The sequence below is a fragment of the Muntiacus reevesi genome, chromosome 21 (assembly GCF_963930625.1).
Source record: "Muntiacus reevesi chromosome 21, mMunRee1.1, whole genome shotgun sequence".
NCBI classification, from domain to species: domain Eukaryota; kingdom Metazoa; phylum Chordata; class Mammalia; order Artiodactyla; family Cervidae; genus Muntiacus; species Muntiacus reevesi.
In genome coordinates this window covers 21,783,069-21,855,157 of record NC_089269.1, presented here as the reverse complement: position 1 = coordinate 21,855,157, position 72,089 = coordinate 21,783,069, and positions in this window count along the sequence as shown.

Sequence of the window (72,089 nt, the reverse complement as noted above, 5' to 3'; positions counted from 1 at the left end):
CTTCCCTAGTGGCTCAGACAGTAAAGAATATACGTTCATTGCAGGAGACCTGGGTTTGATTCCTGGGTTAGGAAGATGGGAATGGCAACCCACTCCAGTATTCTTGCCTGGAAAATCCCATGGAGAGAGAAGCCTGGCTACAGTCCATGGAGTCACAAAGAGTTGGACAGGATTTAGTGACTAAGCATGCACATACAAGAACACAATATAAGGAAAAAAATAAAAGGAAACTTTCGAGGAGGAGTAGAAAATTCCAGATCATTACTAAGAGCTTAAACACACTCACACATGCATGTAGGCAGATCCTGATCCCTACTCCCAACACACAACTTGTTTCCAAACTTTACAGTCTACTGCTGTATTAACTAAATCCTAACTTTTCCAAAGTACTATAAAATAAATATTATTCAATCAACACTATGTTTTAATATTTTATCTTTACTATTTAGGGGCAAAAGTGCTCAAAAACTTGCAGACAGATCTAAGCAAATGAAAAAATAAGTAAATAAATGAAAAATAGGTTAACAAAAAGTTCCCACAATTTTCCTTCCTTATCATTATTTAATATCACCATCAATTAAACATATGTGTTTTAAAAATCATTTCTGTATATATTCTTATTCTAAGTGACTTTAAATAAATTGAAAATACTGCATTTAAAATAAAGGGAAAACACTTACAGGACAGAGTCAATAAAAATCAAATAATTTGAAATTGCCATTTAGCTTATTTTCATTTAAAAGTTTTAATTAAAAGCTCATGAAAAGTGATTAATTGGATAATAAATTATGAATTATTATAAAGAATAAAATGCAGTAATATAATACTTGAAGATTTGAAAATGCATAAGTAAGACATTCTCTTATTTTTCTTTCAGTTATTGAATACTGTGCTCAGAACTTTAGGTTAAATATCACACTTCTATAACATAAAAATTCAGAAAATTCTAAATCCCCAATGATAATGATACTTATATTCATTATGGAATTATTTTAAAATTAAATCTCAACCTACAAATAATATCAGAAATAGATTTTATTTGAGTATATATTCATTTTTTGCTCTCAATTGGTTTACTCTTCGACTATTGGTTACTATGAACTTTATGTTTTTAAATTGAAGCTTCACTTGGAATAAGTGAATAAATAAGAGGAATTTGAATAATGCAATATTCAGGAATCTCATGGTAATCTGATTTTTAAACTACAAATATATTTGCAAACATAAACTACAATTAACTTTAATATCATACAAGTAATAAAATTGTTTTATAATATCACTTTGATATTAATCAAAATACAAACTTTGATAGTATTTCTCACATGCTTTCTAAAGTTGAAGCTAACTTACTTCTGAGTGATAGAAAAATATTTCCATCAAGTTACAATAAGCTTTCAATGTAAATTTAATCTTCTTGACTAATAATTTAAATGATTTTATAAATGTCTTGATTTAAATGAAATTAACTCAACTGGGCATATATGTTTTCTGAATTTAATCTCTGATGATCCAAACAAAAAAATGAAAGAAAAGGTTTTAGTGTCATAATCGGCAAACAAAACAGCAGATTTTAGAAATACAGAGCGAAAAATTGATGCTTTTGAACTGTGTTGTTGGAGAAGACTCTTGAGAGTCCCTTGGACTGCAAGGAGACCCAGCCAGTCCATCCTAAAGGAGATCAGTCCTGGGTCTTCATTGGAAGGACTGATGCTGAAGCTGAAATTCCAGTACTTTGGCCACCTCATGTGAAGAGTTGACTCATTGGAAAAGACCCGGATGCTGGGAGGGATTGGGGGCAGGAGGAAAAGGGGATGACAGAGGATGAGATGGCTGGAAGGCATCACCGACTTGATGGACATGAGTTTGAGTAAAGTCCGGGAATTTGTGATGAACAGGGAGGCCTGGCGTGCTGCAGTTCATGGGGTCGCAAAGTGTCGGACACAACTGAGCGACTGAACTGAACTGAACTGAATGCCATGTACTAAATGTCATAATCAAAGGCACATATGAGATGACATAAATCTTCCTATCAGCCTTAGATATTTTTAAACATCCAAATATTTGAATCATAGAGCTAGATAAAGTTATGAAATCTGAGTCATAAGTTAGAATGAAAGAAAGAAGATGTAATAATCATACAAACTTTCAGTGAGCTCTCTTATTTTATTTGGCTTTAAAAATAATCCAGTGCCTTCGGGACAAAGGGAATTGCATTTGAAGTGGACTATTTTATTAATATTTTGAAATGAAATGAAGATTTTTTTTAAACTAGTCAATTATCTGGAAATGAGCACAGGAGTTCTACCTTGACAGGCAGAATGTCTTAAAATAAATACTGGGGGTGTATTAAAACTCATTAGAAAATGCATGGGAAAAAGTCCCTGTTTCACTTGACAGCTCACTCTAACGCATTAACAGCTTCCTCCTGGGCGTTGGAATTAATTCTGCCACAAATATATTTAGTACCTTTCAGGTCCCCTCCCCAGTAGGTTTCCAAACTTCATTCTTCAAGTTATTGCTGCTGTTCTATGTCTCGTGCTGTGTAGAGAAATGATAAGATATTAAGGAAAACGGATTACTTTGGATAGTCGACATAATCTGTTCAATTGTTTTTGGTACAACTTCCTTCTTTTCTCCAAGGAATTCTCAAAGAATTTCTTTGCCTTTGCTAACCTTGCTCTAGGAAGAAAATTTGAATCAATTGTTATGCATTCTGTTTCCAGTATGAAAGAGAGTTGGACTAATACTGCTGTGTCATTCTTTCTCCAAAGAGCATTCTATTTCACACTAGTAAGACTTAAGATTTTGAGATATTCTTTAAAGAGGAATATTGGAAGAGTTCATGTTCTGTAAATGGACCATTTACACGATTCTGACATAGACTTTCTCATTTGTTTTATGTTTTTACTTAAGAATAACAAATGATCTACTTTTCTCTTGTGATCATCTCTTCTTTTCCTTGATGAGATTATTTTTATTTTTGACTTTATGGTTTAGTGAAGATAAATAGAATCTTATACAAAATAATAAAGGAGACTTTCAGATATTTACTGTGAACTATAATTTGTAGTTGCTAAATAGAGTTATACACATTTTCATAGGGTTTGTGATCATATCCACCATTTTTCTCAATCTTGCATCTGTCTCTCTCTCTTTTTTTTTTCTGCTCTCACTTTATAAAAAGAGGGAAAGTACAATTGTTATTGGAGAACAACAAAGAGCTTCCTATCTAACAAACAGTACTTAATTAATTAACTTTTGGCTTCTAATTAACTTTTGGCTGCTCTGGATGTTCATCGCTGTATGGGCCTTTCTTTAAGATGTGGTGCACAGGCTTCTGATTGCAGTGGCTTCTCTTGTTCCAGAGCACCAGCTGTAGATCACGTGGGCCTGAGTAGTTGCAGAATGTGGACACGGTAGTTGCGGTTCTGGGGCTCCAGAGCCCCGGCTGGATTTTTGTGGTTCTTGGCTTGGTTATTCCAGGGCATGTGGGATCTTCCAGATCAGGGATCGATATGTGTCTCCCACATTGGCAGGTGTATGCTTTATTACCAAGTCGCCAGGGAAGCCCAATGGAACTTTAGAGACATGACGATTTTTAGGGGTTGTTTAGGCACTGTGGCAATAACATATTTGTTTGCTCATCGCTCAGACTATACCCCTTCTTTATAGTTTTATTCCACTCTCTTCCTGATTGGCTGAATGAACAATAGATGAGGACTACTCTTCTAGCAGGATGGAATACAACTTTTACTAGTTTAATTAAAATTATTTTATTAGGGCTTGTGATTAGTCGCTCAGTCGTGTCTAACTCTTTGCAACCCCATGGACTGTGGCCTGCCAGGTTCCTCTGTCCACGGGATTCTCCAGGCAAGAATACTGGAGTGGGTTGCCGTACCCCTCTCCTACAGGGGATCTTCCCAACCCAGGGATTGAAACCAAGGCTCTCATGTTGCAGGTAGATTCTTTACTGTCTGAGCCACCAGCGAAGCCCATTTTATTAGGGTTTAATAGGCTATATGCACATTTTTCTCTTAACTAGTGTGCCTTATGCATTGTGTTTTGCTTGCTGGATATGTTTTCAAAATACTACTTATGTACCACATTATCTATAGACCATAATAAAAATAATTTAAGAAACTTATTTTTACAGACATGGAGGTTTAAAATAAAGTTATTTATTGAAAGAGTAAGTTACTTAGTCATGTCCGACTCCTTGAACTCCCCATGGACTGTGGCCCTCCAGTCTCCTCTGTCCATGGGATTCTCCAGGCAAGAATACTGGAGTGAACTGTCATTTACTTCTCCAAGGGATCTTCCTGAACCTGAGATCAAACCCAGCTCTCTTGCGTGGCAAGCAGATTCTTTTTTTTTTTTTTGGCAAGCAGATTCTTTATCATCTGAGCCACCAGGGAAGCATACAGCAATAAATTCTTTTTACAGATAATGTTAATTTTCCTTTAACTTGCAAATAAATTAGTAAACCTTTATTTATCATGGAAATAAATAATACAGTAATGGTTGTAATCTGAAGTAACTTCATCTGATGTTTCTCACTAAATAAATTACAATTTAATTTGAGGATAAAATGTATATAGATGCATATAGATCTAGTGAATGGAATCAAGCTGAAACTATATTTTATATGCTAAAATTACTATGATTTTAGTCCATAGTTAGATTATTTAATTTCAAAATATACTGGGTTGATATTCTGTTTCAATTTAAAATTAATTAGTTCTTGATAAGCAAGATTTAACTACTATTAATTAACAGCTTCTTTTTTTTGGAAATCATGTTTTCTTTCTAGTCCCAAGTTTCACACTAGTAAAATAAATAAATTGAACAGACAATCTCAGCCTCACCTTAATGTTCTGAACTTCCTTGATTTATAACAGTGCTTATAAATGGTATCAAACTCATAATTAGCATTTGCCCTCCCAAAGCTTAATTTCAAGGCATTTGAAGTTAGATCTTAGGTCTTTTCTTGGAGGAAAAAAAGTTGAATGACTGAAAATGTTGAATGACTAAAAACTGATCCAGTATTTGTGCTGATACTTATCCTTCTATTCATGAACAGGTAACCAGGGCTGAAGAGTATGTATAGAGTTTATTCTAGCAGTCTTCACAAAGGAATTATTTCCGTAACAATCAACTTCAATGGTGTTGACCACAGAATAAGATGCAGAACTTCACCTTGGTCTAGATTTGGTTTATATAAAGAGTAAATAATCTTTTGCTTAAACCTTAACAACAATTTGTTGAGAACCTACTCCTATGACACACAACATTCTAAGAGGTAGACAAATAAGCCCTAAAACTACTAGTCTTGTTTTCTCTCAGCTATCATTTGAGTACGTATATGTGAATGGAGTGGGGATGGGACTAGACAGTAAACAAATACTTGAACAAGTAAATAGACTAAAATGCTACAATATCTCTTTTAAACGAATACCCAAGGAGTCATCAAGTAACTGGCCGGCAACTTCAGAAACTGTGGTCTGGGAAGTAAACTCTGAAAAGGTTGCCTTAAACATCTCATTGAACCTGGGTCTCCTGCATTGCAGGCAAATTCTTTACCAACTGAGATATCAGGGAACCACACTAGGGACACTGAGTGGGCCAAAACTAATGGATGTTCCTGTTCCCACCCAAACAGAACCCTGGAATCTGTAATTTTTTCTAATTCACTAAGTGATATCATATGCAACCATTTTGGGAAACTATTTGGAGTTCAAGCTGTTAAAAGATATATTGCCTTTATAATTTGATATCACCAATCTTTTCAGTCTCACCTTTTAAACACAATAAACTTCTTCCCTCCAATGTATACACACGGTAGTGATACACATACCGTGATAAATGTGCCATCACTAGGCTGTTCCATTGCATTCTGTTGGATTGCCATCCCAGCAAAAGACACCTCCTTTTCCCTTGCTGGGTCTACTCTTTCACCCCCTATTACCTCCATGTTCCCCTGGTGAAACCTCATTTTCCCTTCAAATTCCAGTTAATTTTTTTCTTCTTTGTGATGTCTAATCAGGTGGCATTTCTACTTTCTTCTTAGTAGTCCCTCTGATATATTTCATCAGTGGAATTTGGTGATCAGTCAATGCATTATCACAAAAACTTTTTAAAGAATAATATGAAAAATTCCATTCTTTTTTAATTCATAATTTTGCAGTATCCATTTTCCATTATTTTACCAAAATAAATTTTCTTAATATTTTACTTAAAATTAAGATGATTTATGAGATTTTCTACCATATGTTGACTCACTGAATATTTTTTTCTAATGCAGTAGTAACTATCTTTGTATTACTGTCTTTAAGATAAAAAGTCTGTAATTCACACTTCACTTTGCACTAGATTATTTTTAATAATAGGACTGTTGTGTACAACTCTCCATTGCCTTCTGAAAATCAACCTTAAGTCCAAAGTTACAAACTAGGTTTCACCCCGGTCCAGTTAAGCTGCACTGGATAAATTTGTTTATTTTTTTCACTGATCCTTAGTACTGCTTTCAAGATAAAGCCCCTTAGCAAATACTCTGTAAACTTACTAACCTGGGTTCATCTTGAACTTTATTTTGTGACCCCATGGACTATACAGTCCATGGAATTTTCCAGGCCAGAATACTGGAGTGAGTAGTCGTTCCCTTCTTCAGGGTATCTTCCCAATGCAAGGATAGAACCCAGGTCTCCTGCATTGCAGAAGGATTCTTTACTGTCTGAGCCATGAGGGGAAGCCCTTGATTCGCAGACTGAGCCTTTTATTCTTACATCATTTCACACTTTTCCTTTTTTGTATGTTTTGCCTTATGAGTGCTTTCTAAGTTGCTTCAGCCATGTCTGACTATTTGTAACCCTGGACCCTAGCCTGCCAGACTCCTCTGTTTATGGTATTCTCCAGGCGAGGATACTGGAGTGGGTTACCATGCCCTCCCCTAGGGATGTTCCCAACCCAGGGATCAATCCTGCATTCCTTACATCTTTTGCATTAGCAAGTAAGTTCTTTACCACTGGTGCCACCTCTTATTTTCCTCATTTATTGAAGCCTTGAAGTGCTTTGGGGAGATTTTTTTTTTAATTTCATAGCACTGCATTAGTATTATTTGTATGTTTGAGATAAGATATGAATCATGTAATATAGGTTAGTAAGCTTAAGAAAATTGTTGGCTACAAACCCTCTACTTCCCTTTTAATTAACATACTGGTTTTTATATATTTTTAAAAATTTATTCATTGACTACATTTATTTGGATTAATTTTCCTAACAGTGTTTGTTGTCTGAGTTCTCATGATATTAAATAATTAATTAAAGTGTCACTGTTTTTAGGAAAGTATTGCCTGCAGTAGTTTCAAAGCAATGTGCACCTAATTCATGTGTGTGTGCATGCATGTGTGTGTGTGCATGTGTTTGTGTGTGTATTAAACATTCCAGGTCCAAAGACATACTTTCCAAGGAGAAACAAAAGGTGAAACAAACAAACAAATATATATATATATATATATTCACGTATACACACACTCACACATATATTACATATATGCTGGCTGTGCTGGGTCTTCATTGCTGTACACGGACTTTAGTTGTAGCAAGCAGGGGCTACACTCTAGACGTGATCCACGGGTTTCTCACTGCAGTGACTTCTTTTGTTGCAGAGCACAGGTTCTAGAGCCCAAGTTCAGTAGTTTCAGCGCATAGGCGTAGTTGCCAAGTGGCATGTGGGATCTTCCAACATCAGTAACCAAACCCATCTCATCTGCATTGGCAGACATATTCTTACCCACTGGACCACCAGGAAAGTCTAAAGTGTAGGCTTTTTAATATAATTTGAAACATTGCCTCCCTAATCTATTTATTGCTGGTATTTTAACAGGAACAGTTATTATATTTATGCTTGGAAGTTTATAGAATATATTCACAATTCTCTGTTATTGTGAAAAGCATGTACTGGGAGGGTGTCTCTTAGTGGTTTTATTCAGAGAAGTAAGAACGGTTTGAATCTGGCAGCACTGTGAGTCAATATATTTTATTTTAGGTTGGAAGAAAAGTTATGACCAACCTAGACAACATATTAAAAAGCAGAGACATTACTCTGCCAACAAAGGTCCATCTAGCCAAGGCTATGGTTTTCTCAGTAGTCATGTATGGATGTGAGAGGTGGATTATAAAGAAGGCTGAGTGCTGAAGAATTGATGCTTTTGAACTGTGGTGTTGGAGAAGACTCTTGAGAGTCACTTGGACTGCAAAGAGATCAAACCAGTCCATTCTAGAGGAGATCACTCCTGTATATTCATTGGAAGGACTGATGTTGAAACTGAAACTCCAGTACTTTGGCCACCTGATGTGAAGAACTGACTCATTTGAAAAGACCCTGATGCTGGGAAAGATTGAAGGCGGGAGGAGAAGGGGACGACAGAGGATGAGATGGTTGGATGGCATCACCGACTCAATGGACATGAGTCTGAGTGGACTCCAGGAGTTGGTGATGGACAGGGAGGACTGGCGTGCTGCAGTCCATGAGGTCACAAAGAGTCTGACATGACTGAGCTGAACTGAACTGATTGCTACCTCTATGGAAGCATCACTAATGCCCAATTACAAGAGAGTCTTCTTTCTTTGGTTTTCCTTCTGCAAGCTTTTCAATGGAGTTCTATTTTCACTTACCATCTCTTTCAGGTGTTTGCATCAAATAATTATTAGTATTTTATATCTAGGGAAGCTTGTTTTTACATTGGGGACAGAATTAGTCTAAGCCACTTTTTAACTTTGAAATACTATTTATATATTTTTTCTCAAGAAATTCAGTTACTGTAATTTTCAATAAAGTGAGAAGTAAATAAGATTTATGTGGGCAATCTTTGTACACACGGCATTGTGACATGCTTAAGGACTATTTATATAATGATTTATCACCAAACATCCCCCTCGATTATGTTTGTATGTGTGAGTGTGTTTATTTTTCTTTTGTTTGGGGAGTGGAGTGGAGGGAGAAGAGTTGGTTCAGGTCAGCAAACTCCCAATGAAAAAATTATAAAAGCTCCTACATACTTTATTTAGTATATGTTTTAGGGAATCATATATAGATATTGAACAAGCTCTCAGTTGTGATGTTTTCCTGGTAACTCTAACAATGGGAAAACTGTTTTGGGAGTATCTATTTACATTTATTCCCTCCCTAAAAGAAAGCAAAGCTAATATTCATCATTTTTTTCTGTCCATCAGGCAGTCTATCCTACTATGCAGTTATCTATTATCTCTCCAGCCAAGAGTCCGGAAATTCACACTTACGAGCTGAAGGAATTGGGGAAGGACATCAGTAGCAGTACAGAACTCTAGATACACAAAGACACACCGCACTTTATAAGGCAGGGCTCCCCAACCTCTGGGATCTAATATCTGATGATCTGAGGGGGAGCTGATGTAATAGTGATAGAAATAAAAGTCCACAATAAGTTTAATGTCTTTGAATCATCCTGAAACCATTCCCCCATCCCCCAACCCTGGTGTGTGGAAAAGTCGTCCTACACAAAACCGGTTCCTGGTGCCAAAAATGTTGGGGAACGTCTGTTATATCAAACAGGATCAGTCCACGTTGTTTGGAGAACTCCATTCATTAAGTTCGATTTCAAGGTTGAGATTCCAACTGTGAAACACGAATTTAGGCTTCCAGCACTGAAGAAATAAGAAGTAGTCCCAGTAGCCTATTTAGTCAGAAAATGCAATGGAAATAGTGCTCACCAATAGTCCCTCTGGCACTGTGTGATCTGACTTCGTTGTGTCTGTAATCTTCTACACAATCCCTGATGCAATGGAGGCTCAGGAGCCATTTGTCCAAGCATTCAGAATAAAGTGGCTTCCTAGTCACAAATATTCAGGATGTTTTTGGAACAGCTACAAAATTCAGGATGCATACTTTAATTAAGTTTTGTTTTTGCTTTTGTAAGTAGCATTTGTTGAAAGATCTCATCATATGTCATATGGAGACTTTAACTTATCACATCAGTTTCTGAAGATTGTCCTATGGTAATGAATTAGTCATTTTCATGAGAGCTAGACTCAAATCAGTGATTTGGAGTAATAGGATCTTTATCTCATCAATCTCATGAACCATTTAGTCCCCATTTCAAGAGCAGTTTTAAGTCTATTTCTAAATGTGTATTCTATTTTTTATTATGCCAATCAAATATGCTCTCAAAGGAAAGCTGAGTGAATGGCTCAATTATGGCTGTTGATGCCTTTCCCCTCTATTTCAGGACCAGTGCTTCTGAATTACTGTGGGCAAAACTTGGATGATCCCCATGGGGAAAAATAACAGACGAGAGGGGAAAAAAAAGAGAGAGAGAGATTTGAGACTTTATAGATTTAGAGTTCAGTATTTTAGCTTGAATTTTTGTTCCCTTGATTGTTATGGAATTATATTCATTTATGATTTACCTATAATCTTATGACATTGCATTTATTTTATTTATTAATTAAAAAATTATCTCTGCCCAAAATTCACTTTTTTTTTTGCCAGAAGAGCACACAGGTATTTGTGAATACTATACATATGCAATTGTAAATATGTGAAACAGTGAATTCACACTTTTTTTTTTTTTGGTAACAAAGAAGTCAGGACCCTCCTTTAAGCACAAGTTAAACATGAATTTTTATAAAGTTGTTTTAAGCTTTCTAGCAAGACCTAAAGTTTCCTTTGATGATATTTTTTTTTTGGCAAGAGTTAGAAAATCAGTGCTGAATTAGAATATATGCTTTTACTTTTTCACTCTTTGTAATTTGTTCCGCATTCACTACCTATAAAAATCAAGTATTCTAAAGAAATGGCTATTAATCATACCTATTATGGATTACAGCTCTGTGAAACCTGGGAATAAAAATAATATGAACATGTGAGCTACATATTATTTTCCTTAATGACCAGACATGACATAACCATTAGGACCATTTTATGTTTCTGAGTGTGAATATATCTGAATAAACTCATGTGACTATCCTAAACTTTATTATGGTTGCTATAACGTGAGATGTATTGTTTTTGCTAGGACTTGGGTTTTTAAGATCACCTTTTATGGGGGGCAAATTCAGTGATTTCATTCTTCTGTGGTAATAGTGTTCTGATTCAATTACATGTTAGCCATTGTTCCCTGTTAAATTTCAAAATTACTGATTTTGCATTTTGGATAAGCAGAATTTTTGAAATATTTCGTTGTACATAAATGATAAGAGCATCCTAAATAATGACATTTTACTATGTTTTATATTATACCCCCTATCTGATTTTATCTACTTGCATTCTTCTTTACCCAGCTAAGCAGTGCCCTTTATCTCAAAATGTGGAGATTGTGTGGGCTAGAAGTATTGATTTTTCAACATATGCTCAAATGATTGAGTATGAAATGTGAAAAAATAGAGAAAATTATGTGAATTTCTCTTTTATTCCTTTCACTTAACACAAATTTCCAAAATATGCAGCATCACTGTACTTCGCAGAAATGTATTTTTATAGAAAGATTAGATTCTACCTCTTTAGGTTATTTAGAATAACATGCTTAAAGCATTAAATGAGAAAATTAGTCTTATCTGTTAACTTTAAAAACCTTTGACTGAAAAACAAATTTTAGATTACCTTTTTAAAGGTTGCAGTTTTTAAAATAAAAATTTTATTTCTATACAAGTAAGAAGCATTTTTCACTATGAGAGTAAATAAGAAAAGAAATGAAGTATATTATTTCTTGAAACTGATAGTCAATGCCAAAGACTAATACAGTATGTGGTTTAGAAAGGAAATGTAATTTAATTCAAAATGTCTTAAATAGCTGTATGAACCACAGAGTCAAACAGGGTTCTTAAAAGAGTTTGAAGTGAAATATCTTCTAAAGCTAACATCCGGAAATTTGCTAGCAATTCTTGGACTGAATAAACCTACAGCTGATTTACTTTGACAATTTCCTTGTCATACATTTTCTTATTATAGCACTATAGTATGATAGTTAATAACACAAATCTGAGTGATAGGACCTTGATTCTAATCCTTACCCTTGCACTTAGTAATAATGTGGTCTTCAGCAAGCTGCTTAAGAGCTCTGTGCCTCAGCGTCTCTGTGGATAAATAAAATAGATATACTTTCAACTTCATAAGGTTCCTATTCATTGTTGATGTTGTTCAGTTGCTCAGTCAGCTCTTTGCAACCCCTTGGATGGCAGCATGCCAAGTTTCACTGTCCTTCAACATTTCCTGGAGTTTGCTCAAACTCATGTCCATTGAGTTGATGATATCATCCCACCATGTCATCCTCTGCCGTCCCCTTCTCCTCCTGCCTTCTGTCTTTCTCAGCATCAGGGTCTTTTCCAATGAGTCAGCTCTTGGCATCAAGTGGCCAAAGAATTGGAGCTTCAGCTTCAGCATTAGTTCTTCCAATGAATATTCATGATTGATTTCCTTTGGGATTGACTGGCTTGATCTCCTTGTTGTCCAAAGGACTCTCAAGAATCTTCCCCAGCACCACAGTTCAAAGGCATCGATTCTTTGGCCCTCAGACTTCTTTATCATCCAGCTCTCACATCCATACATGGCTACTGGAAAAACCATAACTTTGATTATACAGACCACTGTAGGCAAAGTAATGTCTCTGCTTTTTAATATGCTGCCTAGTTTTATCATTGCTTTTCTTCCAAGGAGCAAGCATCTTTTAATTCCATGGCCGTAGTCAGTTTCCACAGTGATTTGGAGCCCAAGAAAATAGAGTCTGCCATTGTTTCCATTGTTTTCCCATCTGTTTGCCATGAAGAGATGGGACCAGATGTCATGATCTCCATTTTTTGAATGTTGAGTTTTAACTCACCTTTTTCACTCTCCTCTTTCACCTTCATCAAGAGGCTCTTTAATTTCTCTTTGCTTTCTGCCATAAGGGTGGTGTCATCTGCATGTCTGAGGTCATTGATATTTCTCCTGGCAATCTCGATTCCAGCTTATGCTTCCTCCAGCCTGGCATTTCACGTGATGTGCTGTGCAAAAGAGTTAAATAAGCAAGATGGCAATATACAGCCTTGATGTATTCCTTTCCCAATTTAGAACCAGTCCTTTGTTCCATGTCCGATTCTAACTCTTGCTTCTTGAGGTGTGTACAGATTTCTCAGGAGGCAGGTAAGGAGGTCTGGTATCCCCATCTCTTGGAGAATTTTCCAGTTTGTTGTGATCCACGCAGTCAAAGGCTTTAGCATAGTCAATGAAGCAGATATTTTTTGAATACTCTTGCTTTTTTCTGTGATCCAGTGGATGTTGGCAATTTGATCTGTGGTTTCCTTCCCTTTCCTAAATCCAGTTTGAACATCTGGAAGTTCTCGGTTCACATACTGCTGAAGTCTCCTTGAAGGATTTTGAGCATTACTTTGCTAGCATGTGAAATAAGCACAGTTGTGCCATAGTTTGAGCAATCTTTGGCATTGCCCTTCTTTAAGATTGGAATGAAACTGACCTTTCCATACCCGTGGTCACTGCTGAGTTTTCCAATTTGCTGGCATATTGAGTGCAGCACCTTCACAGCATCATCTTTGAAGATTCGAAATATCTGAAAAATAGGGTATTTCAGCTGGAATTACATCATCTCCCCTAGCTTTGTTCTTAGGGATGCTTGCTAAAGCCCACTTGACTTCCCACCTCAGGATGTCTGTCTCTAGTTGAGTGATCACACCACCATGGTTATCTGGGTCATTAAGATCTTTTCTGTATAGTTTTTCTGTGTATTGTTGCCCCCTCTTCTTAATATCTTCTGCTTCTTTTGGGCCCATACCATTTCTATCCCTATTGTACCTGTCTTTGCATGAAATGTTCCCTTGGTATCTCTAATTTTCTTGAAGTTACCTCTAGTCTTTTGTATTCTATTTGTTAGTATTTTAAAAACATTTCCCATGTTTTGTATAGTGATTAACATACAGTAAAACTCTCTAGAAGCAATGTTATGTAATTACTAAGCAAATATTAAAATACTTTTAAGGGCTTCCCTGGGAGCTCAGTGATGTGCCAGTGCAGAAGACATGGGTTCGATTCCTGCATTGGGAAGATCCCCAGGAGAAGGAAAGGGCAACCCACTCCAGTATTCTTGTCTGGAGAATCCAATGGACAGAAGAGCCTGGTGGGCTATGGTTCATAGGGTCTCAAAGAGTTCAATGTGACTCAGCAACTAAACAACAGCAACAAAAATACTTTTAAAAATGATTTTTTATCAATGCCAGAAAAATATATATGCATTGACATAAAACTGTAGAAAAAAACAAACAAAAAAAACCTGTGGCAACATGAGAGAAGAAGGAAGGAACTAACGAATGATGGATAGACAGATGAAAGGGGAATGGGAAAAAAGAATGGATAAGAGAACAGGAGGGAGAGAATGTCAAGGGAAAGGATTTTCCTGAGGTACAGATGCCAGGACAATTTCTTATAAAACATATTGGAGAAGGGATGTTATTTTTTGTGTTACTAAATTTCTTATAGTCAGTTTTGCCTCTGATAATGGAATGGGGAAATCTAAGTAGTAACTTTTCAATAGTGTTCCCAGATTTTAACAATGTTGAGATTCCTGTATTCAATTCTATATTCTCATAAAATATATATAACCTCACAGATTACTTTATAGGTGTTCTTGAGTTTAGTTTATTGTGGTGAATATAAAATTATCAGTACATTTGTTTTCAAGATCTTTGGATGATAAGAATACATATGCAATGTTTTAAAGGGGATGGATAATTAAGTCAAAATAGTTGATACAAAATTTTAAAGTATGTGTGAATTGAACCTAGATTCTAAGTTTAACTCAAAATAAAATGAAAAATCCAGTTTTCTTTAGTTACATATTGTTCATGATTCTTTGAGAAAGCTCTTGATATATAAATATCTTTTAGGGCAAAAGATATATTTATTTATCTATTTATTTTTTTAAAGATATATTTAATAGAAACCATAGCTTTGTTAACAGTTTTCTAGTTATCTTTATTATAACCACAGTAAAGGGGCATAGAGGTAGATTTTATGATATATCATAATAGTATTATATAAATATTATAAAATAAAATATATACCCAAAAGTTAGCATAAACACAATCTTCAAGTAAAAATGCATTACAATCTATAAGAACTAAATTATTATACAAATGGGATAATTTTTTAACTTATTTTATATCTGGTTAGCTTCAAATAATCTTAATAAATGATTATTATTAAAAATTAAAAGTCTTTACTCATATATTATGAAAATATTGAATGTAAATCTATCCTTACACAACTGTCTGGAAGATTTTTCCCCCTGAAAACTGAACAATTTATAATCCCAAAAGGATGTATCTTTGAAAGATTAATCTATTTTGTGTCCTTTAGTTGGCTAATAGCTTCCATTTATTAAATATTCCCTGATGAGAAATTACTGCTTTTACCATCCAGTCTCCTATTTTAAAAAGCCTACTTCACAGGTATTAGGAGAGATCTAAGTGAAAAATAAGCCAAGTGAATGGCTGTTCAATTAGAGTTTAAAACCTTTTTAAGTGTCATCTCAAAAAGTCAGACTGTATACTTCATAGAACTTAGAGGAGGTCATGTGCTAAAGAATTACTCATAATGATTTAATTCATTCATTTTATAGATTATAGCTTCCGCTCTTCTATTGATGTAAAATGAATTTATGTGTTTAACTCCCATTAACACTAATGGTAGTTTTGTGCATAAAACAGAAATACATTAGAAAGAAATTGTCTCTTTACCTATTAGCTACATGCTCCCTTCCTGTGTAAAAATGTGAATTTAGGCAAAAATTTAGAAATTGGATAACAAAGATCTTTAAAATATTGAGTTTTACTTTAGCAGGATCTCTTTATCATTTCAAATCTTCTTAGAATGACAGTCTAAAATTACTGAGTTTTTAAATTTTTCTGAATACAGTTATTTGGGATTAATTTTATATATTTCTTATTGTATCATTAAAGGTTATGAAATTGTGTATAAGTATTGTGTTATAGATCATTGAAAGTATAAAAACTACCACTTTCCATAGATCAAACATTTAAAATATCTTTTTTTTCTTGGTTTTAGGCTATCTTTGACTCTATCTAACTTAATTCCAACATTAGTGTAGAGAATATTTAATTCCAATATTAATGTAGAGAATATTTAAGGCACTGGTGGCAATTTATCAAAATAATTTCTCTGGCTTATTGATTGCAAAAGCAAAATATGTGGACATTTTTCAATTACTTAGCATCTTATATTGAGGTACAGTTGACATACAACATTGTATTTGTTTCAGGTGCACAATATAATGATTTGGCATCTGTATATATTGTAAAAATATCACTACATTGTCTAGTTAACATCTGTCACCATAGACAGTTACAGAATTATTATTTTTTGCTATGAGAACTTTTAAGATCTACTTTGTTGTAAACTTTCAAATATTCAGTACGGTATTATTAATTGTAATGCCATGCTGTACATTACATTCTTGTGACTTCATTTACAGCTGTAAGTTCATACCTTTTGGCTTCCTCCACCCATTTTTACCCACTCTACAACCCTTACCTTTGGTAATCACTAAATCTATACTTTGTATCTATTTTATGACTTCTTTTTATGTTTCCACATGTGAGATCATATGATATTTGTTTTTTTCTGGTTTGTTTCATTTACTGTAATGCCCTCATGATCTATCCATGTGGTCACAAGGGGCAAGCTACCACTGTTCTTTATGTACACATATACCATAGTGTACACATACACAATATTTTCTGTATCCATTCTTCTGTTGTAGGACAGTCAAGTTGTTTCCATATCTTGGCTATTGGAAATATGCTACAGCAATGTGGATTTCATGTTTCACCTCAAATCAGTGTTTTGGTTTTCTTCCAATGAATACTCAGAAGTGAAATTGATAGATCATATGGCAGCCATATGGACATTTTTGATGAGCTACTTGATGTATCAGTTGGGAATTAGCATAAAAATTTGAAAGTACTTTGGCTTTTGTTTCTGAAGAAAATGCACACAACTTGCTAGTGTTGTCCAGATCTAAGATAAGTTATAATGAGATAATTTACAATGTTTATGTGGACCATCCTCTTTCACGATTAGATGAATTTATGAAAACTAGTAGTAAGTAATATAATTGAGAAAAGGCTCAATCACTTGTCTAATTAACCCAATTGTGCTTTATTTGTGATGCACTATGTACAAAGTATGGATCTAGCTATTAATTTATATGAGATATGTGAATGATAGCTATAATTAAGTGAAGAAATTGTAAAACTAAAAATATAGATCTTATCTCTCTCTTGCTGGAGCCCTTCCAAGGAATCTCCATTTCACCCAGAGCAAAAGCCAATCTCCTATGTCCTATTGGGCTCTCAATATAAATTAAAAATATAATTCAATAGAATATAAGAAATATAAGTGATTATGAAATTTCTAGTTATTGCATTAATAAAGATAAAGATATAAAATTATGCTTATCTAAAATATATGGGGAAACAGTGGCTGACTTTATTTTTTGGGGCTTCAAAATCACTGCAGATGGTGACTTCAGCCATGAAATTAAAAGACATTTGCTCCTTGGAAAGAAAGTTATGACCAACCTAGACAGCATATTAAAAAGCACAGACTCTGTGGGTGAAGGTGAGGGGTGGGATGTTTAGAGAGAACAGCATCGAATCATGTATATTATCAAGGGTGAAGCAGATCACCAGCCCAGGCTGGATGCATGAGACAAGTGCTTGGGCCTGGTGCCCTGGGAAGACTCAGAGGGATGGGGTGGGGAGGGAGGTGGGAGGGGGGATCAGGATGGGGAACACATGTAACTCCATGGCTGATTCATGTCAATGTATGACAAAAAACACTACAATATTGTAAAGTAATTAGCCTCCAACTAATAAAAATAAATGAAAAAATAATAATAAAAAGCACAGACATTACTTTGCAGCAAAGGTCCATCTAGTCAAGGCTATGGTTTATCCAGTGGTCATGTATGGATGTGAGTGTTGGACTATAGAGAAGGCTGAGAGCCGAAGAATTGATGCTTTTGAACTGTGGTGTTGGAGAAGACTCTTGAGAGTCCCTTGGACTGCAAGGAGATCCAACCAGTCCATCTTAAAGGAGATCAGTCCTGGGTGTTCATTGGAAGGACTGACTCTGAGGCTGAAACTCCAATACTTTGGCAACCTGATGCAAAGAGCTGATTCATTTGAAAAGACCTTGATGCTGGGAAAGATTAAAGGCAGGAGGAGAAGGGGTAGCAGAGAATGAGATGGTTGGATGGCATCACCAACTCCATGGACATGGGTTTGAGTAAACTCCGGGAGTTGGTGATGGACAGGGAGGCCTGGCGTGCTGCAGTCCATGGTGTCACAAAGTGTCGGACATGACAGAGCGACTGAACTGAACTGAATATGTTTATATAGTTAAAAATGATATAATTTATACATTATATGATTTAATTTTTACTTTGTGTGATACATAATTTTATATTATTTAATATGATTTTTATGATTTAATTTTTATGGTTTTATATGATTTAATTTATATTTTATTTCAACCAATATATCTAACATACCAATTCAATAAATAATCCATACTGATAATTATATACTCATTTTTGAAGTCTAGTGGATATTTCACACCTAATAGCTCTTCTCAGTTTGGATGCTAAGTTTTACAGGGATATTCATTACTTGGAGTTCATAAAATTTCCAGTTGAAAAAGTAGATTCACATACTCAAGATATTTTAAGTATATTCTAAGTTAAGTATATTCAGAACTTTTACATTAACTGAATTTACTACAAAATAAAGTCCTGGTTATATCTACATCCACATTGACAGATGCTTCAGTTTTAAAATATATATTTAATTATCAGTATAAAATATGTTCATTAAAATTATATAAAACCTTAATTTTAAGGTGTATTAGGCACATTTCAAGTGCTCACTGGCTATCTGTGGCCAGTGATTCCCAAACTGTATGGTGTAGCTTTGGTAAAGCTTTGGTTATCACTCTGACCTCATTATCTACTCCTTTCTTTCCCACTTTGAATCACATCAGCTGCTTTTCCCTGTCTCCAACTCCTGCATTCTCTGCCTTGGGGCCTTTGCACTATTTATTTCGCTTACAGTGCTTCTTCTCAAGATATCACCATGACTAACTTTCACAGCTTCCTTAAACCTTTGTTCAAACCTCAGCTTCTCAGGGTAAACCCTGACCCTGCTAGTAGAAAAATCACTCCCTCAGCTCTACATTTTTCTTGCTTTCATTCTTTTCTCCTTGAAATTTATCTCTTGCCAACACCCTAAGTAATTTACTCTTTAAAAATGTTGATTGTCTATGTTCTTTTTCCCTTAAATAGGATATATGTTTCAAGATTCTGGGGAATTTTTATCCCTTTTATTTAATGACATGTACCAAGCATGTAGAGCAGTACTTAGCATATAATTGGTGTTTAGTAAGTTTTTGTTGAGTTAATAATAAAATGGCTTCCTATAGTTTGGGTTTGCAAACTGAGGAGCAGATAATGGACACTCTTCATAATATTCTGTTTAAATTAGCCAGATTTTTCCTTAACTAAATGTCCACTGAGGAAAGGAGAGGGTCAGAGAGCATTGCAGAGAGAACCCGGAGACCTAATCTCTGTTCTCATCTCTTGCTGTGTATCCTCAGGTGAGACAAGTAACAATTCCAGGATAGAGATTTTTTCTTCTCTGTATTATGAGGGAAACAGAACAGGCATCACTGAATTCCCTCCCATTTCTAAAAATCCTACTCAGAGCTATTCCTCTCAAACAGTACTTCCCAAAAAAAAAAAAAAAAAAAAAAAAAAGTTTGAATAAATCCATCCACTGGGAACAAAATGCAATTTAGCATAGCTCGGTAAGCAATCTGATGTTGTACATATTTGCAAGGCTTTGCACTCCAGAGAGCACGGTATAAGCTTAGCCCATAATAGGGAAACAATGAACAAATAAATGAGAGAAAATTGGCATAGCCAATACTAGAGACAATGAATAGGGCACTTATGATCGTGCAGAATTCCTATTGAGAGACATAAGTTTAAAATATATTAAAATATGTAGAATTTAATGTTCAAGTCCAAACAAATTGTTTAATATCCTGGGGTCATAGAACATAATTTGAACTAATAGAAGTTTAGCAAAGCCTGGAAATAATATAACTTGCTACATTTAGATTTTCTTCTATAGATAGAGTACTGTATGCCATAGAAAAATATGAAAATAAGTAACCCTCTGAAATTAGGGAGGTTTTAGTTAAGAAGAAAATATTTAAAATGGTAGTATAAAGCAGAATGTGGAAATTTCTTTATGAGACATACAAATTTTAATAGGATCCAGAGATTAGGAGAAATCATTCATAACAGAAAAGATAAATTTCATTAGAAGGACATTATCAGAGCATTTTAAATTATATCTCATTACATTTATTTAATATTCTCAATTTATTTTTTTTAATCACTTGTTTTATTATCTACCTAATTTGGTAGTAAATATAAGAATGTATGAAACTTTAGGAGTGAGAAACTAGAATCAATTTCCAATTTTATAATTTATTCCCATATCCATATATGTGTGTTTTGTATATATTCAAGTATAATTGAATTGAAGTGATATAATTGAAGTGATAATATAAGCTATGAAAGAAAAAGTGATAAAAAATGATCTCTCCTATCTTCTCTTAAACAAGAGGTTAAGAGTTCAGTACTTGAAAAAACAAAGGAGAAAATAGTGATGATTGATTAAATCAAATTTAATGATTTAAAAAGTGCTGATTATTATAAGGCCAAAGTCATTAGCTGATATTTTAAACTATTTTACAGATGTACAGTTATCTTACTAAAAGAATATCTGCATTAATACTACTTAAAACTAATCAGAAAATTAAGTGCCCATTTAATAATTTATGTCACCTATATTGCTGGCAATATCCATTAGGTTAAGTCTATTCAAAAGAGTTGTAAATTGAAGTAGAGATACCCAAGAAAGAAGCCAGTTTGAAATTTCTTAAACACTAAGACTCTCAGATACATTTTCTCTCTAAAGTAAACCAAGTTAGGGTCTTGAGGGGAAAAAAAATGTTTCCAGGGTGCAGTATTATCAAGGTGATTGTATATATATTGCTATTACATATATTATTTTTACTGTTCTTTTTGTTTCAGGTGTATAGCAGATTAATTCAGTTATAAATGTACATATATCTATTCTTTTTCAGATTATTGTTTTTAATGAGCACAATGTTTAACATGTTAGTATTATTATGGGAATAAGTGTATGAGTTCCTTTTAATGTAAAACTACCACTACTTACTCAAGTGTGTCTCATCCACATACATAAAGTATACTTAAAACCAGGAATTTAAGCTGTTTGGATGCTGATTTTATTTAGCAAAAGTAGTCATTATTTCTTGGGAAAAAATGTCATACTAAATCATAGCAAGCTAATTATCTCAAAATTTAACTCAACCATTGAATTAAAATTTATTAAATTATTGAGAGCTTATTACATGCCAGAATTATTTCCCCACATATTCAACTAGATAACCACACAGAGGCATTGTCAAATATAGTTTCATAAAAAAAATCATACTAGAATTGACTAATTAACCATGATAAAAATTGCAATAGTTAACAGTGAAACAGCAAAGTCAGGATATATGATTTAATAAGTGTGTGTAAAAAATTTTAAAAATACAAAAAGCTATATCTTTTAGGAAAAAAAGCTAAGGATTTTATCAATTATAACAAATGTACCACTCTGGTAGGGCAGGGGAGATTTTGATATTGGGGATTCTATGTTTGTGTGGTTGCAGGGAATAAATGAGAAATCTCTGTACATTTTTCTCATTTTTGTTGGAAGTTTAAACTGCTTTAACAAAAATGAAGTCTTAGTTAAAGACTAAATGCAATGTGTTATCAAGCTGGGATATTGCAACAAAAAAAGGGGTAATAGGGAAAAATTAATGAAATCTGAATGAAATGTGGGGTTTAGCTAGTAATATATCAATGTTAACTTATTTATTGTACCAAACGTACTACAGTGATGCAAAATGCTAATGACTAGGGAAAGTGGGTACAGTGTGTATGGAACTCTTTGTAGGGTCTTTACGGTAAGTCTAAAAGTTCTTTAACTATATTGAAAAAATGTCAAGATTATACAGGTTCCAAAAATGTTTAAGTAATGAACATTATATGTTCATGTACATAATGTACATGTGGCAAGTGCTTTTCTGATGCTTATGTCATTTAAATCCTTAATCCTATGTGGCAGTTTCTATTATTATCTCTCAAATAGCTTAAGAGATAATTAAGCCACTAAGTAGTTAAAAAACATATAGAATTTTGTTATTTTTGTTGTCAGTTTCTATAACTACTTGTCTTCTGGGTCACTAAAGTTTGCCACAGTGATGTCTGTAATGTGGCAGGACATAAAAACTCGAACACCACATTCCTCTGAAGGGCACTCTTTGTGAAGGTGACTGATTTTGCCATTCTCAACCATATTATAGTATTTCAGGACAGCCAGGTTAATTAACCTTTTTTTCTTATTTTTCACTCTTCTTGGAAGTAGTGAAGACGTCTTCTTTTTCTTTAGTAGCCAGGATTTGAACTGAGAAAATTTGATGCTAACCACTTACCAAACTACAGAAAAGAAAGAAAAAACCTGTTGAAACAGATGCTAATTTTACCAACAATTTTATAATATAAGACATGTATCTTATTTAAATGTACCAATCAAAATTCCTTGAGAAATCAAACCTAATCCTCATAATATTGGTTCTGTTTATGGAAACTATATGACTTCTCAGGATCATTAATAGACCAAGTACTCTTTACATAGAGGTTACCCATTACATCTAGCCAAGGTCCAAAGTAATTAGAAATTTGTTTCCATGTGTTCAGTGATTATTTAATTGAGGTTCTTTCGTAATATTCATGTATTATGAAGTATTTTATTATAATGAAACATTTTTATTGGAAAGGGTAGCTAAAGATTTAGTAATAGTAGTAAGAAATATGTATAAGATATGCTGTCAGTTTTTCTCTGAGTGCTAAAAATTGTCTTTGGACACTAGTATTTACAGATACCTTATTTTCTTCAAGTAGGCCTATTATTACTGTTATGTTCAAGTACTAAATTATTTAGTCTTTATCAGTTTATTATGTAGTCAGTCTATCACAGGTGATTTCTTTTGAGATGATGATTATATATTTATAAATCAAAACTATAAAATCTCCACTGATTTTATAAGAATATATTAAAATTATTTTTTAAATCTACCAAAAATACAAGCATATGTGTTTTGAACATATTTTTAAGTGTATTCTTCAAATAAAAGTACTTGAGATTAAATATTTAATTCAACTTTTGTATAAAATTGTGTGATACACTCTTTCTTTACCAGTTGCTATGCTATTGTGTGTTAATAAAATAGCAAATTCTTATCTGAGTCTTAATAGTAAACAAAATTAAATATGGAAAAACATTCTTTAGTAGAGCACAGTTAAACTATTTAATATCATATCATATATTTTCACTGTTATGTAGAAGTAAAATCTTGGTTTCATGTTTCACCCACAAAAACTCTATCAAGAAAAAAAAAATTGCCTCTGCAACTTTTGCTCCACTGACTGGTTTCAATATTTAATTTTTTAATGCAGACTTACATGTATCAGATTTTATAGGGAATATGTGTGGAAATATGGTTCAAATTAACATTGCCAGTGACACTAGTGAGAAAGAATCGTTTAGTAAGGAATAAATGCCCTGTAGCTCTCCTCTAAGCATTTTTAGCTCTTTGTGCCACTGACTTCCTTTAAATGATCCTATTTTTAAAACTTGTCTTGGAGGAAAGGAAAGAACCAAAAATCCATGTTTAGTAATCAACCAATAACAATCCCTTTTTATTTTTTGGCTGTCTCAGAAAACAAATCATATTGAACTCCATGGCATTAATACAAATAAACCCATTCCTCCTACAACTATAAGGTGGCCATTGTGAATTCGGATCATTCACCAGCTTTTCAGAGCTGAGAAGAACAAAAAAAAGATGTTCAATTTTGGATTAACACAGCATCTTTTATAACATTTGTATAAAATTATATAAAAAGCTGGAGTACGGAAAGTTATATAGCATTACATCCTCAATGTAAAGCTTTACAGGAATCATTGAAACAAAGAGCATTCATATGCAGATATCTTATCTGCAAAAAGCCCAGAAACTGTCTCCCAATTTTACATTCATAATTTTCATCAGAAGAGCCTAGTGAATAGATGTTCTCTGCAACATTCCATTATTTCTTTCCTTCTTAAAATGAGCCTTTTACAATCTATTAGGGAAAGATATAGACATTTTCCCTCTTGAACATGTTCAAGAGCATATAGGGCATCACTTAATACTATTCACAACCTTGTTTTTCTTTCCTGTCAAAAGGCTTTCTTTCATTTTCACTCTTGCCATAGGGCAATAAACTTTAGGTAGTCTGCAATTCTGGAATGTCTAAAGTAACACAGAAATGTTAACAAAGTATTTTGAACTATTTTGAACTAACTCTATAAAAATGGAATGTTCATTGTGATCTGATTTACCACACTGGGTTTCTATTTAATGCTTATATTGAATTACTGATAACTAAGAAAATCCAGTAAGTCCAAATGGGTTGTTTAAATCAGACTTATAGATATTCTTTAAGTGTTATCCTCCAAAATAAATATATATATATATATTCTTAGTGATAACTATTTTGTAAACCTAGACATTCCTATAAAATAGTAGAAATTTAAATATATAAGCATATATAATTTAATTTAATAAAGTAAAACAACTTTAAGACATATATTACACTCTTGGGGGCAACAGACATTTATTTATTTTTTTAATATTGGAAGGATTTTTAAATACTCAGAAATGAAATGTAAACTCAAATGCATCAATTTATTACATCAATTAACTGTTTGATTGCAAACTTTCTCATGTCATAATCTGTTCTGTAACTGGTCAGACTAATTATTATAATCTTGTAGATAGATAGGAAGATAGCTACCTTTAGAAACTTCATTAGATGCCACTTAACTCCTATAACATGTGAATATTTCACTGTATAGTCACATTAGCAAACCATATGGATTCATGCCTGATCAAAATCCTAGCAAAATACATATTCTTTCTGTTTAGCTGATATGTCAAAGTGATTTTTTAAGTGCTCAAAGAGGAGAAGGAATGCAACATTCATTAAATAGTATTTTCAAGTCAGATAGCACAAAGGACATAGCTTCAATTGTCATATACATCAGAGAGATTATATATCATATAATCAGAGAGATTAACAATTTCTAAGTTCAGAATTTTCAATGGAAATATCCAAATAAAAATCTTAATAAATATTACCTCAGTTTTCTCTAATATAAATATATTTGAAATATCATAATCATGTGTTGTCTCTTTTCACGCTGATGGCACATGCATATTTAAAAATGAGGTTTTATTGTATATTATGGTTTAAAATGCAGAAAGAAATGACAGCCCACTCCAGTATTCTTGCCTAGAGAATTCCGTGGACAGAGGAGTCTTGTGGGCTGCTGTCCATGGGGTCGCACAGAGTCAGACATGACTAAAGCAACTTAGCATGCATGCATGCATTGGAGAAGGAAATGGCAATCCACTCCAGTATTCTTGCCTGGAGAATCCCAGGGACAGAGGAGCCTGGTGGGCGGCTGTCTATGGGGTCGCACAGAGTCGGACACGACTGAAGCGACCTACTAGCAGCAGCAGCATTTCCTTTCCAGGCAGCTTGGCTTGTTCCATCCCAATGTAGCTACTTAAATTTAGATAGACTTATCCTGTCCCATGCCTCTTTGTCCAGGATTTTTAGTGCTAAATTGAAAAACTCTAAAATAGGTTGCTGTCATAAAATAAATTACTACCATAAAATTTTAATTAAAAATATTATTTATGTTTCTAAAATAGTGTTTATATTCCCCTTCTTTTAAGTGAAACTAATGATTAAAATAAAATCTGAAATGAAATTGTGTGTAGAGTACAGAGAAATTAGACATATTTCCTAATGCTGAAGAATTAAAGATTTCTGAATTTAAGGATTCTGAGTCATCACCTCCACTTTATTTTACAAGTGATATTTACATATCACTGTAATTTTGGTAATCTGAAATACATTACAGAAATTTTGTTTTCTTTCATTAAAATTACGATGTAATATGTATTATGATAGGTGAACACCTTTATAATGTTGACTGGATTGCATTTTACTTGCAGTTTTGTTGTTCAGTCACTTAGCCATGTCCAACTGAGACCCCCATGGACTGCAGCACTCCAGGCTTCCCTGTCCTTCGCTATTCAGGCTTCCCAGAATTTGAGCAAATGATATAATGATACTTTATATCAAATCATTTACTCTTCTGTTAAGATGGTGACTGTTGCCTTGGACACATGTGAACAAGTGTCATCATCCAGCTACTTACCTGCTATCTGACCATAGGCAAATTTCAGAACTTCCACGTCCCCAGTTAACTCATGCCTAAAACTGTGAGTTACCCTGTGTGAAGTCCCATTCACAGTGCATAACACCTAGTAGGGACATAATATCTGGCAGTGTCATCCCCTCAGTGGTTGCATGTTGACTAGTGTCTTAAAAAATGTATATACATAGAAGATAGGAGAGTTTTTCTATATTTTGTGGATTAAAAAATATTCTTTAATTTCTACTTAGAAAATAAGCTTATGAAATACCTTTCCAGGTTTAATGATCTCAATGATTACCTTTGTGCTTGGGAAGTTCTATATTCTGAATGTCTGGGTGCCCCAAAATTCATATGCTGAAATGCTAACCTTCAAATTGATGGTATTAGCAGGAATTGATTAGGTCATGAGGGTGGAGTCCTTATGAATGGGATTGATACCCTTGTAAACAAAGCCCGGGGTGGCTCTAAAGAACCCTCCAGCCAATGTGGGAGACATGGGTCTGATTCCTGGGTGAAGGAGATCCCTTGGAGGAGGAGATCCACTTCAGTATTCTTGCCTGCAAAATCCCACTGAAAGTGGAGCCTGGTGGGCTATAGACCTTGGGGTCATAAAAGAGTCAGACAAGACTTAGCCACTAAAGAAAGGACAAAAAGAGGCAGGAGAATATTCCTCTTGTGCCTCCCACCACATGAGGCCACAGAGCAAGTGGCCACTGGGGAGGAACTGTGAGCTTCCCAACATAGAATCTTCAGCACCATGATCTTTAATTTCCAGCCCCCAGAACTGGGAGGAATACATTTCTGTTGTTTAAAAGCCATCCAGTTTGTGGTATTTTGCTGTAACAGTCCCAACAGACCAAGACAAGAGGTAAGTAGGACCCCACTATGAGTATACAGTGGGAGAGAGACTGATTCCTGTCTATTTCCTGTTCCTCAGCTTTTGTCTTAACACTTCTAGTCAGGGCTTTGGGGATGAGAGAGGCCATTTCTCCCCTGGGCTTACCAAAAACTACTTACACATGGCATGATCACAGCAGAGTGTATACTACTGCCTGTGATGCAGATGTCTGTATATAAACAAGGAGTTTTTCAAATCAGTTCAGTCATGTCCCACTCTTTGTGACCCCATGGACTGCAGCATGCCAGGCTTCCCTGTCCATCACCAACTCCTGGAGTTTACTCAAACTCACATCCTTCCAACCATCTCATCCTCTGTCGTCCACTTCTCCTCCTGCCCACAGTCTTTCCCAACACCAGGGTCTTTTCCAGTGAGTCAGTTCTTTGCATCAGATGGCTAAGCTATTGAAACTTCAGCTTCTGCATCAGTCCTTCCATCAATATTCAGGACTAATTTCCTTTAGGATTGATTGGTTTGATCTGCTTGCAGTCCAAGTGTTTCTCAAGAGTCTTCTCCAACATCACAGTTCAAAAGCATCAGTCATTCAGTACTCATAAAACAAAAGGAAACCTGAGTATGTCACTAAAAAATAATTCAGTTACCAGTATATCAGTTAAACATTTGTCAGCTTGATAATAAAAACAGTTGTGATAGGTTCTTGAGAGTATCACACAAAACTTTCATAGATATCACCTCATTATTCCTCATAACAATTTCAAGATCTTATTGGAACATTTATAAATTTCCACATAATACAGGAAGAGAGGAAAAACAGGCAAGTTAAATTTCTTGCTCAAGTTTGCCCAATTAGTAGTAAATGACAAATTCAGATCTAAACCAGGCCTTTTGTCATGTGGCCCATATTTATATAGCGTTTTTAAATACCATGAAGCTAGGTTACTCCAAGGCAGAGAAAAAGCATTGTAAGGAGGGAAGAGAGAAATGATATTGAACAGAGTAGTATATACTTGGTTTAGGTCCTTGTTGAATATCATGTTTCATATTTTTGCAAGATAAATTAAACTGCATGCAGCTTTACAAAGTAGTTATGATTCTTGCTGAACCCCAATGCTCAGGACATATTGTTATGCAATATATGGACATAATGTGACTCTTTATGAAGAACAAAGTTATTTTATAGTTCTAAAAGGCCACGTTCTTTCTTTAGAACAGTGACTACAGATTGAAAAATGCAAAGCCCTTTGCTTTTCATAGTTATTTTTCCTCTCAGTTAATGGCATAACTTGCTGAACTCTTCTAAAACTCAACACATTTTTTGACCTGTGCCATAGAAGTGGCTCCATAATTAGGTGCCTGGATGCTGGAATACATAACAATGAAGGTTTTCTTAAAGATGTGTAGAGTTTAAGGAGCACTGGTAGAATTTTTGCACAGGTGCAGTGAGTAATTTTCCAGTGAAAGCCTGAACAAGGGCACATCACATTAGTCTGAAAACATAATCTGAAAGACAAAGGCATATTTGATTATGGGGAAATGTGGAGCAATGTTGGCAGCAAACACAAAGCTTCCCTACCCCGTCCTCAAGCACATGCTATTCAATGGAATCCAACTAGCTGCATATGTGCTAAAGAATTTTTTAGAAAGATGTTTTTGCAAAAAAATTTCCAAGTTGTAGTTTTCATGTTTTAAATAGCATTTCATCACTTTGAAAATGCTGCATTTGGTTGATTATAGCCATCTGTGTGTTCCCTATCTTTTAAATATATATGTATATATTTATATTAATCTATTTAATATATAAATATAGATGTATTTATAAATATAAATATATGTGTGTGTGTATGTGTGCGTGTTTGTCATCTGGATGTGAAAGCTTATTGTCATTCATTTGGTATATAGGTGTCAGTTCTTTACTTTGATAAAACCAAACTGGATAAAACTGTTGTTGTTTTCAGTCTCCAAGTCATGTCCAGCCCTTTGTAGCCCTATGAATTACAGCACACCAGGCTCCTCTGTTCTTCACTATCTCCCACTATTTGCTCAAATTCATGTCCATTGAGTCGGTGATGCTATCTAACCATCTTATCCTCTGTTGCCCCCTTCTCCTGTAGCGTTCAATCTTTCCCAGCATCAGGGTCTTTTCCAATGAGGAGGCTCTTCGCATCAGGTGGCCAAAGTTTTAGAGCTTCAGCTTCAGCATCAGTCCTTCCAATGCATATTCAGGGTTGATTTCTTTTAGGATTAACAGGTTTGATCTCCTTGCAGTCCAAGGGACTCTCAAGGGTCTTCTCCAGCACCACAATTTGAAAGCATCAGTGCTTCAGCTCTCAGCTTTCTATATGGTCCAACTCTCACATTCGTACATGACTACTGGAAAACCACAACTTTGACTATATGGACCTTTGCTGGCAAAGTGATGTCTCTGCTTTTTAATACACTGTCTAGTTTTGTCATAACTTTTTTTTCCAAGGAGCAAGTGTCTTTTAATTTCATGACTGCAGTTACCATCCACAGTGATTTTGGAAACAAAGAAAATAAACTCTGTCACTCCTTCCACTTTTCCCCTTCTATTAGTCATAAAGTGATGGGACTGAATGCCATGATCTTCATTTTGTGAATGTTGAGTTTTAAGTCAGCTTTTTCACTCCCACCTTTCACCCTCATTAAGAAGCTCTTTAGTTTCTTTTCATATTGTGCCATTAGAGTGGTATCATCTGCATATCTGATGTTAATATTTCTCCCAGCAATCTTGATTCCAGCTTATGCTTCCTCCAGCCTGGCATTTCTCATGATATACTCTGCATATAAGTTAAATAAGCAGGGTGACAAAATACAGCCTTGATGTACTTTCCCAATTTTTAACCAGTCTGTTTTTTCATATCCATTTCTAACTTTTGTTTCTTGACCTGCATACAGGTTTTTCAGGAGCCAAGTAAGGTGGTCTTGTATTCCCATCTCTTTAAGAATTTTCCACAGTTTACTGTTATCCACATAGTCAAAGACTTTAAAGAAATTAATGAAGCAGAAGTAGATGTTTTTCCAGAATTCTCTTGCTTTTTCCATGATTCAATGAATGTGGGCAATTTGATCTCTGGTTCATCTGCCTGTTCTAAATCCAGCTTATACATCTGAAAGTTTCAGTTCACATACTGCTGAAGTCTAGCTTGAAGGATTTTGAGCATGACCTTGCTGGAATGTGAAATGAGCACAATTGTATGGTAGTCTGAACATTCCTTGTCATTGCCTTCTTTGGGATTGGAATGAAAACAGACCTTTTCCCAGTAAAGTTAGGATGGGAAAAATGGTTGAGCATAGAATGAAAAGGAATTTCTCATTGAATTTCAATCCAAAAATGCAGTATTAAGAATGAATTTATTCCATGTAACAAAACTTGTATTTCCCTTTCCTATCTATTTTACCTAATCTTGGGTAAGGATTTTAGAGACTGTAATTGCTTTTGAAATGCTTTCACCTTTTACATATATGCTCTTGAATATAAATGGATCACAACCTTAGGAGAGACAGTTATTTTTTAAAAACATTTATTTATTTGACTGCTCAGATATTAATTGCAGCATGTAGTATCCTTGATCATTGTGGCATGTGGACTCTTAGTTGCAGTATGTGGGATCTAAACTCCCACAGAGATCAAACCTGCATTGCAAGTGTGGAGTCTTAGCCATTGGACCAACCAGGGACATCCCAGTAGAGACAGTTCTCAATCAAGTTCATTGTTTTCTTGCTCCTAGAAATACAATTAAGAATATCCTACTCTAAAATCCCCTATACAATGTTTTATAATTTATAGTTTTGCTTAATTCAGCCAATGATATGCAAATTATCAAAGTATTTTTCTCTACTTCTAGAGAAGCCACACTTAAAAAAACCTCCTTTCTTATTTTCAATGTCTTTTCTTTACCCTAAATATTGTAGATTCTGTATTTCACAAGCAAAATAAAGCCATGTAAACACAAACTTCCACAAATTTAAGTGCTTTACTGTCATAGAATGGCACAACATGCATTACATAGAAACAGAGCAGGGTATTAGCATTGAAGTTAAATTCCTATGGAAAGATACAGCCCATTAAAAAATAAACCTATAAGGACCAATTGTATTTCTACCCACCTTGAATACTTTTATTGATATACTGACTAAATCATTAGCATGCAATGAAGTACCCAATTATTATATACCTGCTGTTTTCAACTCTTATAGAATGTCAGTCCACAGTTTGAAAGAACCTGCATGTTGTGAAAGGCATCTCTATTTCCGTGACTGGTCTGCTAAGCTGATATGCTTTCTGACTTCCTCAGTTCCAAGTCAATGCTAATAGCCTGAGCCATGCTTTTGCTTTTAACCATTTACACAGCAAAAGAATGCTTAGAATATTTGTTGTTGTTGTTGCTGTTGATCTTCATATAACACCAGAGTTTATCTCTTTTTATTTTTTCTCTTAGACTATCTGGAGTGCTTACATTTAGTTCAGTTCAGTTCAGTCGCTCAGTCGTTACTGACTCTTTGGGACCCCATGGACTGCAGCACGCCAGGCCTCCCTGTCCATCGCCAACTCCCGGAGTTTACTCAAACTCATGTCCATGGAGTCAGTGATGCCATCCAGCCATCTCATCCTCTGTTGTCCCCTTCTCCTCCTGCCCCCAATCCCTCCCAGCATCAGGGTCGTTTCCAGTGAGTCAACTCTTTGCATGAGGTGGTCAAAGTATTGGAGTTTCAGCCTCAGCGTCAGTCCTTCCAATGAACACCCAGGACGGATCTCCTTTAGGATGGACTAGTTGGATCTCCTTGCAGTCCAAGGGACTCTCAAGAGTCTTCTCCAACACAACAGTTCAAAAGTATCAATTTTTCAGTGCTCAGCCTTCTTTATAGTCCAACTCTCACATCCATACATGACCACTGGAAAAACCACAGCCTTGACGAGATGGACCTTTGTTGGCAAAGTAATGTCTTTGCTTTTTAATATGCTATCTAGGTTGGTCATAACTTTCCTTCCAAGGAGTAAGTGTCTTTTAATTTCATGGCTGCAATCACCATCTGCAGTGATTTTGGAGCCCCCCAAAATAAAGTCATCCACTGTTTCCACTGTTTCCCCATCTATTTGCCATGAAGTGATGGGACCAGATGCCATGATCTTAGTTTTCTGAATGTTGAGCTTTAAGCCAACTTTTTCACTCTTCTCTTTCACTTTCATCAAGAGGCTTTTTAGTTCTTCTTCACTTTCTGCCATAAGGGTGGTGTCATCTGCATATCTGAGGTTATTGATATTTCTCCTGGCAATCTTGATTCCAGCTTGTGCTTCCTCCAGCCCAGCGTTTCTCATGATGTACTCTGCGTGTGAGTTCAATAAGTAGGTTGACAATATACAACCTTGACATACTCCTTTTCCTATTTGGAACCAGTCTGTTGTTCCAAGTCCAGTTCTAACTGTTGCTTCCTGACCTGCATATAGGTTTCTCAAGAGGCAGGTCAGGTGGTCTGGTATGCCTAACTCTTACAGAATTTCCCACAGTTTATTGTGATCTACACAATCAAAGACTTTGGCATAGTCAATAAAGCAGAAATAAATGTTTTTCTGGAACTCTCTTGCTTTTTTATGATACAGCAGATTAAAGTTAGCCAAAAACAATGTTTAGTTTTGGTTTCTAAAGAGTGAACAGTCTTTTTTTTTTATGTTAAGACAGGTGAATGGCATTTAATTGTAAGGTCCTTCAGTATTCAACTCTCATTTCTGTACAGTTTTCTTAGGAGAAAGAAAAGACCTTTAGAACAGGAACATATTAAGCCACTATTGCCAGTACAGAGGCCGTTAGTCTACATGACCAGTTCAGCTATGCTTAATCCAAGCTGAGATTTTGAAGAGTTAGTATGAAATATTAACACTATGAAATATCTTATATAAAAAAAGGAAATGTTAATCACTTTTATAATGATCATATGGTGAAATGGTGACATTTTAATAAGCTGTGTTAAATATGTTAATAAAAGTAATTGCACAAAGTTTTTTCATTTTTAAAACGTGACTACAAAGGTTGTATAGTCAAAGCTATGTTTGTTTGTTTTTTTTCCATTAGTCATATGCACATGTGAGAGTTGGACCACAAGGAAGGCTGAGAGCCAAAGACTGATGATTTCAAACGGTGGTACTTGAGAAGACTCTTGAGGGTCCTTCTGACTGCAAGGAGATCCAACCAGTCAATCCTAAAGGAAATCAACCTTGAATAGTCATTAGAAGTACTGATGCTAAAGTGGACTTTCCTATGCTTTGGCCATCTGTTGCCAATAGGAGACTCATTGGAAAGGACCCTGATGCACCAGTAATTAATTCCCCCAAAACATCATGCCAGTTATTTCAATTTTTTTTTTTTTTTTCAGTCTGCCTATGAGCGGTACATAAAAACACCTAGGAAGATTCAAAGTACAATTGTTCATTGTGGGCATGGTGATTGGAAGCAAGGGTTAAAAATGGCACATTATCACAATGAGGACAGTCTAGATTTGGATTTTATTTTTTTGATAAATCCTGAGTATATCTAAGAACAAAACTGCTCTTTTTTCTACACAGAACACTTAAAGAGAAGATTCTCATATCTTCTACCAAATTTTAATGAAACTTTTAAATTAATAGGAAAAAGTTCAGCACAGTACCCAATATGAAAAATCTTAAGAAGGGATTTGAAAAATATTAAGATAGGATATTAAATGTTGCTACTAAAGATGCTCAAGAATGGGCCTTTTATCCCAGAAGTAGCTTATAGAAAAAAAAAATGGTAAAAATGTTTATGTACATTATTTTCTCCAAGAAGTGAAATACAATCTATATTTCAATAGAAACTCTGGTGAGAAATCCAAGTGCAGGTGTAAAGAAGTGTTCACAGAATAAATACCATGCCTCTCCCTACCCTATCCCTTCTATCCAAGTCTGTCCAGAGAAAAGCAGTAGGCATTTGCTATCTGGTGCAGTACATTAAATGATACACATTTTAAAATAAAATATGCATTCATTCCCCTTAATGAAATACTGAAATATAGAAGGAAAAGCTCTATTAAAAATATATTTAATCTGCATTTTACAGATTAATATTAATTAATTAAAATTAGCCCATATTAACACAGATATTTAATCTGTATTTTATTCAGTCAGATCATCACTAATATTTTTTATCTGGTGTGTATGTGGTATCTGATTAATAAGGTTCCCTGATAGCTCAGTTGGTAAAGAATCCATCTGCAATGCAGGAGACCCTGGTTTGATTCCTGGGCCAGGAAGATATGCTGGAGAAGGGAGGGGCTACCCACTGCAGTATTCTTGGGCTTCCCTTGTGGTTCAACTCGTAAAGAGTCTGCTTGCAATGAAGGATCCCTGAGTTGGGAAGATCCCCAGGACAAGGGAAAGGCCAGTATTCTGGCCTGGAGAATTCCACAGACTGTGTAGTACATGGGGTCACAAAGAATCAGACACAACTGAGAAACTTTAGTAGTATCTAATATTTAAGTAAATTTTAGTTTGCCTATGTTCAGTTCCATTCAGTTCAGTTGCTCAGTCATGTCTGACTCTTTGCGACCCCATGGACTGCAGCACGCCAGGCTTCCCTGTCCATCACCAACTCCCAGGACTTGCTCAAACTCATGTCCATTGAGTTGATGATGCCATCCCACCATCTCATCCTCTGTCATTCCCTTGTCCTCCCACCTTCAATCTTCCCTAGCATCAGGGTCTTTTCAAATAAGTCAGTTTGTCACATCAGGTGGCCAAAGTATTGGAGTTTCAATTTCAGCATCAGTCCTATCAGTGGGTATTCAAGACTGATTTCCTTTAGGATTGACGGTTGGATCTGCTTGCAGGCCAAGGGACTCTCAAGAGTCTTCTCCAACTCTACAGTTCAAAAGGATCAATTCTTCAGTCCTCAGCTTTCTTTATAGTCCAACTCTCACATCCATACATGACTACTGGAAAAACCACAGCTTTGACTAGATGGACATTTGTTGGCAAAGTAATGTCTCTGGTTTTTAATATGCCGTCTAGGTTGGTCAAAGCTTTTCTTCCAAGGAGCAAGTGTCTTTTACTTTCATGGCTGCAGTCACCATGTGCAGTGATTTAGGAGCCCCCCAAAATAAGGTCTGTCACTGTTTCCACTGTTTCCCCATCTATTTCCCATGAAGTGATGGGACTGGATGCCATGATCTTAGTTTTCTGAAAGTTGAGCTTTAAGCCAACTTTTTCACTCTCCTCTTTCACATTCATCAAGAGGCTTTATAGTTCTTCTTCACTTTCTGCCATAAGTGTGGTGTCATCTGCATATCTTAGGTTATTGATATTTCTCCCAGTAATCTTGATTCTAGCTTGTGCTTCATCTACTCCTGCATTTCTCATGATGTACTCTGCATATAAGTTAAATAAGCAGGGCGACAATATACAGTCTTGTATTGTCTGTATACAGACAATATACTATATACATACTCTTTTCCCGATTTGGAACCAATCTGCCGTTCTATGTCCAGTTCTAACTGTTGCTTTTTGACATACATACAGATTTCTCAGGAGGTAGGTAAGATGGTCTGTTATTCCCATCTCTTTAATAATTTTTCACAGTTTGCTGTGATCCATACAGTCAAAGGCTTTGGCATAGTCAATAAATCAGAAGTAGATGTTTTTCTGGAACTTTCTTGCTTTTTTGATGATCCAACGGGTGTTGGGACATTAAATGTTTGCGTTCAGTTTTCTCAGAAACACAAATGTGTGAAACACTGCAAACCAGTAGAGGGATGATGCGTCAGTTTAAAAAAAAGAAGTTTTGTGACTTGTACACTGAAATATTAAAATAAAATTGGAATTCTAGAGCATTTTCTTGAGGGAAGAAACAGAAAGGTCAAAAACTTCTGATGACAGCAGACATAGGTAATCCTTTTTGTAAGATCTAAAAGATGATACTTGCGTTCATGACTCTCAGTTAACAGAAAGGTCAGTGAGTAGTTTACTGACTGTCTCAAGGGCCTTAGCTACATGAAGCCAGACTTTCACATGTTTCTAGTTACAGATTTGGTGTAGAATAAGAAAAAATTTCTGATTAATTATAGTTTTTCCTATTTCCATCTGGATATATTTGGCCATATGTAAATAAATCTTATGTAACAGTCATACTTACACCATAAGTTATTCTATTTATATTGTTGTAGGCAAATATAATTATTTCACTTCAAACAAGAGAGACTTGAGTGAGGTTTAAAAATATTAGTTTTTAATCTTCTAGGATCACCAGTACACAGAGATTATAGAGTTGGGAGTGGCAGTTTCCTTTTACCCCAATTAGGTCATTTTGGATTTTTGTCATAAATAATTCTTTTTATATAATAATAAATATTGCAAAGTGTCTTAATTTAGGAGATATCAATCTGGTCCATAGCTGTTTAATTCAGGTTAGTTCATTTTTTAAGATAAACTTGTTATTTCTCTTGTGGTAATTTAGAAGCTTCACATATTTTTGTGACCATTTGTTGAGTATATACATGCTCATACAGTGTTATTCATTATTTCAGAGGAAAACTTCTAAGTCTCTGCCTAATATTACCTCCTCATACATTCTTACATATTCTATAGGGAAGCCAAAACAGAAGTAGCTGCTAGGCCTTTTAATATTTTTAAAGTTTTCTTACCATATTCTACATATTTTTCCAACAGCACTTATTTTATTTATGGTTAATGCCTGTTTGACTGCAGAAAATGTGTCTCATTCTTTTTGCATCTTCACTGCACCCTCGGTGTTCTGTAATATTTGTTCATTACACGATGATTATTTCATAACAAATCAGAAGCCCAAGGATCAGATAGGTTGGCCAGGCAATTTTTTTCTATTCCTGAGTGAAGGTATTGTTACCTATTATTCCATTCGGACAGCTGTCTATAAATTTTATATACATTTTTAGTTGATTAATTCTGCTTGCTGGATCAGCTACTAAATGCGTATTGCTTCCTTCCACTTTCCTCACATGCAGTGTGGGAGCTCAGTTCCTAAAACCAGCTGGAACACATGTACCACAAATGAAAACCTTTGTAAACATTTACTGATAAAATTCTTTAGAGTATCAGTTGTATACATTTTAAAACTACAGATAAACACAAAATGCATTTTGGTATCATAATCTGTTAAATATAATATTTATCATTAGCAAAATTAAAAAGCAGGCAAGGCTGGCAAGAGTCTGAAAAACTACATTTGATGATATTATTAATGAAGTTTGTCTGAAACCATCATTTATTTGTATTGACACACGTGGTAATGCACTCAGGGTCAGAAGAGTAAGAGCAGAATAACTGATCCTAATTAGGAAATTGGTTCCTGGAAACAACTGCCTACTGGTCTTTATTTGGACATGAGGTTTCCCTGGTGGCTCAGACGGTAAAGCATCTGCCTGCAATGAGGGAGACCTGGGTTCAATCCCTGAGTTGGGAAGATCCCCTGGAGGAGGAAATGGCAACCCACTCCAGCACTCTTGCCTGAAAAATTCCATGGACTGAGGAGCCTGGTAGGCTACAGTCCATGGTGTCGCAAAGAGTCAGACATGACTGAGCGACTTCACTTAAACAGAAGAAGAAAATGGAGATTTCAAGATTATAGCTAAAGTTCACAGAATTGAATAACCATATGATGGCATAGGAGGCATATAGTATTAATCAAAACTAAGATGTACTAATTTGACATAAAAATCTCCTTTATAAAGAAAGCTAAGAGTGCATTATACTACACCTATTTGCTTATTGATGACAGATGGTTATTCTTTTGATAGTTTCATGATTAGGTAGTTTTTAATTGGTACTTGCAACTGGCATTAAATGTGTGCATCCATAGCATTTTTATCCTAGAGCAATCATTATCAGAAGTATGTTGTAACCATGGGAAATGTATAAGACAACTGAGGAAATTTGTCAATAGATGACAATTTGTTGATTTTAAATGATGATTTATAAGATAGTGCTCTAGTCTACCTGAAACATCCATCTTAAAACTGAATATCTTCGGCATAACTGCACTTAATTATTATTAATGAAACTAATTTTTACTTAGTCATAAATAAACAAATTTCTGCCTAATCTGATCTCTTGACCTCGTGTAGGTTGTCAATATTCTGAAGAAATCTGATGATGAGGCAGACTTTTGACTTTAAAATTGTGGTTAATTCTCTAAGCATGAATTTTATTTTCATGTTAAAGAATATGTTTTAGTAAATTTTGGCAATAAATTATCTCCTCCAGTCTCGATTACTTAGAATGTGTCCCATTTTCCTCTCTTGAATATTTTGCAAGAGAACTACAATGAAGTAATTTGAGTATTAAAGAACTTAAAACAATGCTTCATTCCTCACATCCAAGTCATTTAAATTCTTTCCTCAGTGCTGGTTTTCCACCAAATTGTGTCCAAGTCTAGCAGTTTAGTCCAAAAGTTCATTATCAACTGAACTTTTGACTCATATAAATGATTTTCAATAAATTATAATTAAATTTATGTCAGAGGATTAAACTTGGTCAGAGGGATTTTTATTTTGATTATTAGAAAATGATAGTTCAGGTAGGGGGAATGAACAGTAGTATTTCTATCCTTTAACTAGAACAATTTTTTTTTTTTTTGCCTTAATTAGGGTACATTTATTTACTGTTAGGCTTCCAGACTGTCCTTACTGAAAACAAGCTTGGGGTTTTAATTTTTAATCCCCTAAAGAAAACAGAGTAAAATAGGACAGCATGAGTTGTTCTCGCCCACAGTTCCTTTCTATTTGTACTATGTTTATCTTCATATACTGAAAAATGTTCCTTTTTTCTCATTGAAAAGTTGACGTGCCAAGCAAATTGAATTTCTTTTTCCTTCCACATCTCTATTGGCTGGAACAGGATGTTTTTCTGGATTTCTATATAGCTATTGTTTATCAATGCATTTTAGTCCTATGACTGGGTTCAGCATTGCTAAATGCAAATATTTTAGCCTTTTTTAAGGTTGTCCACAAATTTTTTTCCAGGCATGTACTGAGTTGAAATTTAAATTGAATATGAGTGGAACTTGTATCCAGTAGGTTTTCGTACATTAGAGTTCTCATATTTTGGGTGTATGACTTTATTTAATTTTTTTTCCTGATTTTTTTCTTTGATTCTGACAAATTTTTTGGATATTAAAAATAGTCAAAATGTAAACATATTCATTTTGTGTGAGCTAATTGTAAGACCATATAAGTATACTTTTCAAATTCATTTCTCAATCTGATAGCTATGCAATATTAGATATAATAATTCTAATTAAGTATTGAAATTGACAATGATCATTTGCAGAAGTGAATTCTTATGGAAATGTTTCTCAGTTTTTGCTTTTTCCTGTTTTTGCTTTACTAGGAAATATTAGTACTATAAATTGAGAGTGGACTTTTCTATGTACTAATAATAAAAAACAAAAAAAAGAAAACCAATTTTGTTAGCCTATTAGCATATTTAATTTCTCCAGTATCAGCCTTAAACTCTAGTAAATTCTCTCCAACCAAAGAGCACTGCTTCCATTGTCCCATATTCATAGCACAGGGGGGCAGTGTTTCTAAAGTGTGAAAGAGGACCACCAGGAATAAATAAACCTGGGGGCTTGTTAAAATGCAGAATGCAAGGATACAAAACCAACCTGATCAGACAGCAACTCTGTCAAATCAATGGGTTATTCCTATACATATTGTTTTAAATCATTAAAGATATCAATGAATTAAAAATGTAATTTGTTTTTGGGGAATCACAGGGGCATGAGAAATATTCAAAATTTCAGTGACTTGTCAAATTCACCAGGAATATCTGGGGACAGAAACCCTTTATAAGCAAATCTGGAAAGATCTTCAGTGACAGATAACTAATCTATTTATACATAATGTGTGGGAAAAATCTTGTAGCTTTATAGCAAACGCATCTATAGTTTTGGACTATATATTATATACAAAACAGGAGCATAATAATAAGTCATAGAAATAGGTAAGAATTACCATGCAGAAAACATTTCAAATGTTTCAAATATTGACAGTTATCATAAAGGTAAACATAGTTCTCAATAGTCTGCATGTATTGAAATTTAAAAATAACTTCAAAACTGCTTTAAAATGTAAATATTAAATTGCTTTCATAGTTATATATTAAAATATATTTGTCATAAATCCTACTGAACTAAGTTTTCTATATGTCATTTTAAAGTTTCAGTAATTTAAATAGCGAAATATTTGCTAAAAATGTTTTAAAAATTGTCCCAGAAATACCTAAACAATATGAGATGTCCCATGTAAATATTTATCTTGGAAATAGCATTATAATGTGTTTCTAAATTTTGCTTGAAAATGTCTAATCATGTTTTTGCTTCAGCCACTAAATTTCATCTAATGAGTATGGGGAACAATCTTTAAATATTAGTTCAAAAAAACTTAATATGTCCCTTCATCCTAGAGAATTTATGGTGATTGAGGAAATAGTTGTACATGTGACTAGATTTTCAAAATCTGATCTGATTTTAATTAAATTTACCATTTTAACATTTTAAATGTTTTTGTTTTAGTTATATTTAATATTTATTAATAGAATTTATTTTGCTGTTTTGTTTGTAGCTTCATGAAGTAGCCATTCCTAAATAATGCATATGATGAACCCTATACTTAAAAATATTTTTGTATTTTGGTGATAGCTGGAAGGTAAAAAGGCATAATAAAATAGCAGAAACTCACTCTTAAGTTTACATGGCTTCTTGTCTGAAACCTATGATAAGTGTAACATTTTTTCTTGGTGTATTTTCAATAAGCAGGTTTTGTGATCTCTTCTGTGTAAGAAGAATGTGTGCCTGCTAAGTCACTTCAGTCGGTCTGACTCTTTGCGACCCTCAGGTTCCTCTCTTCATGGAATTCTCCAGGCAAGAATGCTGGAGTGGGTTGCCATGTCCTTCTCCAGGGGGGTCTTCCAAACTCAGGGACTGAACCTGTGTCCCTTATGTCTCCTGCATTGGTGGGTGGGTTCTTTACTAGTAGCAGCACCCGGGAAGCATTAGCCAAATTATGTAAGCTGTTGAATGTAGAACATGAATTGTAGCCCAAGGGAAAATAATTTATTTTAGAGACATCTATTTATTAATGTAATATAGAAAATTATTGTATAGATGCTTCTGCTTAATATTATATTATGTCAAAAATACCACTGAATCAATTCTAGAAAAAAGAAACCTAGAGAGTTGTCTTCTGCTACATTATTTCCTTGATACTCGTCACAGAGTTTAACATTAAATATTTATTTTGATTTTTGGATGAGTTGTTTAATCTTTTCATTAAAAAAATGGACTATGTAGATATTTTATGAATTAGAGAAAAGATAACTAAAATTGTTGACATTTTTATAGACATTATTTTGTGATGATCAGACGACTATTTACTGTCTGAAATAATTCAGTCATCTAGGTCTCTAGATCAAGCTAGCTCAGCTGCCAAGTTTAGTCCCATTGTAGTGTTTAACAACAAGACTCAGCAGTGGTTGTAGCATCAAGCATATTTAAACAAATTACTCCATCTCAATAAATTACTTGATCTCTTTTCCAGGTCAAAGTCCTCAGAATGATTCTTTAATTTTTATTTTTTCTCTCTTTTTAACATACAAACTATTTGAAATTCTCAATGCTCTTACCTCTGGAATATCTTGAATCTGTCTTCTTTTTTTCTATCTCATCTTCTACTATTTTTGTTTATTGACATCTAACTCCTCCCTGCTACTTTTACTCCTATAGGTGTTCATTTTCACACTCCCAGACTTTTTCTCCAATGCAACATATTGATTCTTAAACAAACAAACAAACAAACAAAAATCTTATAAAAGAGATCACAGTCTTAAATTTAATTTCTGAGGTAGTATTCATCATAATTTGTAAATTGTGCTTTCTAAAAAAAGTCTATCTCCTCTTCTAATTTCTAAATTTTTAAATTTTGTACATGAATAATGTTCATATGTAAAATATCTACCACATCTTCAGCATCTTGCATTGCTGATGATATATGACGTTAATCATCTTGCAGCTGTCTAGTAAACATGGATAAATGAATGCATATATGAATATTGCTTGAGATATACAGGTGATTATGGATAGAACGTTGCCATTACATATAAGCTTAGCATCATTAGTTTGTCATTTTAATCTTGTGACTCTGTTTATTTTATTATTACTTGTTTTTTTCTGAGCATGAACCCCTCACCCTTGCTCAGATTATTTCAACAATGTGATCTCCTTAATTCCAAATCCCTTCTCTTTTACAGCCACCACCTAAAATATGTTCTACATGTTCTATAGTACTTATCATATCACTCCATGATTTGAAATTCTGTTCCTTTCACCTTTAAAATTAATCCAAATTTTACAATATTATGCATATTCTGATGTCTTTTTACTGCTTCAGATTTACCTTTGTAATTCTCCACCTTAGAATCTACAGTTCTTTTAACCTTTTTGGTTTGTTTGTTTGTGTTTGTTTTGTTTTATGTAAAGTATACAAATTTTCCCTTCTTTTTGGCACATTTTTCCCCCTTCTATGCATAACATCTACCTTCTCTCTCAATTTAATATTTGTTACGTTCCTAGATGTCCCCAGCCAAATTTCAAAACCCCAACATTCCTATTATATAGATCATAGTATTACATTTCTACCATAGCAACTACCAACTTCACCAGTGCTGAGACACATAGCAAGATTTTATCCTTTTATAATGATAAGATGACTAGGTTATGACACAACCATACAAGGGACTTTATCTTCACATGGATTGTAAAGTTTTATGATGATTTCATTATGTTTTATTTTTAAACATAATATTAGCAAACAAATGGGTATAGAAAGGTTATATGAGATTTGCAAGCTATTAAAAAAGGAAATTAAAAGAATCAAATTTAGAAGAAATTTGTTTGAATAAAATGTTTCCAAGCATAGCTCAAAACTATTGCTGTTATGATCATTACAAATGCTTTTAGATAAAAACTCCTGCATATCAAATATCTACTCTAAGTCAAATATCCACTATATTCTGAGAGTGAAAATGTTATTTTAAAATTCAGACAGGTTTTTCAAAACATGGTTTTGCCGAATTTCCTTGGGGAGAGTAAGTGTGCTGGGAGAGGAGATGATGACCGGGGGAGGATGGAAATAAATGAGTCCTTTCCTGCAGGAGAGCTGACAGGTAAAAATTGAAGGTAAGGCAATTAGCAAAGCTAGGTGGGAGGAGAGGTGCTTCTAGGGCAGTTCCTGAGATGAATCTGTAAGTGATATCCCCATTTGTACAGTGGCGTAATAGGTTTCCATTTAAAATGAAATTAAAATATAATGAAGCAAATTTGATGTCTGCCAAATTTATTAAAATAGAGGCCTACATTTACTCACACTTCTCAGTTAAACTGATGCAACATAGGAAAATGAGAAGAGTGGAGTATATTGACATTTTTTCTACCAATTTGGACAGGAAACAAAATATATGTTTTAAAAAGTATTTTATAAATAAGCTCCTTTTAGGGGCTTACCTGGGCTCCCCAGGTGGCTCAGTGGTAAAAACCTACCTGCCGATGCAGGAGACGTAAAAAATGCTGGTTTGACCCCTGGATCGGGAGGATCCCCTGGAGAGGCCATGGCAAACCACTCCAATATTCTTGCCTGGAGAATCCCATGGACAGAGGGGGACCGGCGGGCTACAGTCCAAGAGTCACACAGAGTCGGACACAGCTGAAGCAACCTAGCACGCATGCAGCGGCTGACATAGTCATTATACATTATATTATTATACAATAATAATTATCTAAGGAGTAAGTTTTAATGAGTCCAACACAGTGGGTTAAGGCCTGTATTCACCTAGTAATGTTCTGCCAAGGTAATAAATTACCACCTTTCTGATGGCCAATCATTTTACAAATGTACATTCATTTCCATACATATGCATAAGTGCACAGCTGCATATACAAAGCAAGGGTGAAGGGCGGTAGAGATCAATATCACTGTTGTTTATTGTTGAGGAAATATAAAAAAGAAAAATGAAAATAAAACATTTCAAAGGTATTTACTTTCTGAATATGTGTCACTAGTTTCACGGAATTTTCATGAAAATGATGGTAACTTTCCAAGTCAGCTGGGGAAATTTAAAGCTAAGACAAATAGGTTAACAAATATTGATCAATATTTTTTTATGAAACTCATATTTTACGTGTAATCACTGATTATTCTTCTAGGGAATTAGAGTTTGACATTCAGAATTTTTTTTTTAACTTTTGCTCAGATATACTTAAATGATAAGACTACCCATAGTGCTACAAGGTGACAAAGCCATATTAACTACTTTATCAAAGGTGTTATTCTGTTGTGTAATAGCTACTTGCTTGGTATTAAGAAAAAATTGAGGTGCCAATACTAACTGGTGAATGTTTTGAAAAATAGACTAACTTCCAACAAAAAATAAACATTAATAAGTGCTGGATTCTCGGAGGGCCATTTATCTGAATCCCAAGCTTACTAGATGAAAATATCTTGACATTCATTACTTCAAAATTTGTTTCACATATTTCTATTTTTTCTTAGTGGATTACTTATAGAATTTGGAATCTCATACCTAGTGGACTGAAATTGATATCTTTATAAACTACATGTGGTATTCAAAATAATTGCTAAAATATTTTATTTGTGGATTGTCAGGAAAAATGGATCTTTACTCTTTTGTGTTTTTGACAAAGTTTAGAGATATACACAAAATATCAAAATTTGGCCTCTGTAATCTTTCCAAAAGCACATTTTGGAACTCCAGGATGTTGAGGGAAAATGATCTTAAGCGGTCTTTCTTCAAGTGTATCTTAAGGTTAGGTAGGTCCAAATATTTGGAATTAGATATTCACATTCCTGGGTTAACTCAGATGGATCATTTTATTTGTCTGGTAGGATCAAAAGAAACTATGTGACATTTTCTTATTCTGTACTTTATAAACACCAAACCACTGGCTCATTTGTATGATTGGTTCAATTCAGGTCAGTCGCTCAGTTGTGTCTGACTCTTTGTAACCCCATGGACTGCAGCATGCCAGGCCTCCCTGTCCAATACCAACTCCTGGTGTTTACCCAAACTCATGTCCGTTGAGTTGGTGATGCCATCCAACCATCTTATCCTATGTCGTCCCCTTCTCCTACCGCCCTCAATCATTCTCAGCATCAGGGTCTTTTCAAGAGTCAACTCTTAGCATCAGGAGGCCAAAGTATTGGAGTTTCAGCTTCAATATCAGTCCTTCCAATGAACACCCAGGACTGATCTCCTTTAAGATGGACTGGTTGGATCCCTTTGCAGTCCAAGGGACTCACAAGAGTCTTCTCCAACACCATAGTTCAAAAACATTGATTCTTCTATGTTCAGCTTTCTTTACAGTCCAACTCTCACATCCATACATGACTACTGGAAAAACCGTAGCCTTGACTAGATGGACCTTTGTTGGCAAAGTAATATCTCTGCTATTTAACATGCTGTCTAGGTTGGTCATAACTTTCCTTCCAAGGAGTAAGGGTCTTTTAATTTCAAGGCTGCAATCACCACCTGCAGTGATTTTGGAGCCCAAAAAATAAAGTCAGCCTCTGTTTCCACTGTTTCCCCATCTATTTGCCATGAAGTGATGGGACTGGATGCCATGATCTTAGTTTTCTGAATGTTGAGCTCTAAGCCAACTTTTTTCACTCTCCTCTTTCACTTTCATCGAGGCTCTTTAGCTCTTCTTCACTTTCTGTCATAAGGGTGGTGTCATCTGCATATCTGAGGTTATTGAAATTTCTCCCAGGAATCTTGATTCCAGCTTGTGCTTCCTCCAACTCAGCGTTTCTCATGATGTACTCTGCATGTAAGTTAAATAAGCTGAATGACAATGTACAGCCTTGACGTACTTATTTTCCTATTTGGAACCAGTCTGTTGTTCCATGTCCAGTTCTAACTGTTGCTTCTTGATCTACATAAAGGTTTCTCAAGAGGCAGGTCAGGTGGTCTGGTATTCCCATCTCTTTCAGAATTTTCCACAGGTTATTGTGATCCACACAGTCAATGACTTTGGCATAGTCAATCAAGCAGAAAGACATCTTTTTCTGGAACTCTCTTCCTTTTTTGATGACCCAGCAGATTCTGGCAATTTGATCTCTGGTTCCTCGGTCTTATCTAAAGCCATCTTGAACATCTGGAAGTTAACAGTTCACGTTTTGCTGAAGCCTGGCTTAGAGAATTTTGAGCATTACTTTACTAGCGTATGAGATGAGTGCAATTGTGTGGTTGAGCATTCTTTGGGATTGCCTTTCTTTGGGATTGGAATGAAAACTGATCTTTTCCAGTCCTATGGCCACTGCTGAGTTTTCCAGATTTGCTGACATATTGAGTATAGCACTTTCACAGCATCACCTTTTAGTATTTGAATTAGCTCAACTGGAATTCCATCATCTCCATTAGTTTTGTTCGTCTTGATGCTTCCTAAGGCCCATTTGACTTCACATTCCAGGATGTCTGGCTCTAGGTGAGTAATCACGCCATCATGATTATCTGGGTCATGAAGATCCTTTTGGTACAGTTCTGTGTCTTCTTGCCACCTCTACTTAATATCCTCTGCTTCTATTAGGTCCATACCTTTTCTGTCCTTTATTGATCCCCTCTTTGCATGAAATATTCCCTTGGTATCACTAATTTTCTTGAAGAGCTCTCTAGTCTTTTCCATACTATTGTTTTCCTCTATTTTTTTGCATTGATTGCTGGGGAAGGCTTTCTTATCTCTCGTTGCTGTTCTTTGGAGCTCTGCATTCAAAGGGGTAGGTCTTTCCTTTTGTCTTTTGCTTTTTGCTTCTCTTCTCACAGCTATTTGTAAGGCCTCCTCAGACAACCATTTTGCTTTTTTGCATTTCTTTTTCTTGGGGATGGTTTTAATCCATGTCTCTTGTACAATGTCATAAACCTCTGTCCATAGTCCGTCATCAGGCACTCTGTCTATCAGATCTAGTCCCTTAAATCTATTTCTCACTTCCAATGTATAATCATAAGGGATTTGATTTAGGTCATACCTGAATGGTCTAGTGGTTTTCCCACTTTCTTCAATTTAAGTCTGAATTTGGCAATAAGATGTTCATGATCTGAACCCCAGTCAGCTTCCAGTCTTTTTTTATTGACTGTTTAGAACGTCTCCTTCTTTGGCTGCAAAGGATATAATCAATCTGATTTAGGTGTTGACCATTTGGTGATGTCCATGTGTAGAGTCTTGTCTTGTGTTGTTGGAAGAGGTTGTTTGCTATGACCAGTGTGTTCTCCTGGGAAAACGCTATTAGCCTTTGCCCTGCTTCACTCCAAGGCCATATTTTCCTATTACTCCAGGTGTTTCTTGACTTCCTACTTTTGCATTCCTGTCCCCTATAATGAAAAGGATATTTTTGGGGGGGTGTTAGTTCTAAAAGGTCCTGTAGGTCTTCATAGAGTTGTTCAATGTCAGCTTCTTCAGCATTACTGGTCAGGACATAGATTTGGATTACCATGATATTGAATGGTTTGCCTTGGAAACGAACAGAGATCATTCTGTCATTTTTGATATTGCATCCAAGTACTGCATTTCGGACTCTTTCGCTGACTATAATGGCTACTCCATTTCTTCTAAGGGATTTCTGCCCACAATAGTAGATTTAACAGTCATCTGAGTTAAATTCATCCATTCCAGTCCATCTTAGGTGGACTGATTCCTAGAATGTCGATGTTCACTCTTGCCATCTCTTGTTTGAGCATTTCCAATTTGCTTTGATTCACGGACCTAAATGTGTTTAATTAAAGATAAATTCATCTTTAAAAGAATATTTATGGTATACTTTGCTAGATTTTAGGGGATAATACATAGTCCTCTTTCAAAAGATACTTATGTTATAACTAGAAAGAACAAACTCAAAATAGCACATATTCCCCACATGTCTATTAATATATATCTATTAACTTAAAGCTTATTTGACTAACATATTTGTTTGAAAACTCCTTCTAAGAAACATGATTAACTTTTAAATTCAGTTTTCCAAAATTATTCAACATTAAGCATGTTTATTTGTGTCCAAATTCCTTTTGTCAAACTACACAGGGCAAGAGTTTCTTAATAACATCCAGTGGACAAGTGGTGGACCTTAACTTACAAGCTCAGGTACAGAATCCACAAGAGTCATTTAAAGTCTCAGACTTACTATATCTAGTTGTAATATATTAGGTGATTCAGGGTAGGCTCTCTCTAAAGTCTCCTCCAGTTCCAATTCTGCCTTATTTCAATTTGAGTTTAAATAGTAAACTCTATGCTCCTATTAGCGTGATAGATCTGAGATGGGGGTGGGGATCAATGTGGATTGTTTGATGTCTAATTAGAATTGCTATACTGGAACAGAGATTCTTAATAAGTAATTCTAGACACTCATTCTAGGACATTAGGTAAATAAGTGTTTAATTTATAAGTTTGGGCTCAATTTTAATTTATCTCTATTTAACATGTCAGAATGTCAATATATCTATTAAAGTGTTAATGCAGTGAATTAGCTTTTGACTTGTTTTTTGAAAACAATTTTATATAAATTCTATAGTGAGAACAGCATAATATTTCTGTGAAATAAAGATAAGAGCTATTCTCAGCCCTGGGAATGTAGATGTAGATCTCTAAACATATCAGTGAATGTATTCTTCCTCATATTTCACTCTACTGCAATGTATAACATTTATTTACACATGGCTTTTACTAGCTAATGTCTTCTTCATGTTCATCTCATTTTACTCTACTGTTTTTTCTTTGATCTCCAGAGAATTTGGGCTGCCAAGTTATTATTTTTGTTGTTGTTATTATTAATTTTACTTTTTTTTAAAATTTAAAGTGATTGGTAATGTTGGGGGAATGTGTAATTTCCTCATTTCTGTCTCATCGCAACAAAAAATTGAAGTGACGGACTAACCAGCGTTAAGCCCTCGGATGGACCGGTGTTACACTCCATGTTACAGCTCAGTTTTATTTAGAAAATAAAGGAAAATACATCCTTGAGGCGTGAGGGCATGCTGACCCAAAAGACCTAAAGAGAAGAGAGGCCCCTGGCCCAATTTGTCTCCTCTTTTTATATATTTTTTGTCCTCCTCCTGTGCCTTCCCTATGTAAATTGGGCTAGCCAGCAGTGCTGTTTGTTTTACCAGAGGTCCTCACTCTGGTCCTCAGACCTTCTTTTGTTCTATTTTCATGGGCTTTTCCCTTCTTTGTCTTTTAGCCACCGCCATTTTGGACTCCTTTTTCCTATTCCAACCACTGAACAGAAAGATTTTGAAAATGTTAACAACATGCCAGTATCTTTGAAGTCCCACTTGGATTTAAAGGAGTTTTGTTATATGTGTCTTTGATCCTATGTACAGCTGCAATTGACAAATTTTCTCTCTTAAAAATGTTCTTCACCTACTCATTGTGATCCCTTGATTATCTTGAATTCATATACCAGTAAGTAGGATAGTCTTAAAGTGGCATCTACTTTCCATCCTTTCTTTCATCCATGTTGCCTCTATCCCTATCATCCATAACAACTCCTAAGTTTATCATTCTCAAGTTTTATTTTCTGTGAAAATCATCTAGTGTGCCTGTTTTTAAATCATCTAGTGTGCTTATTTCTGGACCTCATTCACAAACTTTCCAAATTAGTAGAATCTAAACTATACCTTAGGAACTTGGAATAAGCTCTCTGTTAAACATAAACTGGGGGAAAGTAAGTTGTGAATAACTGGAAAATGACTTTTCACTAGGAGAAACGAGATTGGTTTCTAGGATACAAGAATCGGCATTGCACAGCATGACATTTCCCTGCATCATTGTGTTTGGCCTTAAGTTTCGCTTGCATGATAGAAGCATTCAAAGCGCATTCTAGACTGGGAAGGAGAGGAAGCACAGCCTATTGCTTGTTAGACACAAATTACTGAATTCCTGGATTCTTTATTCTTCCACATGGAATATCACTTTCAAGAAAAGAAAAGTCTTGTTTTTTCTAGAATTTTGCTCTAAACCAAAAGCTACAAAATACATACAGAAGATAAAAGTAAGGAGAGAATATACCACATTAGACCAAGGAAGTATAACTGTCTTTAATCTACCACTTACCAAATTGTGTAACCTTGCATAAATCACTTCACCTTTTGAACCTTAATTTCAAAGTCTATTACATGGATTAGATGATATCAAAATGTCTTCTAACTCTTACATACTGAATTTGGAACTAAGGCAGTGATTTGGTTATTATAATTTATTTTCTCATTACTTTCTAAAAGCCAGATATTTAGTTTTATGAGAATTATGATATGATGTCAGAATTCTACAGAGATAAAAATTACCACTTTTATAACAGTTTGATACCTGCTGCTTACTAATATTTATACCATCATTTCTTTCTTGTACACAGAGCTATTTTTATTTTGTTAAAGGCTTTGCTTTCAAATCCTTCTTACCTGAAAGTTTCTTGAGTTTATCTGATTCCACACAATATACATGGAGTTCAGATTGAATCTATAATATTTTGATATTAACCTAGAGAAATGTACATCTGTGAAACATTAACTCTGTTTTCATAGATATGGTTAGATTATATACTAAAAGAGTACGTATCTTAAAGAAGAAGAACTTACAGAAAACTCAGTGTTGACCATAGCCACCATAATCAAGCTTCATGGGTAATAGGAAACACAGTATAGTGATCACAAGCCTAGATGTAGGCTTTTTGTTTTTTTTTTTTTTGGTCATCTATTCATAAAAGCAGTTTGGACTTAATGAGAAAGAGACTTTTAAAAAGTTGAGGGGGGAATCAATGCTTGGAACTGTTTGTTTCTGATGGAAGGCTATTCTCTTAATTTCATATATCACTATTACTTTCAAGTGGTCATAAGAATAGAAATTCAGCAAGAACTCTTCTGGCACAGAACAGAACATATAAATATGTACACCTTCTGTCCTTCAGGGCTAGACAAAAAAAGAACAAACCTAACAATATCAAACATGCATGTTCTATATAGACAATGTAATTCATTTGTCCCCAAGGACAAGGCATCTGGTGTCTGTAAGAGGATGTTCCTCTATCATACAGAGGACAGAAAAGGGTGTTCAATGAAAGGATATTTTCTGAAAGTCCAATAACTTAAAATGACATAAGATTTTTCTTCCAGGGTTTTAATGCTTTGCTTGTAGCTAAATATTTCTCTGGAAGCATAATGTTAATAAGACAATCAAAGGAAATATGTGAGATACTAAATTAAAATCTGTCCCTTAGTTTCAGTAACCTCATGTGTAACATGAGCTAAAGCTCTTAATATAAGCCAGTGCATACTTAAAAGTGTGTGAACCTTCACATGGATTAAAAAGAGAGGCTTATATTCTCTTAAATAAGAGGAAACATATAAACTATAATAACATATTTAAGATATTGTATCATTGTTAAGCAACCATATTCTTTTTCATAGCCTCCTACAAATATGTTTATAGATAGCCCTTTATCAAAATGCTTAGAACTATATAAAAATAGCAACTTTAAAACAAGACTGAAAGTGATATTAGATATGTCCTTTATTTTTTTTTTCCATTTATTTTTATTAGTTGGAGACTAATTACTTTACAATATTGTAGTGGGTTTTGCCATACATTGACATGAATCAGTCATGGATTTAAATGCATTTCCCATCCTGAACCCCCTCCCACCTCCCTCCCCATCCCATCTCTCTGGGTCATCCCAGTGCACCAGCCCTGAACACTTGTCTCATGAACCCAGCCTGGACTGGTGATCTGTTTCACACTTGATAATATACATGTTTTGATGCTGTTCTCTCAGATCATCCCACCCTCGCCTTTTCCCATAGAGTCCAAAAGTCTGTTCTATACATCTGTGTCTCTTTTTCTGTCTTTTAGTGTCCTTTAATGAATGCTAACTGGTTTTTGATAGATAAAACTTTAATTTCAATTTAAAAAATTCTCAATACGAAATTTCTCAAAAAATATCCAGTGATGTCTAAACAAATATGCTGGATTAATTACTATTTCATGATTGTCATAAACTACCTTACTTTTTTAGGGGTACTTGCTTATAAACTAGAAACTAAATATATATGTATATATACAATATGCATGTATCTATTTGTGTTAAGTGATTTTCTATAGTTGTAGTATTCAGTTATTAATATTCGTCTAATAGAGTGCATTTGTAATTCCAAGTGATTGATACTCATTTATATCAGAATAAAATTGGCAGAAATTTTGTTGTTCATTCGCATAGTTGTGTCTGAATGTTCACAACCCCATGGACTGCAGTACACCAGGCTTCCTGTCCCTCACCATCTCCTGGAGTTTGCCCAAGTTCATGTCCATTGCATCAGTGATGCCATCCGGCCATCTTATCCTCTGTGCCCCCCTTGTCCTCCTGCCTTCAATCTTTCCCAGAATCAGGGTCTTTTCCAATGAGTCAGCTCTTCACATCAGATGGCCAAAGTATTGGAGCTTCATCTTTAGCATCAGTCCTTCAGATTAATATTCAGGGTTGATTTCCTTTAAGATTGACTGGTTTGATCTCCTTGCTGTTCAACAGACTCTCAAGAGTCTTCTGCAGCACCACAGTTTGAAAGTGTCAATTCTTTGGTGCTTTGGCTTCTTTATGGTCCAGCTCTCACAACTGCACATGACTACTGGAAAGACCATCGCTTTGGCTATGTGGATCTCTGTCAGCAAAATGTTGTCTTTGCTTTCTAACACAGTGTAGGTTTGTCATAGCTTTCCCACCAAGAAGGAATCATCTTTTGATTTCATGGCTGAAGTCACCATTCAGTGATTTTAGAGCCCAAGAAGAGAAAATCTGTCACTGCTTCCATTTTTTCCCCTTTCTATTTGCCATGAAGTGATGGGGCTGTGTGCCATGATCTTAGTTTTTTCTTTCTTTCTTTCTTTCTTTTTCACATTTAGTTTTAAGCCAACTTTTTCACTCTCCTCTTTCACCCTTATCAAGATGTTCTTTAGTTCCTCTTTGCTTTCCGCCATTAGAACAGTATCATCTGCATATCAAAGGTTGTTGATATTTCTCCCAGCAGTCTTGATTCCAGCTTGTAACTCATCCAACTCAGCATTGCTCATGATGTGCTCTTCATATAAGTTAATTAAACAGGGTAACAATAAACAACTTTGTAGTATCCTTTCCCAGTCCAACAGAAATGCAGAAATAGATGGGTATAATTTCTTGTACTGTTTTATTTTTGATTGAAACTCAAATGGTATTTGAAAGATAGGTATATACACTTACATGTGCATTGCAGATCCATGTACATATCTGTAATTACCTTCATATGCTTCAATATGCTTTAAGTCTACTACTGGCATGCTATTTTTCATGAATAGTACAAGTATCTTTCACTTTTGACATTTTTACATTAAAAATTGAGTTTCTTTCTGCACATTTATAATGATGAGCATATTATTCTCATGAAAACAAAAAGTCGTTTGTGTAGATATACCTTTAGAAAAGTTTTGCTCAAATGGTGATTCCCAATGTAGTTTATTAAAGAAATGAAAGGAGAAACATTAAATAAACTTTAAAAAACATATGGAAAATATTTTAAGTTAATATCCAAAAGATTCAGAGTAATATAAATCAGTTTTAAAATTTTATAATTCATTAAAAAAAACCCTGTTACTAAGCACAGAAACTTGACTTTCATTTCTTAATGATCAGATAAGTCAGAAAATGAGGTACATATACTGTTGAATTTCAGTGAAATGTAGCATCGAGTGTAAAACTTTCATGAAAAATACTAAATTTATTAATCATTTGGCAAAATAAATTTATAATGTATAATATATGGAATTAAAAGTGTAAAGCATCTGTTAAAAATTCTATGTAAAGCATTTTCCAAAATAAGCATTTCATTTCTTTTTTTTTTTTAACAGAGCACTGATTTTCAAAGTTCTCAAACAGTAAGACACTTTCAATTCAGATCTTTTTCTGTAAGAAATGAACATTTTAAAGCACAAAATACCTAGAAATTACTTGATTCTTTTACTCTAGATATAAAAGAATAACTTATTAATTAAAATCATACTATGTCTTTATTATAGCAGCTGGAATACTTAATATAAAACCATTTACTTCATGAAATATGCAATCAATTTTATTCTATTGTATTTGTATTAGACCCAAAGTCTAATTTTGTGAGGTATAATAAATATACTAAAATGTCCATGGCCTACCTTCATCTTCATTTCCAGCTAAATAAATAATGTTTATCCTACATTCAAAAGATATGGTATTTTTGCATATTTTACTTCAAACATTTTCTTTGATCTTTCCTCAAATATTCACCATTGATTAGGATATTAAAGAAAATTAAAAGTTGAAGAGCTCAGAGAACTATCCTTGGTCTATAGTTTATTGGGGAAATTAGTATAAATTTGGTTATTTCAGATACCACATAATTATTTTAGCAAGCATCTACTGATCATGCACAAAGTGGTAAGATACCAAGATGAAGTCAAAGCTGAAGTCAATAGCTTCAGTGATTCATGTTTACTGTTCCAAATGTTAGAAACTTGGTGTCAAATCAGGTGTATCTTTTGTATTCTTTCTAGTTTTGACTATAACTTCTAAGTGGATCTCATCTTTGAATGAAAAGTTTAGACTAGATCTTCTCTAGGGAACTTTCAAACTTTAATTTAAAAAAATTAATACTTAATTTTTGGCTGTGACAGGGTCTTTGTTAAAGTATGCAGACTTTTCGTTGCAGAACATGGGGCTTCTCTCTAGTTGTGATGCATGGATGCCAGAGTGCACAGGCTCAGTAGTTGAGGTGCACAGGCTTAGATGCTGTGTGTGACATGTGGGATCTTAGCTCTTGACCAGGGATAAAGCCTGTGTCCTCTGCCCTGGAAGGCGGATTCTTAACCACTGGACCACCAGGAAAGTTCCTTTCATTTTATGGGTCCATTTGATAATCCCTTGAAATTTTTTTAGCTTTATTTTTTGTTTTTCTTAGCTTTATTTTTTGTTTTTCTTAGCTTTATTTTTGAATATCTCTCATCATCTGACAGTGCACTAATTTTTCAGTATCATCAAACTGACAAATTGATTGTGTAGGGCTACACAACCTAGATCTGTGTCCTTGGTCGACCAGAGCAGAAACTTTTCTAACTTCCCAAGATCCAGAGTAACTTTTCATGCAACCTGAGATGGATTTAAATTTTTCAGTCTCATCTGTTGTTACATGTTAACAGGAAAAATTCCAAGATGGCCCCTCTTCCCATAAAATCTTGCTAAGTAATGCCACTCCTGCTCTGTGCTATTACAAATTGTAATAATATTTTTTTTTAATCTGACAACAAGGACTATACATATTAGAATTTCTCTGTCAGTCTTTTTAAATTTCTTTTTAATTGAAGGATAATTGCTTTACAGAGTTTTGTGATTTTCTGTCACACATCAATAAGAATCAGTCATAGGTACACCACACTCCCTTCTGAACTTCCCACCCATCTCCCTCCCTATCCCACTCTTTAGTGAAGTAAGTCAGAAAGAGAAATATAAATATCATATACTGACACATATATGGAATCTAAAAAGATGGCACTGATGAATTTATTTTCAAGACAGCAGTGGAGAAACAGACATAGAGAACAGACCTATGGACATGGTGGGAGGGGAGGAGAGAGAAGGGGAGACGTTATGAAGAGAGTAACACAGAAATTTACAATGACATATGTAAAATAGATAGCCAATGGGAATTTGCTGTATCACTCAGGGAACTCAAACAGAGGCTCTGTAATATTTTTAATATAATCAAACAATTAGTATTATCTATATCAAATTTGATCTTGTTCAACAATGTTCAACTAGCTTATTTAATTTTTTTTATTTTGAATTTGTTTTATAATTTGATACCTACAATCATTTCTAAAACCAATTTAGCAATATCTAAAAATTTTATAAACTTGTTTTATCTTCACCTTAAGTTCTTGAGCATTTTTTTCAAGAAGTATCAAAGAATCATTGTATCTTCTGCTCCCACTGCCCCACTGCCATCAATTGGGCATTTCTAGAGTGGTTGTTTAACCCATTTGTGCATACCAGCCCAGCCTACATTCCCCCATCTATTCTACTATAGAGCATAGGGGTCTCGCTCTCTTTAAATAATTTACAACATTTGTTACTGATTACTAAAGATAACATTTAAGGCCAGTGTGTCAAACCCATTTTCTCAACTATTCTCTTTTGTGATTCTTTTTCACTCAAATGCTTGGCACATGTGGCAGTGTAGCAGCCTAGGAATAAAACTTAAAATGACAGCATAGGTTTTGCATTCTTAAGTTTTCTTAGAAAGGAGGGGACCAGAGCAATAGTGAGTTTATATTAAAGTATCTCAATCATTGCTCATCTTTGAAGTTTAGAGTTGAACTTTTCTTTATTTCTCACTGTTTTTTTTTCTCATTGCTTTCCTTCTTCTGCTTTCCTGCTGACTAAGGGAGCCTGAAGCAATCCAATCTCTAGTCTCAAGAAGCCTTGGTGACTGTTACACTTTCTCTCCTAGGGTTTCTGCTCCTCAACATTTTTTTCCTTAGGTAAAACTCTGTTCCACTATTAAAAAAAGAAAATTCCCCAGTGATAGCTTCATGGCTTTCTTGTAATACTATTTCTTTTCCACTCTAAGATCTAAATGTGCTTTTGAAAAAGCTGTAGAGCTAAAGTGATTTTAGTTGCTATTTTAAATCACATTTGTTCTACATGTCTAATTAAATTCTGCTTGTCTACATAACTGATCAGTCATAGGTTACCTCATTAAACAGAGCAGAACACTATTTCAAGCTTGCCTTTATTAGTATAGCTATATATTATTTTCTTATAACATTTTTCTTATTGTTTGCTAAAAATTAAAAATTTGCCCTCAAATACCTTATTTCTCAGAACCAGTTAAAAAACTATCTTTAACCCAAACTAGGATTTATCTTTTTGAGTGTGGTAGATTTGAAAGTCAGTGAATAAGCTAAATATTGTTTCACACACAGTGTTCTATGCAGCAGCCCCCAACCTTTTTGGCACCAGGGACTGGTTTCATTGAAGACAGTTTTTCCCTGGACTGGAGTTGGAGGGGGAAGAATAGTTTTGGGATGATTCAAGTGCATTACATTTATTGTATACTTTATTTCCATTATTCTTACATCACTTCCACTTCAGATAAGGTGTTAGATCTTGGAGGTTGGGGACCCCTGTTCTATAGGATCATTTCTCTAAATATTACAAAAATATAATTAAAACATGAAAAACATATTCAAAACTTTAAATGAATTTGCATTTTAACTTAAAAATTTAGATTGCTTTCTTAAAATTCCTTTTATCAGGGGACTTGTAAGTATTCTGGAATGGATCTCTTGCAGCTGCATAAAAGGAGTGAGTGAAAGTTGCTCAGTTGTATCTGACTATTTGAGACTCCATGGACAGTAGCCTGCCAGGCTCCTCTGTCCATGGAATTCTCCAGGCAAGGATACTGGGGTGGGTTGCCATTCTCTTCTCCAGGGGATCTTCCTGACCCAGGGATCGAACCCGGGTCTCCTGCATTGTAAGCATACTCTTTACCATCTGAGCCACCAGGGAAAGTAAGATGGAAAAACCTTCATCAACTGCACTTTCAGAATCAGCATTTTTAGTACATGTAATTCAAAAATTGCTTTTCAGTGATGTCATATGTAAATTATATCCTGTATAAAGTGGTCTTAAAAATCATATAGGTTTATTATATCCTTTTGTCAAGTGACATTCATTCTATTACTGAATATTAGAAGTAATCTTAAGCAAAGAATAAAGTGTCATACAGATCAACAAACTAGTCAAGTGCTATTTTATGTTGCTAGTCTTCTGTGGTTGCTTTGTAATAGCTCATTATTCTGTCAGGATGTGGTCTATGATACAGCCTTATGAAAGATAAAAAGCAGCCCACTTAGCATCACAAAATGTAGTTTGTTATACTTTTAAACCTAAATTTTCTTGCACAGTTATCATTTTAATATTGTACTGAGCATGTGTCATCTTAGATGCATTATCCTATTAAAATCATCGAATATAATAGATACTAATATAAGAAATGCATGTGTCTAATCCATTTGGTTTAAAGTACTTCTTTAAAAATTTCCTAAACTTTTTTGGGGAGAATTACATGACTAGAACTTTGAAGTGTGTTTCTAAAATTACATTTACAGGTTATTATTGCTGTTATTTATTTATTAAGTCATATCTGACCCTTTTTTGACACCATGAACTGTAGCCTGCCAAGCTCCTTTGTCCATGGGATTTCCCAAGCAAGAATGCTGAAGTGGGTTGCCATTTCATTCTCCAGTGGATCTTCACGACCCTGGAGTCAAACCTGCATCTCCTGCATTGGCAGTGGGTTCTTTACAAATGAACCACCAGGGAAGCCCCTATTTAGGGGGTAGTGAACACTATACTCTCATTTGATGATGTTCCTGAGTTTATTTGGGTGTTTGATCTTTGATTGGACAATTTCAATTATACAAAACTTAGATTGATGCTTAAATGAATAGGATTGGGAATTTCATTATATACAGATACTTGAGTCCATATTTCAGTATGTTGATGATGGTCACCACTGAAATATCTGCAGGATGTGAATGGTGAATGGATAGAGGAAAAAGAATCTTCCCTCCCCTGCAATGGGCAGATGAGAGCCACATTGTCCGTTGACCTCTTCAGGAGTCCACCATTCCTAATTGGAACAGAGGCCTTCCCTAATAGGTGGATGGAGGAATGCACTTGCTTTTTAAAATCATACAGATCTATAAATGATTGCAGAGACTTAACTTTGAAAGGAGGGTAATCTATTAAAGGAGCTAACTTTGTTGAACAAGGAAATGGATACTTACAAAGAAATTGACTAGGAAGCAAATTATTATAACCAGTAAATTATTGAATTTATTTAAGAGTTTATAGATGACTGTATAGTTTCTAAAGATTTTCAATGGCATAGTAAGATCTCCCTCCCTTTCTCTCTCTCATATTTTAAAGGAGTAAATAAATAATTATCATATGTTGCCTGGGATAAGCTAGTTACTCCAGTTAGATACAGGTTTAAATAGGGTCCCTTTATTAGTGGTAATTTTCTTTCGGTGACTCTTGCTCTTATTCCTCTGAGAAGGTCCTTGGCCTTGCAATGTCCCTGACAATAATTATTTCCGGGAGTTCTTAGGAGATATGTCACTTATGCTGAAGAGAAATTCTGCTGGTTTCCAGGGACACGTATATTTTCTTGCTCATCTGCTAAATCTCACTTCCCTGCTATTGTCTGCTAATAGGTCCATTATCTCTGTGGACATTGTCTCTGTGGATTCTGCCTTTCTGTGGCACTAAGGCCTCTGGCAAAAACATAGATCTATTTCTATCATTAACTAATGTGAGGAACTAATCAAATCTTTCCACTTTCAAGTGATGTCCTGCCATACATATTCCAGTTGCATATGAACCCTTTGAATATGAAACAGAGTTAGTTCTGCCATGATTCACAGTATTCTTTGTTACAAGGAAGATAAATCATTATAGCTTATGCTGCAAAGTCTCTGAGTTTTGGTAAACTTACCACTTGCTCTTTTACATAACAGCTTTCTTTTTTCCTAGGATGGACCAGAGGAATATGTGCGGATATATTCAGAATTTTAGCCCACATCCAAAGACCAAAAATTAATGTCCTGTAATTGGTCAAATAATTTTATTTGAATATGTTCTCTTTGAGAAAGCCTCAGGGCCTTTAATGTACATAGACTGATTACTAGCTGTTCAGGTTTCATTACTAGCTGTTTGAATCATAGGCATATGTGAATTCTTGGGTTAGATACAACCTAGCTAAAAGTGCTAACCATATTAACACTTTGAGGAGACATTTGTTCAGAGAGATGAGACGATAAGCCTAAAAGATTTTTTGTCTATTTACTGGTTTTAATTGAGACATAATTGACACATACCACTATGTAAGTTTAAGATGTAAAGTATGATTTGATATGTTTAAATATTGCATATTACATATATGTTATATTTGTATATTGCCAAATGGCAGCCCACTCCAGTACTCTTGCTTGGAAAATCCCATGGACAGAGGAGCCTGGTAGGCTGCAGTCCACAGGGTCTCAAAGAGTCAGACACGACTGAGAGACTTCAATATCATAGTATTAACTAGCACGCCTACCTTGACATGGAATTATCATTTCTTTTACTTTGGTGAGAGCATTGAAGATTTGTCTCAGCAACTTTGAGTCAATAATACAATATTGTTGACTATAATTACCGTGCCACACATTAGCTCTTCAGAGCTTAAAAAATCATCTTTTAACTGTAGGTTTGTACCCTTTAACAACATCTTTCCAAGCTCCCATGCCCCAGTCTCTGGTAAACACTATTTTACTCTCTGTCCCTGCAAGTTTGACTTTTTAAGGTTACACATAAAAGTGACGTCATAGAGTATCTGCCTTTATTCTGTCTGATTTATTTCACTCAACATGATGCCCTCACGGTCCACCTATGCTGTTGCAAATGGCAAGATTTCCTTCTTTCTTGTGGCTGTGTAATATTCCATTGTACATATACACCACATCTTTTTTATCCTTGCCTCCATTGATGGATACTTAGGTTGTTGTCACATCTTGGCTGCTGTGATTAATGCTGGAGTAAATATGGGATGCTTCTTAATAGAAGAATGAAACATAGATCACCAGCAATTAATAATTAGCTTGATCATTATGCTGTTTTTCTAATATAGTCTTCTTGGCACATTGCTGTTTAATCAAGGATAATTTACACAGAAAACTCCTGAAGAGTTGATATTTTATGTAATTTTTTAAAAGAGGTATAATATATGTACTTTTGACAAGGGAGGTACTTGAGATGGTGTTGCTAATATGTTGTAAAAATTTTGGAGCCTGATGTTTATTCTCACTCATAAATCAGTGTGGCAGTGGAAAACTGATTTCTTTAGAGTTATAAGTGACCTGTGCTATGTTTTTATAATAAAAACCTTAATTTGCCTTTGAACTCCAGTACTTACTATTGGTATGCTATGGGTTTTAGATAAGGTGTCATCTTTATTTTCTTTTAGACACTGTACTATGACATTTCTTTTGGAATATTATTGATTGGAATATTATTAAAGCAATAAACGTGTCAATTATAGACAGAAAACTTCATACAATTAATTTTATAAGTATTACTGGAGAACAAAATAATTGATGGGGCATTTGCATTATTAAAGCAGCTGATGATTTACTCCAGTTATAAGCACAGAGGCCATAGGGAAAGATTCTGTATTCACCATACATAATCATGACTGAAAAGGCACATTTCCCTTTTATCGCCCTGCTGATCTTTGCATCTCTCCTGCAGTGTATAATGGGAAACAATGGGGATCAGTGCTCCTTCCTGGTCTCTAAGAAGCCCTCTCTCTAGAGGAACAAGCCAGGGCTGTAATATTTGGGGAAAAGTTCAATGGTGATAGAACATGCTGATTTCTCATACCGACTTTTAAGTAGGAATGCACCAAACTTCAAAAAACTAGAATTTTTTTAGTAATTAATGTTGAGACAGCTCTTGACCTGGCATTTGTGCTGCTGTGAACTGGATTTCTATATTTCAGTTTATAAAATAAGTGAAGCTATCTAGGACTTCAGGTTGCTGTATTATTTTGACAGATTTAAAAAAGAAAAGAAGTGGAAAGAAAAATGCACACACAAATGTTTCCATAAAGTGTTTGAGACTTTGTTCATAGGCATTGTAAGTCATTGATAAGGACACCTAAAATATTTTTGAACAGCAATTCATATACAGAATATAGGCTATATGTGTTCTATTGCTGGACAACAGTGGGCAGTCAAAAGTTTCCTAGGAAACAGAACCTTAAATATAAGAAAGGCTACCTTGGAAATGTTTAGGGAAATAAAAAGTTCTTCCAGTGAATATACTTGTGTGAGTTCATGAAAGAATATATTCCTAATGGACAGTTTCAATTATGTGCTGGCTAGGTATGTTCATATTATAAGGTAAGGAGAAGCAGGGACTAAGAATCAGAGAAGGTTTTAGAGATTAAGATGAGTATCTCCTGGCAGTTTGTAAGAAAAGATTCAGGGATAATCTAAAAATAAACTTTATAAATACGAGGAGGGAGGAATTTCAGTGCAACTATAAATAAAATTTCATTAACTTACTCATTCATTCCTTCACCTGTAAAAGAAATCATTATTTAGTTTCTACAAAACAATGTATAACATTCAATGTACTAGTCTCCTGTATAATTCATTGTGAGGGTGCAAAAGATAAATAATCCTTGGATCTTGTCTGTAAGAAACTTACAGTATATAGGAGAAAATGGCACATTCTCAAATAGAAATGCTTTAAAATGTAACTTGCCAAATGTCATAAGGAAGAGACTGAATAATTGCACAGGTGTTCAATGGAAGGTATAATGAATTCTAGCTTGCAATATAATGGGAAACAGGGAAATCCCACGGAAGAGAAAATATTTAATTTTAGCTCTAAATAATGAATAGACTTTGGACATATGGCATCAGTAGAAGCATCCCATTTGAATATAAGGAAGGGCACATAGGTGGTAATATACAGGAACATTGAATATTTGAAAGCAAATAGTACTTGAATTAGATTAGTGTCCAGTGGAGAAAGAAGAGTTTTGACCACAGTGGGCAGAGGGGGATAGGGGTAGATGGGAGAGGTAGGGGGCTAGAGGTTGCATAATTTTGAAAGGAAGTAGAGACTCAAAAATGGTTTCTGGCTGGTGCTCTGGGACGACCCAGAGGGATGGGATAGGGAGGGAGGTGGGAGGGGGATTCAGGATGGGGAACACATGTAAATCCATGGCTGATTCATGTCAATGTATGGCAAAAACCACAACAATATTGTAAAGTAATCAGCCTCTAACTATTAAAAATAAATTGAAAAAAAATTGTTTTTGAATAAGAGAGAATTATTTTGCTAGAAAAGAGATCTGATGAGTCAGGGAAGTGGATATAGAAGAACCATTATATTAATCCAGACAGAACAAGTAAGTTATTGAAGTAAAAAGCAGACACTGGTAATAGAGAATAGGAGGTAGAGTTAAAGAACATTATGAAGGTAACATAAATAAGACATAATAAATGATGGTATGCAAACAGGGATGAGTAGATGAAAGTAATGAAAAGATGGAGATTTTAACTAAGGATTCCTAAGCAGTAAAGCTAATAGTTTCAGAAAAGACAGTAGCGGAGGAGGAAGAGATTTGAAAGACTGAAAACTTTTGTAGCATCCTGTCTTGAGGTGTAGCAAACCATCCAGGATGAGCATGAAATCAGTTCAGTTCAGTCGCTCAGTCATGTCCAACTCTTTGCAACCCCATGGACTGCAGCATGCCAGGCTTCCCTTTCCATCACCAACTCCTGGAGCTCACTCAAACTCATGTCCTCGAGTCGGTGATGCCATCCAACAATCTCATCCTCTGTCAACCTCTTCTCCTCCTGTCTTCAATCTCTCCCTGCATCAAGGTCTTTTCCAGTGAGGCAACCCACTCCAGTATTCCTGACTGGAGAATCCCAGGGATGGAGGAGCCTGGTGGTCTGCCGTCTATGGGGTCGCACAGAGTTGGACACGACTGAAGCGACTTAGCAGCAGCCGCAGCAGCAGTAGTTCTTTGCATCAGGTGGCAAAAGTATTGGAGCTTCAGCTTCAGCATCAGTTCTTCCAAGGAATATTCAGGACTGATTTCCTTTAGGATTGATTGGTTTGATCTCCTTGGACTCTCAAGAGTTTTATCCAACACTACAGTTCAAAAGCACCAATTCTTCTGTGCTCAGCTTTCTTTATGGTCCAACTCACATCCATATATGACTACTGGAAAAACCATAGCCTTGACTATATAGACCTTTGTCAGAAAAGTAATGTCTCATCTCATATTAGCTATAAAAGAGGCACTGTATTTGTACACAGGTCCCATATTCTCTTATTTCACAAATAAATATTGTGCTCTATTATGTGATAGGCACTATGCTAAGCTCTGGGGAAATTATGACTAATAATACATGTCTCTCCTATGTACAATCTAACTGAGGACATATCCCTTTAAACAGTCGATTATAATTCAGTATGTGTAGGTTAGGATTTGGAAATTCATACAGTGCAAAGGGAATAGTAATGGAGGAAGCTCAGCTTTGTCCTATTAGGAACTTGCTATGGGAGTGAATTCTAGGCAGTTTAATCAAGAATTAACAAAGCGAGAAAAAGAAGACCTTCATGACTTTCTAGATCTAACACCAAAAAAAAAAAAAAAAAAAAAAAAGGGTCTTCATTATATGGGACTGGAATGCAAAAGTAGGAAGTCAAGAGCTACCTGGAGTAACAGGCAAATTTGACTTGGAGTAAAAATGAAGCAGAAAAAAGGCTAACAGAGTTTTGCCAAGAGAATAAACTGGTCATAGGAAACACCCTCTTCCAATAACACAAGAGAAGACTCTACACATGGACATCACAAGATGGTCAATACCAAAATCAGATTGATTGCTTTCACTGAAGCCAAAGGGAAAAGCTCTATACAGTCAGCAAAAACAAAACTGGGAGCTGACTGTGACTCAGATCAAGAAATCCTTATTGACAAATTCAGACTTAAAGAAAGTGCAGAAAACCTCTAGACCACTCAGGTGTGACCTAAATCAAATGCCTTAAGATTATACAGTGGAAGTGACAAATAGATTTAAAGGACTAGATCAGATAGACAGAGTGCCTGAATAACTATGGACAGAGGTTCCTGACACTGTACAGGAAGCAGGGATCAAGATCATCCCCAAGAAATAGAAATGAAAAAAGGCAAAATGGTTGTCTGACGAGGCCTTACAAATAGCTGAGAAAGAAAAGAAGCTAAAGGCAAAGGAGAAAAGGAAAGATATACCCATTTGAATGCAGTTCCAAAGAATAGAAAGGAAAAGAAAGGTTACCTCAGTGAACAATGAAAAGAAATAGAGGAAAACAATAGAATGCGAAAGACTAGAGATCTCTTCAAGAAAATTGGAGATACCAAGGGAATATTTCATGCAAAAATGGGCACAATAAAGGACAGAAATGGTATGGACCTAACAGAAGCAGAAGATATTAATAAGAGGTGGCAAGAATACACAGAAGAACTACACAAAAAAAGATCTCCATGACCCAGATAACAACGATGGTGTGATCACTCACCTAGAGGCAGACATCCTGCAATAAGAAGTCAAGTGAGCCTTAGGAAGCATCACTACGAACAAAGCTAGTGGAGGTGATGGAGTTCCAGTTGAGCTATTTCAAATCCTAAAAGATGATGCTGTGAAAGTGCTGCCCTCAATATGCCAGCAAATTTGGAAAATTAGCTGTGGTCACAGGATTGGAAAAGGTCAGTTTTCATTCCAAATCCAAAGAGAGACAACACTAAAGAAAGTTCAAATTACTTCACAATTGCACTCATCTCACACACTAACAACGTAATGCTCAAAATTCTCCAAGCCAGGCTTCAACAGTACTGTTGAACTGTGAATTTCCAGGTATGCAAACTAGATTTAGAAAAGGCAGAGGGACCAGAGATCAAATTCCCAACAGCCACTGGATCATTGAAAAAGCAAGAGAGTTCCAGAAAAACATCTATTTGCTTTATTGGCTACACCAAAGTCTTTGACTGTGTGGATCAAAAGAAGCTGTGGAAAATTCTTCAAGAGATGGGAATACCAGACCACCTGACCTGCCTCTTGGGAAATCTGTATGCAGGTCAAGAAGCAACAGGAAGAACTGAATATTGAACAACAGACTGGTTCCAGATCGGGAAAGAAGTATGTCAAGTTTGTATACTGTCATCTTGTTTATTTAACTTATATCCAGAGTACATCATGCAAAATGCCAGGCTGGATGAAGTACAGGCTGGAATCAAGATTTCCAGAAAAACTATCAGTAATCTCAGATATGCAGACGACACCACCCTTATGGCACAAAGCGAAGAAGAACTAAAGAGCCTCTTGATAAACATGAAAGAGGAGAGTGAAAAAGTTGACTTAAAGCTCAACATTTAGAAAACTAAGATCATGGCATCCAGTCCCATAACTTCATGGCAAATAGATGGAGAAACAATGGAAGCAGTGACAGACTTTACTTTTTGGGCTCCAGAATCACTGCAGATGGTGACTGCAGCCATGAAATTAAAAGACGCTTACTCCTTGGAAGAAAAGCTATGACCAAGCTAGGCAGCATATTAAAAAGCAGAGACATTACTTTGCCTTAGACATTACTATAAATATATACACTGAGACATCAGGCATAAATTAGCAAAGTTCCTCAAGAGTATGGTACTCTACTTAAGGCTAATTTTTTGGATGATAAGGGGTCTAAAAAAAGTGAAGATTTTGGATATTTGTGTTTATAGCCTTAGACATTTAGTGGTTTTGAGCTAAAATGGGATGATATGGAAAGAATATTCTCTCTTGGGCAACTTGGAGTACTACTGTTAAAGCTTTATTATTGTTTAAAAGTATCATTATCAGGGGAAAAATAAAGAGGTAAAGATAGTACCACATTTGGCTTCAAACCTTTTGATTTCTAAAGAAAGAAGAAGAGACAGTTCTTAAGTAATTGCTTATCACAGCATTTTATTTTCAAATAAATATTTGTGGTACAGTAGAGTGTGATCTTATGTGCAATTTTGGTATTTTTGTTCACCATAAGTCTTAGTTCAGATTGTTATTATAGAACACCATGGAGCTAGATTAGGTGGATTATAAACAACAGAAATTGTCACAGTCCTGGAGGCAGGATGCCTGAGATAAAGGTACTAGTGTGGTGAAGTTCTTGTGAGAACTTTTTATCTGGATTGCAGATGGCTGTTTTTTGTTTTTTTTTTTTTTCCCTTGTATTCTCACTTGATGTAATGATAATGAGAGAGAACTTTCTGGAATCATTTTTGTAAGAGTACTAATCCCATTCATGTGAATAATGACTAATCATTTCCCAAAAGTTCCACTTCCTAATACATCATTTTGGAGGTTAGAATTTCAACATATGAATTGAAGGAGACACAGGCATTTAGTATAACACTTTGTATAATCAATATGTATAGCAAATATATGTTTATATATAGCATTGATGTCAAATTGTATTTTATTGTTTGTAAGATATTGTTTTAAGTGACCAAATAATATTTGATACTGTCCTTAATTTGAAGTGTATCAACACACTTTGTATGAGAAAATATAACCCACTTTAAAATGATTCTTATTTACTTACACATTGCAGTAAGACTAGGTGATGGTCTGCAATCAGTACCTGACCTAAGGGACAATGAGAAAGGAATAAGTCCTCATTGATGAGGCTATTCACAACTGTTGTATAATTGTTTCATCTCAAGCAAGGCATCTCTTATACCACTGAGAGGAAAACAGTCTGAGCAAGAATAGTTTTATGAAAAGGAGAAAAGAAACAATTAAGTGGGACTAATGATCCAATCGGGCTTCCCTGGTGGCTCAATGATATAGAATCTGCCTATCAATGCAGGCAGGAGACATGGGTTCTATCCCTGGGTTGGGAAAATCCCCTGAGAAGGAAATGGCAATCCGTTTCAGTATTCTTGCCTGGAAAAACCCATGGACAGTAGAGCCTGGTGGGCTACAGTCCATGAGGTTGCAAAAGAGTCAGACATGACTTAGTGAGTCAACAACTATAATCTAATTAAGACTCCAAGAGGAATCCAGTTAAGACTCCAATGTAACAAGAGGGCAGATTTCATTGCTACCTGCTCTATTCTTTCTTTTTTCTTTCATTTTTTTCTTCCTTTGTACACTTTTAATCTGAACAGAATCAAGACAGAGAAACATCATGCTCATTTCTTAATCTGATGCTTTTATACTTATCAGGTCTTTATCTGAAACACCTCTGGAGAAGGGAATGGCAACCCATTCCAGTATTCTAGACTGAAAAATCCCATGGACAGAAGAGTCTGAGGGCTACAGTCCATGGGACTGCAGAGTCAGACACAACCAGCAACTAACACTACTATACCACTCTCTAAACACATGTTGTTCTGAAAATGGGAAAAGAAGGGTAAACGAAGAGGAGAATCCTTCAAATTAAAAATTACTGATTAGAAACTATGTATTATAATTCAAATTATAAATCCACAAAAGACTTTAAATAGATCAAAAACTGTGTTTTAACTAAAAATGTTGGCACTGTTGGAAATTCACAGATTTTTCTATTGTGTTCAATTTAGAGATATGAGGCTAGCTACTTATGGAATTATCTCAGTGGAGACATACCAGGAGCAGAAGGATATAACAAGAAGGCAAAGAAGGAGGAAAGATCTCAAAGCCTCCACTTGAGTGGTTATCAAAATGTCCAGTCATCTATGATCTGTCTCTTTCAAGTTCACAAACTAGGCAACAAACCTGAAAGCATTTTGATATAAAATATGTTTATATATATATATATATATATCCATAGTGATTCTCTTCTAATATTTTAGGAATTTCTAGAAGTATGCTCTTTCAGTTATTCAGGGCATCAGTGACTATCTCTATTCTCCATTTTTCTCTTCATTATAGATAATATAGCATGAGGAACTTCTTTGGGTTATCAGATCACTCTTGCAGATGTATAATATATTTCAATCCTAGATCAACTTGCTTCTTAAAGGAATCTGCCTTCCTTCTGAGCATTGCAAATCACATAGGTATGAAATAATATTTCACATGTTTGTAAAATGTGTTTCTCATTGTAATATCTGTGGTGAAAAATTACAGAATTCAAATCATAAAATTCAAATATATGAGATTTTCCCAAAGTGTTTTAAATTGTTTTTACAAAAACTAACATTTCCTTTTCAAATTTCAGTTTTCTTTATCAAGAGGCCACATAGTTTAAGAGGTTAGTTTGAAATTTATTCACAACTTATTATATCACAATATGATAATAACTAATGTTCAGAGTACCTTTACATATATATATATATATATATATATATATATATATATAAAATTATAACCTACCCTGCTTTATCATATTTAGCTCTTCTGATTTTATGGATAAGATGTATAATCTTAGAAAAGTTAGCATGTTAAATATGATATAGCCAATATGCTTATCCAGGGTTCAAATGTAAGCTCTTATATTCCGTACTGTGGTATCATTACATTATACCAATCTACCTAGGTGTGAATGAGTATTCTGAAGTATTTTGATATAAAATATGTACTGGTGTTCCTTATAAATGTCACCAACTTTCAATTTATCTCAGCATTACTAAGCTGCATAAATAATAGCCAAATTGTGGTTTCTGCAGACCATTTAGGATTCTGTGCTTCATTCCGTGATGGCTGAGATGAATTGAAATGAAACAGGAGAGGGAAGAAATTCCATTAGAGCAAATACCTTAAAATAGTGGTCCCCATCCTTTTTGGCACCAAGAACGAGTTTCATGAAAGACAATTATTCTTTCTTGAGCAAGGGGATGATTTGGGGATGATTCAATCACTTTACATTTATTGTGTACTTTATTTATATTATCATTACCTCAGCTCCACCTCAGATCATCAGGCATTAGATCCCAGAGTTTGGGATCCCATGCCTTAAAAAATGACAAGGTTTAGATCTCTAAATACAAAGTCTCCTATTAAATTCTAAGTTCTTAATAATATTTCTTGATTAAAAAGCATCCCCTTACTGCCTCTCCACAAATTTTCTGATTTCAAAGATATTAATAAGTGGCAAAAGGGTTCCTGGTGAAAATTCTTGAAACATAAAATGATAACATACATCTTGTTTCACAGATACCGAAATATAGACCTACTCATCCTTTCTTATCAACATTCACTGAAAACCAATGGGCATAAGCTGCCCAGTGTGTATCACACAGATAACAGGACTGATATATTAAGCATAAAATTCGAGGAAGCTGCCTCATTTGAAAATTCCGGGGAAAGAATAAAATTATCCTTTGGCATTTTAAGAGCTATGAACTTTAACTAAAATACATCGTGTAAGTTAATTTTATGACTAAAATCAAAAAAGCATTGAAGATTCTTTGGTGTTTCAGAATTCTTTATGTCCTACTGTATAGCTGAATTACCAAAAAGCAGCAGAAAAATGATTATAATGCAATTTTTCCCTTGTATAGAATTAGTCTATAATTATTACATCCTTATAACATTTCTGTAGGTGAATTATTAATTAAATTCTGCAATATTCTATATAAAGCATTTTATTCCTAAAGACTTTTACTGCAAATACTCTCTTTTTGCATGCAGATAGAATCTTTTCATAAAAATAATATTAATAACATGAGGCTGTCTTGAACAGTCTATATATATTGAATATTAGCAGTATTAACATTAGGGTGTCTTGAAGCTGTATGTGTCCATTTTAAGCTACAATATTCTCCAAAAATTAAAAAGAAAACAACAACAACAACAAAAAAAGCAATGTGGTGCAATAATTTAAAAAGCTCAGAAAATATATTATTGTACATGTCTGTATAATTTGTATATATGCAATTTACAACTTAATGAATTATGTATATTTGAATTGGATTAACCACTCAACCTTTCACATAGAAATAAACCTTGTTCAAAATCTTTGTTTCAATTGGCTGTGATACTTTCTCCTTCAACATGAACTTCACCCTTTTCCTTGGTTATCCACTCTCCTTCTGTCTCCTATAGCTCCCGGAAAAAAAACAAAACTATTAATTTGTTCATTTAGTGAGTGATTACTTTGTTTTAGGCAGACTGCCAATCAATTTCTCTTTTATTGAATGAGAAACAAAAAAGATGCTAAAATGTTTGACTCTGATGCCTTGGTAATTTTTTCAGTTCAGTTCAGTTCAGTCGCTCAGTCGTGTCTGACTCTTGGCAACCCCATCGACCGCAGCACGCCAGGCTTCCCTGTCCATCACCAAATCCCAGAGCCTACTCAAGCTTATGTCCACCGAGTCAGTGATGCCATCCAACCATCTCATCCTCTGTCGTCCCCTTCTCCTCCTGCTCCCAATCCCTCCCAGCATCAGTAGTAGATTAAAAGAAATATTCAAACTGAAGGCAGGCTCATGACTAACTGATTGATCTTGGGCAATTTAACTGAAAATAAGTTAACAATATCTTCCTATTGGAATTACTGATAAGATAAAAAGAAATAAATAATGTAATATGCCTGTGACCTAGTACATGACACTATATTTTTAGTGGGTGTGAAGAGGGTGGTATAAAGAAAAGACATCCACCAAAATAACTTTTAGAGTAAGAGAAAAAGATCATACTTTTAAGAACATCAGTATAAAAAAATCAGTCTAATATAAAGCAAAGCAACAGTATATAATCTTGATATTAGGCATATTGAATATTAAAATTATGTCCTAAAATATTTTGTGTTATATCTTTCCCAATATGAATAAAGCAATTTATTTTAATAGTTTTAAATCATTATATATATATATATATGGATTTCCTGGTGGCTCAGATGGTAAAGAATCTGCAGTGTGGGAGACCTGGGTTCATCCCTGAGTTGAGAAGATCCCCTGGAGGAGGGCAGGGCAACCCACTCAAGTGTTCTTGCCTGGAGAATCCCCATGGACAGAGAAGCGTAG